Source organism: Pecten maximus, chromosome 1 (assembly GCF_902652985.1).
Source record: "Pecten maximus chromosome 1, xPecMax1.1, whole genome shotgun sequence".
NCBI lineage: Eukaryota > Metazoa > Mollusca > Bivalvia > Pectinida > Pectinidae > Pecten > Pecten maximus.
Window position 1 is genome coordinate 19,669,513 of NC_047015.1, and position 72,089 is coordinate 19,741,601.

At 36.1% G+C, this 72,089-nt stretch overlaps 3 protein-coding genes across 3 annotated transcripts; 2 read left to right on the forward strand and 1 right to left on the reverse strand.

The window, feature by feature from the left end:
* The first annotated feature begins 11,872 nt into the window (after nt 1–11,872).
* On the forward strand, nt 11,873–13,291 carry LOC117332718 (RYamide receptor-like). Its single transcript, XM_033891768.1, has 2 exons — nt 11,873–12,553; nt 12,944–13,291. Exons 1-2 carry the CDS (start codon nt 11,873–11,875, stop codon nt 13,289–13,291), a joined length of 1,029 nt encoding a protein of 342 aa, XP_033747659.1.
* Nucleotides 13,292–21,650: 8,359 nt separating this feature from the next.
* Nucleotides 21,651–32,471, forward strand: LOC117327172 (glutathione hydrolase-like YwrD proenzyme). Its single transcript, XM_033884027.1, has 11 exons — nt 21,651–21,782; nt 23,867–24,020; nt 24,427–24,580; nt 24,878–24,968; nt 27,144–27,259; nt 27,530–27,770; nt 28,191–28,362; nt 30,048–30,207; nt 30,675–30,783; nt 31,093–31,237; nt 31,610–32,471. Exons 1-11 carry the CDS (start codon nt 21,686–21,688, stop codon nt 31,851–31,853), a joined length of 1,683 nt encoding a protein of 560 aa, XP_033739918.1. The 5' UTR covers nt 21,651–21,685; the 3' UTR covers nt 31,854–32,471.
* Nucleotides 32,472–51,547: 19,076 nt separating this feature from the next.
* LOC117327183 (RYamide receptor-like) lies at nt 51,548–55,236 on the reverse strand. Its single transcript, XM_033884039.1, has 2 exons — nt 54,465–55,236; nt 51,548–53,393 (listed from the first exon to the last, which is right to left on the reverse strand). Exons 1-2 carry the CDS (start codon nt 55,233–55,235, stop codon nt 52,965–52,967), a joined length of 1,200 nt encoding a protein of 399 aa, XP_033739930.1. The 5' UTR covers nt 55,236; the 3' UTR covers nt 51,548–52,964.
* Between the last annotated feature and the right edge of the window lie 16,853 nt (nt 55,237–72,089).

The following is a 72,089-nucleotide window of genomic DNA, read 5'->3' on the forward strand; positions in this document are numbered from 1 at the left end:
GACAATATTTCCTACAACACAACTTCCCCACAACAGCCATTTAAAGAGTGACGCGGTTCAGAATATACTTACCGATCTTTTTAGATCCGATATGCTTTTGAAAATTATAAAATTGATTGAATAACGGATATTTTGCACCAACCCAAACAGATTCGAACATTTCATTTAATATTTTACGAGTTTCTGGTCGCCTCCTACCATCAATATTCCAGGCCCTTGACACCTCTGATGACTAAATAGCTGTATGGTTTGATTCCTTTCGGCTCTACTGTTACACATTTGTTGTCAAAGGTGCTAATACCTTGTGTGTCATATGTACAGTCGTTGTAATTTACTACTCGTGGTGGTGACGTAACATTTAATATCAAATACAGATGAGAAAGCAGCATGAATCAAATAGCCATCACTATCCGCTGATGAATTTAGTTCAGTTTACAGTCTATTACAATATTTACTGCATCAATAGTTATATGAATAATATTTTAATATACTCAGATGTAAAGTATCGTCAATCAAAATATTAAGTTTTAGCACTCTTCGCATTCACAGTCCTAATCTTCAGGAATACCTACGTTGCCTTGTGATAAGAGCTTTCGTGTCAAAGAATAGCGAACGGCGTTTTAAGAACATAGTTGTGAACTTGTGAACTGTAGGGGAGCATGTTTCGTCAAACATAGAACCACAGAAAAGACACCACAGATTGAATCGTATGACTGACTCAACGTCTTTGTTCAGTTTGGTGATCAGATGCTCGAACAGACTATTGACATATACTCATTGGAACAAACTGTGCTGCTTTGTCAGCCGACATGATGTTGTTTTTATACGACTCTAGTCATTTAGAGGAGCTTATCAGAGCAGGTAACAAAACTTTAAAAGGATGTACCAGGTAGAACTTGAAATCAAGGACACTGTATGTTCTTCAACATCAGCCACATACCTCGATCTTGCAAACAAGCTATATGATCAGCGTGGTGACTTCAATTTCTCATTTGTTAATTTTCCTTTTCTTGATAGTAACATGACAGTTTCGCCTACCTACGGTGTTTATTTGTTGATTTGATGTTGAACATATTAACAACACAATGTTAATAACAATGTAAAACAAACACCAGGATAACCAAGTTGATGATTGACAATTTATTATATTAGGTAGAAAAAATACCCCTACATATCATGCAGCACTATATAATTAAGAGCTGGCAATGATCTCTATCTACTACATTTTCACTTAATATTTCTAGTTGGACAAAACAAAATGTTTCTGAATAATGATATGAACTGATTCAATATCTGGCAACTTTGTAGATATAAGAAGTTACATGAGTTATAAAGATATGAATTCAAACTGGCAAAATAACATCATTCAATCCTAGACAGAATTCCATAGTAGTAAATCTATATTAATTTATTATGATTTATATCAGAAAATACAAAATAATAAATTATAAACAACTACCAACAATGATATGAAAAATACACTAATAAGAATAACTTACCAATGTTCCAATCTCGCTTGAACAGATTATTATTGTTTGTACCGCTCTCTTAGCTGCCATGGGCTAAAACTGACTCAATATACTCTAACATTCTATACTGTCTGTACAAATCATGTCCTTTTCCCGCTCTAGATGGTTTCCAAACAACACAACCGGTCTAGTTCAATCCAAAGGTCAGTCTAAGTTCAAAGGCCTAACTTCATATATTTTATTTATGTATCTGCTAGGTCAAGACTACACACAGGTAAGCACGGTTCACACTGTCCATTATTAGGCCCAGGGGATATTACCTGGCTGCCAACACAGGTATGTTTATTATACCTTTATTCAGCAATTAGAATTCAAATACATTACAAATTGAGCAAAGAAATACAACATCACAGAATAATTACAACATTTCCTAAAACATATAATAATAATTTAAAATGCAAATTTCACACTACCACATAATATTGTTATCTTATCAGATAGATATCGCTGTATGATACAAGTATAATAAGTATAACTAAATAAAAAATGGGCATCGTCTTCTATCATAAATCCACAGGCGCAATGAGGGGAGTTAGCAAGAACTGCATTCTAACCGGAGTCTAGGATGGAATATTTGACCTGTTCTATTTCCAATATTCAAACAATACGATGTTAATCTGCTGTTATCACCATCTTGATACCAAGATTAATGTACGAAAAATATGGAAGTGATCTATTAATTTTTAAAATGAATATCGGAAATTTGTCGGATATTGAAAATGTCAACACTAGTATAACGGATTTTTATTATGATATATTAGAGTCATGGATTAAAGTCAGAGCTGCAACTGAAATAAACGGATTTTTAGATATTAGATGATCAATAATATGGGGGAACAAATATATTCGTTGTAGAAAATCTTTAATTAATAAACTATTGACAGAGAGTGATATTATTTACGTAGATGATATATTGAATGAATACGGACAAATTGATGAAGAGGATATTTGTAATATATTAAACGACAAAAGACATTGGATAACCGAGACATTAGAATCAAAGAAAGCTATACCCGAACAGTGGCTAAACATATTACGATCGGAAGAATCACGAAAAACAAAACTTAGAAAAGACAAACGTATTATGGTGTATGTAAATAAAACCATTGGCTAGTTTGGTTTTGCTAATAGTCATAACCACTTGGCTCTGAGTGTAAAAAGAAAGAAAAAACCAAAAACAATCCCCACTCGTTGGGGAACCTCTATTTAACTTTCTATTTAAGAACAGTGCACATATCGGGTTAGCTCCCATTACTTTTCGAGAAATAATTAAACTTCATGTTTTGTTAGGGTTAAAAGTTACCTGCCAAGTATTATTGAATCGTTATTCAACATAGTTCTTGCTAAATTTGGGTTATCCGCTATGACGTAATGCGACGTATCGATAGCAAACTTTTTATATTACATCTGAAATTGACAACAATATCGTAAATATAAATAAGAATAAGTAAAGGACCATGTATTGACCCTTGTAGAACACCTGCGATCATATTTTTGAAATATGAAGACTTTGCTTTCTGTTTGTTAGATAATTATCCAAGCTTTTCAAAATTTTCCCGATAAACCCGAAAGTCTCAACTTGTATCAACCCATCACGCCAGACACGGTAATAAGCGTTGTTTATATCACAGACAAATATTCAATTTTCTTTTGCTAAATTTTAAAATGTCCCAATATCCATTGTAATATAGAGTAATTGATTAACTGCAGAGTCACCAGACGTTAAACCAGACTAATGTCTGCCAATGAGAAAGTTATATATACATTCGAAAACGCAACAGTCCATTAACTTATCAACAATACCTTTAAGTGGACCTGTTTTTAGGTTATACAGATCTATCGCCAGAGTGGCATTTGCAGTTTTCCAACTGTCTGGATAAAAACAGACATTTACTGAATTTTAGAAAATACAACAAAGTTGCTCACATAGTTGAAATTTTCCTTGTTTTGATAATTGTGCAGGTGTTGAATCAGGACCAATTGCCTTTGACAAATCGAGAACACTAATTGCATCGCTAACATCTTGTGGTATTAAAGTGAAAATATCTTAATGCGGGAGAGAAAAAGCACCGTCAGCAGGAAGTGAAGCTTGTGTATTAAAACAGACTGTTAAGAAAAATAGGTATTAAGCGCTTCAGCTTTACATTTCCTACTTTACTGTTACATATAAAAGGAGGTATGAAAATAGATTTTATGGGAGAACCGAGATAACATATTAGTTATTTTCCGCCATTCTCTCGAAAACGGTTTTATAAACATGGGCGTATCTGTTGATTTAGTAAGGTAATCTACGAAAGCTTTTCTTGTGGCATCAGAACAGAAATTTCGTAAATGTTTTAACTTATACCTATGGACTTTGCTGTGTGTACGTTAAGCTTTTCTATGCATGCGTTTCCTTGGTCTCATTAAAGTTCTGATTTTATTATGCATCCAAGGGGAGTCTCGAGGACGAACAGTAATTGATTTATTAGGGATAGGAACTGAAGCACATGCAAATATTGATTTAGTTAAGAAAATGGCTGCGTCTTGTGAACAGCAATTTGTTATATTTCCTCGCCGGTCTATTTCACCAAGTTTGATATTAAACAAATGATATATATGATATATATATATTTATTACATAATGCGTTTGATTTTCCTTAACTATACGCATAAGGTATATTATGAACTATTGTACGGTCACGTGCGAACTATTGTACACCTGTGATGTTTCAGATTTTGGTCACGTACGAACTATTGAACAACTGTGACGTTTCGGAATTTAGTCCTACCCTTTTAAGCGTCAAGGCACTCAGATATCAACACTGCCAGGCGACAGTCACGAGACTTCTTAACCCCCAGAAAAGTCGAGAGTCCAATGATTCTTTGTGTGTTTAAGTGATTCTGTAAACAAAACATCGTTCGATTATCAGTACTAATATTCTTAATATTGTTAATATTCTTGACTACTGTACATATACCCATGATATATTTGTAAACTTTGTAAACTTTATTTATTTTACAACAATTGCGAAACGAGGTTTATTAACTTATATTAATTACACTTGTTGGCCCAGAGGGAAAAGTGTGAGGGGTCTTGGTGAGGGAGGAAACTGGAGTACCCGGGGAAAACCCACGTGGTCGGGAAGGTGACCCCCATACCTTTTCACTAGAAAGCAAATATTTCGTATTGTAGCCAAATTTGAGCGACATGGTAAATTGTTGAAAAAAGAAAATAAAAATGTCTGGAAAATCAAAAAGTTGCACAAAATGACGTAAAATCTTGCATTATTGGTAAAATTGACGTCACATGACATTTTCGAATTTTGCATTTATTTGGCAATGATAAAACGCACTGATAAAATTGTGTGGTACTACTTTGTAGTCTAATATATGTCATATTTCTATAATAAATGTTTTATAATGTCAAAAATTGGAAAGTTTTTTTGACCATCGTGAATATAAGACACAAACATTTGTTACATAACACGAGCTGTCATCACATCTATTGAGCTTGCGCTGTATCCTTTTTAAAACCTTATATGTTGACTATTTATTCATACGATCTGTACACCATCTCGAATTTGCCCCTTTGTCAAGTAAATTACAAACGATCACATTAAGAAATAGAGCAGTTACACAAATGTAGTAGATAAACAACGAACAATATCGTTCTGTTTGTGTTGATGATCCCCTCGGTCGATAATTAATTCACCGAAGGCCTATTGTAATTAATAAGAAAATACCTTAGATGGTGAGGAATGATAAATAATAGTCAAAATAAAAGGTGGATAAAAATAACATCGCAAACTGAAGCTATGTGATGACAGTACGTGCTATGTACGAAATGTTTTTGTTTATCTCCGCAGCTGGTTCATTGCGTCCCACAAAACTGCAGTCGGCGAGTAGTAATGGCAATGTCGGGTGGCAATCAGAATGATATCAATACCTTTGAATTGCTTAGATATTTATTCGATTAACGTTAAAATATACTATTTTTAGTCAGGAATATGGGATTTTAATCATCACAGCTGCTTTACCTCTGGCTAATAAAATACTCACTCGATAAAGAACTTCCCTCCAGAAAATTCAAACAAATATAATTGAAGGTCAAATAAAAAGTCACGTGAAGGTCAAGTTTACACTGCACATTACATACATATGTCACATGCACAGGACATGAACAGTACATGCACTACTGCACAACACAAAGACAGACTAATCGCATGACAGTACATGCATACAACACATACAGGTAAATTATATTACAGTTTACAGACCCACAGGGAGTGTGAGCACAGTACTATATAAGGCATATGTATACCTACATGCAGAGTATCTACCAACTTTGCAGTACACACAGTACTATCAGATACATTAACTTTACTTGTAATTAGTATACATTTAACATAATTATAATTAAAACAGCATATAACAAAATGTATGGAATTCATTAATTATGGTAATAGTGACATAGTTCACCTAGCCACATACACCCCTACCTTTTGGACACCCTCGTCTTAATCCCTTTTCCTACTTGCTCGGTTTTCCTCGAATGGATACTCTTAGCAACGCTTCGGCTAATTTGTTGGATGCTGGGATAAATGTGCCATCCTGTGCTAGGGACTTTATGAAATTGGCTCGAGTCAGCCAATCTGGTTCTGCTCTGGTACTTGTATTAGATATGACATATATATAATATTTAATTATATTTATTGATAATTGACTGTCCACCTTCATTTCCGTTTCCTTGGACTCGGCCATTGGAACTTTCTCGGCAGTATTACTGTCTGCGTTCGACTTCGACTTGTCGTTTACGTGGAGGAGGATTCCGTTTCGGCATCTTTCGTAGTAGTGATTTGGCGCTATTGTCCTATGTTACAACTGTGGAGGAATTGCACTAATGAGGAGCACGAAATTCCGGTTAAAGGTCGTGATCCGCCCTTCTCCATTGCTATACCCCTAATACATGGTTGTCCTGGTTGAATTGCTTGAAAACAACACAAACTTTGTTCTCTCGGTGGTTTGCAATTTTATGCTTATCGTCCCATGCTACGACTTTTACCAGTACTCTGTCACCTTCCTGTTTCTGCTTTCCTTGTGCTTTCTGGGGTGTAGAGGCTATTCTGTAGGCTTCCTTCAGCTTTATCCAAAATTCCCTTCCATGTACAGTGTAGGAATGTTGATGAGTGTCTATCCCAAAGTCCAGGTTAATCGAGCTATGGTTCCCTCCCGAACAAAGTTTAGGAGATTGTCCCTTTGTGCATAGCGGGTAAAATTGTAGGAATGTACCATGGGTCCAATAAACCGCTTCCTATCGGCATTTTGGTCATGATTATAAGCTTTTCGAAAAGTGACTGGTTTAACCACTTGCACTGGCCGTTACCCATCGGACGTTATAGAGTGGTTCTTGATTTGATGATCCAAGTTAATATTGACAGAGTTCATAAATGAGCTTCCCTTCAAAGTTAGCACATTGGTCACAAAGCATGCGTTGAGGCATTCCACAGTGTATGATTAAGTGGTTAAATCTGATGACAGCTTGTCTTAGCTGTCATATTTATAGACGGGGTTGCCTCTGCATGCGGTATAATATGGTCTGTTATGACCAATATGCTGGTATTCTCCCTTAAGTATTCCAGGGATGATCAAGTCACAGAAACTAAATAGAGTGGCTGACTAATCTTTATGTTGACAAGTGGGACTACCTGCTAGTTATTGGATTGTTCTCTTAAGGTGCCGACAACACTTGTTGACGTACTTTCTCTATGTCGATGTACATGTTGAGCCAATAGAATCAGTCTCTCACTAATGAGATGGTCCGATACCGAGCAGGAAGTCCCTGCAGTACCTTTAACTTCAGTGTCGTAGGTATAATTAGCCTATAACCTTCTTACAGAGCACTCCCTCTCTAAGCTTCAGTTTCTCAAAGGCTTTGTAGAGTGTGGCTTCTCCCCCCCCCCCCCCCCCCCCCCCCCCCCCTGCTCGTACATGCTCATTACATGTGCCTAAGGCAGGATCCTCTCCCTTTCTCCAACTGTGAGGTCTTCAGTTCTTAAGCTGACATATCAGACCAAGAAACTCTGACCTGGCATATCATCATCCTTAGTAGACTCTGCTAATGCGTTTTCCGAACACAAACTTTCCACATAGGGATTGGCATGGATAGTTCCATAGACTGTTTTCGACATCTGTTGATATAGTTTTCGGTAGTCTTGATAATCCATCTGCATTTACATTGCTAGTCCTATACGTACGGGGATTGTTGTCTGTCCTTCCTGTGCATTTTTTCCCATACAAGTAGTCATGGAACTTCTCGCTTATCACTCAATAATTTAGTTTGTAAGCTGAGTAGTTACTTTCTGACTAGCTTAAACCCCTACTTGCATGGGCTTTTCCTCCTCTCCTACTCTTTGTTAAGGACAGCACCTAGGTCATCCAGTAGTGCATCAGAGTGAGCCTCAAAGGGTTTTTGGAACTTTGGATAGCCAAATATGGGTGGGATCGCTAAGACTTAATGAGAACTGTGAAGGCATTCTCCTGCTCCACCTCCCGTTCCTTTACTGCTCATACTTGCTTAAACCTCCCTTTTGGTGTCTTCCTAGATATAGGCATATAGCCGGCAAATGACTGGCCACTTTACAGAAATTATTCTTGAATTTCCTGAAATGTTCGGTGAATCGAAGAAACTGGCCATCTTTTACTGGGGTGGTAGGGAATACCTTCTTTACTTTCTCTTGGTTGGGTTGCACCATATGTGCTTAGTCTATATACATGTAGCATCTGCATGAAAAATGTACATTTCCTGTGTGAAAGCTTCTGGTTGGACACTGGTAGTCTTTTTCTATCCTCTCTAAATATTCCTTATAGGTATCCTGAAAGATAATGAGGTCATTTAACTAGATGAAGCAATTTCTAAGGTAAAGGTCTCCCGAACACTCTTCAATGAGGCGCCGGGTATATGCTTTCCTAGTCTTTGCTTGCTCATCTTTCTCCAGCTGATGATGTCCTGACTTCATGTCCAGCATAGTAAAATATTTATTTTCTGCAAAGGAGCCTTCGATATCTTAAGTCCTCGGGAGAGTATTTGATGGATCACTGATTCAGCATATGACAATGTTGGATGTCAAAGGAGAATGTGACTTGCGGATAATCCCTGCAGCAAGTAGTTGTTGGATGGCTCCTGACCTCGTCAGGCATCGACGGTGATATCCGCTGTTGCCTGACAAGTATAACGTCTGTTACCTCAATCCGATGCTTGACGAGACGGTAATGCCCAATGTCAAGATAATTTTTGGAGGATATGTCGTCAAAAATACAGATAAGTTCTCGTCCCTTGACCAGCTACTCGACCGTCAGGTTCTCTATACTGATACTTACCAGTGTATCCTTAAGCTCTGGTTGTATGGTATAAGTTCTCAATAACTGCTACTTATGATGTAGACTAGGATGGCGCAAACAAGTAAATATGGCAGCTTCGTATCCATATAAGTCTGTATGTTCATCGTAGTGTAATAAGCCTACATGGTCATGACCTCATGGCCTCTGCTGACCTCACCAGCGCTATTCGGTTGTCATACCGCTCAGTTGCCTATTCCTCATAAGAATATAACGAAATGACAAAAGGTCTGTAAAAGTCCCTTCCAAAATGTTCCTACTGACAATCCATGATAACATTGTATATGTTGATGTATGATATTCTCATTTATCCCATAACTACGCTTGTTTCACAACTGATATTTCACGTGATAAAATTCGTAGCAGTGTGTTATTGTTTTTGTTTACACACCGCAGTGTGTAACCACTTTCCTAAGCCTCCGATTGGTCATTTGTGCCCTCCAACAAATCTGATTGGGTAACCTCTGGCCTTTGACCATGGACTATTTTTACTACTCTCACTTAACTTTTCGTCAGTCTCAAAACAAAGATCAGCATGTACACATTTGTTGGAGTTATCGGTGCCGAACATTAGCATAACTGGATGAAAGGGGTGTCCTTATGGAAATGTCGATTAATCTAGGGTTTGAGTCGTACGAAATATAATTTGATGATGGTAAAATAGACGACGCACGGAAGCGAGATATTGCATCGATCGATGGGCCTAACGAACTAAAACCGACCCCCCCCCCCCCCCCCCTGATTCTAGATATGCAGTAGACCCCGACAGCCGTGAATGAATTATCAAAATAATGAACAAATGTAATACAAAATGGTTTAATCGCTGTCTCTAATCGTTGTCATTTGAATGAAACGGTCGCAGCATCTAACGTACCTGTTACTGTTAGGCAGCTTCCCTTTTTCTAGTTCGATATCATTTGGTACGGATATTGTACAAACAGAAAAAAATCAACGAATAAACACTTTCTTATCATTTCACTTACCTTTATTACGAATATATTTATTCCAAAAACAAAAATGTAAAAATCATCTTGGAACATTTGTTTCATGTCAGTAAACTCTATACTCTGTCTCTGAAACTGATGAGATTTCGTGTAAACACATGGACAAACGTAAACTGCATAGGCCTATTGCTCCACACTCCAGCTCGGTTTCCGAAATATTTGTTGAAATGCACGATGTCTCGAATGAATAAATCTCATAATGAACATTTTACATCATAATAACAAGTAATAGCGTACCTACGAAATCCAGGAAAGGACCGATAGTTGAATCTGACAATGATTAGGTAGTCTAATACTCAGCGGTGACGTTCGACTTCGCGATGACGGTGTCGTCTTCGAATATTTTGAGCGGAGTTATTTAAACAAGTTAACTATTAATTAATTACACCGACACAATGACTTCCAAACTAATATTTCGTTTTGTAAAATAATATCATTTACAAATATAGTACAGAGGATATGAGTCGTGCATCTAAAATAGATGATAAGCTTTCGTTCATAACGACCTATATTTTGTCGTGTAGTGATTTGGTTCACGGAATTTAGTTGCTACGTTGGGAGAATTTGAACTTGACAGACTTACATTTGTAAGTAAAGAAGTTATGAGATAAACAAGTTCCCCTACTCGTGAGGATTGTTTATCATTTTTATCCAACTCTCGTTAGTTAATTTTCTAACTTTCAAAAGACACTCGCTAAAGCTCGTGTCTTTTCAAAATTAGAAAATTAACAAACTCGAGCTGGATAAAAATGATAAACAATCTCCACTCGTTGGGGAACCTCTATGTAAACCTTTAAGTTAATTGATTTTATTATTTATATTATTAGAGCATTGGAAACTATTTTACCGGCGAGTTGATTACTATACCTATGTATAATAAGACTTCAATATATAAAAAAAAATCAACAAATGCCATTCTTTTCCAACCAAAGCTCTCATTGTACATATATAGAGGTTACACAAGGAGTGGTTGTTGGATATAGATTTTTTTCACTCGAGTAAGTTACTTTTAAAACATAACTTTCGAGTGTGAAATAAATTTCATATTAAAGAATTACGAGTCGTGTGATATGTCTCTACTACAATATTATCGGCTTGAATCAATGGGAAACGTGAACAAGTCTTAGTTCGCGTATACAAATAAGGTGTACAGGTGACGGCCGAGACCAGGTGATGTGACGTCATTTGACTATTGATGACGCCAATAACAATTGCAGCTCAGGTCAGAGTTCGAATTCTTGACCAATCAACAGACCGGAAGGTCATACACCACTAGTGGTATATAACATATATTTATCCAACAGTCGGTACATTTATACAATGGCTTGAGGGCGGAATAACATAGGGTATTATGGTAGAGATTAGTATACAATTATTATCTTTTTATGCTACAGATCCTTTTTGTGAGAGGGTGATCCTAATTAAAATTTGAACACAGTATTGTGCAGTCTTCTTTTCAGACGAAGCCTGTGGATTATAAACGTCAAACTTTTATAATTGATCAAAGCCAGTTTTCTAATACAATGCCAGTGTTGAAAAACTGAAAAAAATCTTTTAATGCACAAGAAATATACTCAAATAGAATAAAATCATGTCTTTCATTATCTACAAGTAGTTTATATACCATGTAAATAATGATCTCTTGTGTGATCCGATTTGAGATTTTTTACTAATATAATATTACTTCATTCGAATAATAACGTATATACATTGTTTCAGATATCAATACATCTTGATCACCTAGGATGTCTGATACAAGGATATGGTGATTACAGAGTGCCTACAACAAAACATCAAGCCTTCATACTCTACTAATGCCAAAATCGTGTGCTTTGAATATCAGTGTGGAAGAGGCTGAAGATATATGGGGAAAAAAGAAAAAGGATGGGCGAGGCGATAAAACCGCTTTATATTGTGAACACAAGCTATAATTCTACTGCCTCTTTTGATGGGCTTGTAAACATGACATACAGCATTCCGGAGGCATTTCAGTTCACCTTGCTGGCCATGTATGCCGTCACCTCCATCGTCGTCCTTCTGGGAAATGGAATGGTTTGTTACACAGCTTTTAAAATCCATAGCTTTCGAACTGTGACTAATTTTTTCATCGTTAGTCTTGCCTTAACAGATATCATCATGACAGTATCGTGTGTACCATTCTCTATTCTCAGTAATCTATTTTTTCATTATTGGCCTTTTTGGGACGTTTTATGTCCCATTGTCGTTTTCGCGCAATTGGTCAGTGTCTTGCTAAGATCGTTTATGCTGGTCGCTATGACTTGTGATAGATATCACGTGGCCAGACATCCTATGAAGCCACGTCTTCTGACAAAGTGTCGGGCCAAATTACTGGTGGTGCTCATCGGTGCCTTATCCTGTTTGATATCACTTCCTACCTTTATATACTCAAAAATAATATACATGCCGTACGAGCCTGGATCCCGAGGTCTCTGTTTAGAGCTATGGCCGGACGAATACATTAGGAGCATTTATGGAGTTTGTATCATGTTGATTCAGTATTTTGTTCCATTGATCATCATGGCGGTCACCTATATACACATTGGAATTATTGTCTGGATAAAGCAAACTCCGGGGGAGACATATCCTCTAAGAGAGCAACGCATCGCTGTGTCCAAAAAGAAGGTAATTTGCACTGTTTCTATAAAAACTATTTGTGAAACTGAAGCAGTACACCCACATTTTATACTATTGTATTTGCCTTGACATTTATACACCATACAATGAACTGTCTGGAGACATGCAGCTCCACCTACAGTTCAGAATACAGAAATAGTCTCAATCTATTGAATATCGCTCATCTTTTTTTTTAATGTTTCACGCAATCATTTTGCTATACTTCACAATCAACGTTTTGTATTACATCAGCAAATGCAAAAGTTTCACAATATTGATCTACTTGTTCCCCTTTTAACAGCGCTTAAAATACGCATAAGTGTAGATAACAATTAAATAGCAATAGATAGGCCAAATTATATAGATATCGATAATATGTATGGTGATATTTATTTTCAGACAATCAGAATGATCATTGTTGTCGTGATCGCTTACCTGTTGGCATGGCTACCACTCCACGTGATCACCATTGTTGGGGACCTGGACCAATCTATATTTGATGTAAATTACATTCATATGACCTGGCTGACGGCTCATTGGTTGGCATTTAGCAACTCGGGTGTTAATCCTGTTATATACTTTTGGATGAATTCGAAGTTTCGTCAAAGTTCTTTATTATGTTTTTATACAGTATGCTGTCGTAAAAAACATTCGTTTCGAAGATCATCCCTCTGTAAATTCAACGGTAATAGCAGAGACTGTGTCGCGCGACGGGATACAGATATGAGTTTAATGCCATACACCTGATACATTAACAATCCCACTCCTGGAACGTTGCTTTTAGGTGTTAATTATTACAATGATGTGATGGATTTGAAAAATTGATACTTCAAACAAAACTTTTCTATATATCATTTGAGTTGTTTTATTATATCTCCAAAACAGCCAAAACAACATTTACATCATTCATGCAATAAGCTCGAAAATCATTTATTACAGAAACCAATTTGTCACATATTTGCGTATATGTGTTTTTCATAGGCTTTCCCAGTCAAAAATCGGTTGTGACGTCGGACTATAGACATTGACGTCACGCCATGAATTGAACACAGCGCAACTAATGACTTCCTCCATTTGATTTTGCACTCCACATTTCGACTTTTGAACTGTCAGAATGTATTTTATCTCATTTATGAGATCAAAATATCTTAAATTTGTTTCTATAAGCTTGCCTCAAAGTTTCATTCTTTGCTCATCAAGGCTCTCTAAAATGAAAAACTTAACTTAAAATTTGTTTGATGAATCTCATATGAAATGAAAGCTGATCCAATATGTGGTACATGCATGGTAAAGCTCTCAGTCAATGAAGCTTATGTGGAGGGACACCCTTTTGATAACTAGCAAAGTGGACGATTCTTGATACAAAATTGTGTGTGGAAATTGTCATATTTAAGTAGTGGATACGAAATCTATTTTATTGCTTATATATATATATTTGTACATAACATTCCACATTATAAAATTTGAAATATTTAAATCTATATTAAATAAAATGACTTCTCACACTCATGGACTTTTTGCACTGTTTCATGGTATGTCAAATCAGGACCTAACCCAAACTTAACACAGATTGACAATGTACATGAGAAACAAAGACCTATCGAAGTATTTAGATAAAATCGTACATGAAATTAATATGATCATTGAGATGTCTACTTCAAAACCTTCAATTCAGCATCAATAAACGTAGCTCAAGACCACTACAGTTTAATAAGACCCTCAAATATAATAAGATGTTTTGTGATTTTGAACAATGAACCCAATGAACCTTTATTAATGACTGGTTCTTCGTGTCGCTGTTCTCTTGGTACATCAACTGAATTCTACTTAAGTAGGGGGAGTGGGTAAAGCAAACAAAAAGCCTATCACTACCAGATATTAAAAACTACTTAAACGTAATAGACGTCTAGGCCTAAACGTTTAACAACATCGACACTCTCTCCTCGGTATGCAACGATATTTACAGAAATGATGCTCTTACATTTTCTTTTTTCTTTTAAAATTTGTATGCAGACTTCGGTGCCAATATAGGTATTTCATTTATCGAAGCAGCTTTTTGATACGATAATTCCGTATATATATATAAAGAATTGCAAATTAAAAACGGTGCAAGCGTGGGCCAGTTTTAAACCGTGACAAAATAATCTTAATCATACTGTAAAATGACAAGTGCAAACTAAATCTGAATCGTTACTGGCTTGTTCATTACATTCTGCATGCGAAGAATAATTAAATGATGTTAGAAAATGTTATGTTTAAATTAAAGATTTTGTGTAATAAATTGTATGATGTGTTTGTCCCTGTGTGGCTACTCTTAAGACAAAGGTTCATAATACACCTAAATATGGAACACGTACAAATGAATGATCTTTATTCCCTCCATATTTAGAGATTCATTATCATCAAAATATATAACATGGCTAATGTATATACATGTATGTAATAATGTTATAGACAACCCCGGGGTGTCCTGTAGTGAGTCGTGTTTGTTTAGATACTAGATATGTTCATATCTCAACATTTGCCTTCATTTTGATCTTGACTGGATCAATATTTTTTGCAATGTTTAACATAATCTGATGCTAATCTTTTGATTGTTACAGCATTCAGTCAACCCAATATGAATACCAATATTTCCTCATAGTTTTGATTAAAAACTTCAGGACCTGGAAGAATAACAACATGAGTTTCGTTCATCTAGTAATTTACTACAGCTCATCATCGAATGTTTAATGATATTGGCAGCAGTAATTCCACACAGACGAAAAACACTTGATTTTATTGCCATTCATCCAAGTTTAAGAACAGAAGAAAGTTGTTTTCTAGTATATGAATGGTTTGATATCAATGCAATCACTCTATGTACAGCAAATGTTGTTATGACCTCATACATGTTGAAAAAATAAATTTCATTCCTTATATTGACATTATGATTATTTTCTATTTTATCTGTTAAAGTCCCTAATGATTAAACATAGCATTTTTTCGTGTTTTTATTCGGGAGTAACATCGGCGAGAGAACAGCCATTTTCGCGTGAAGCGTCAGACAGTTCTTGGCACGGTCTTAGCAAACGTCATAACAACAACACAACAACACTTATTGTCTAAGTTGTTTGGGTTGATTTACATGATTCTAACATTAAGGAGACCGTAACAACATTAAATGTATGTAATTATAACACGGATTGTGTTTATTTAAAAGAATACGAGGATAAACGAAAATCCGACGGCGGAGAGTACTGTGATGATGCGAATGTTGTTATGAAAAATAAATACAATTTTCACCAATGCTTTCAAGCATACTGAATGTAAATATTATATGATAACAATAATTATACAATTATTACAATAATATAATCAAATAAAACAATACTAAAATCAACAAATATAATGACATGACAAAATATAATACTACAATAATACCATGGAATAACGGAATGATGAAATCAAATAATACAATTATGAAATGAAATCATTTACCGATGCAAACATGAAAGACTTATAGCTTGAATGGAAACGAAATTACTTCTATTATGATAAAATAGAACAATATATTGATGATAGCAAATCACATGATTAAGATATTTGTATTTTTCATATTATATGCGACACCTATAGCGCACGTACGGCGTTCCATACTTACTTCAGCAAGTAAACGTGACTGATCAGACTCAACACCACAGCGGGACATTATAAATTGCGAGGACAATCACTATTGAACTTCCATGTAACAGACATTTATAACACTGCGTCTGACACATCGGGGCAGAATATTGCTTTCAGGCATACACGTTGATGACATATCATTTATATATACTATAACCGCCATCGAGTTTGACGCCAACATTCGTATTAGGCCATGTTGATATTGTACCTAAAAGATACATATCAGATTAGAACAGTCCACGTACTTTAAAACAACTTACGTTTGATATTTATAGTACAAATGGAGGGCAACTGGAAAAACAAATTCAGTATAAGCTGATTGACTTGCAGTTGATAATGATGCTGATTAAGAATGTCAAATAATCATAACTTAAAGCTGACAGTACAAAGTCTCCAAATAAATGCTGGAAAATGCATAACGAATTAATCCCAAATACTCTATCCATCTTCTCACGTGTTTTTCGTGGGTGCAGCCATTTTCATAACAAGTAAACAATCCGAGGAGTTCCGAATTTTACTCGCATCTACACTAGCACTCCTCGGATGTATTCCTATTGTCTACACTAAACTAGGGCTGTTGTTGTGCACTAGTGCGGATTTATCACGCTTTAATTGCGTTATGACACGTGCACGAATAATACGAAGACACGGAAAATATTTCGATGCAAACTATGGATATAATTCTGTAACAGTTGTAAAGTTGTTCTTGCTGCATATCCCACTGGAAAGACTCCGGTAGGAATTTACGCATATTTACTCTGTTTATAATTTCATTATGTGCATGTTTTGTTGAGGCCCAACTATTTTGTATTGTCAATACTTTCTTTTTTTTTCTTTTATTGTAAAAAAAAAAAATATATGTATATATAAAGTTACCTCTTCAAATTCCATATTCAAGTTCCGCAATTGCGTACAATGTGAACAAAAACTCATTGGCGAGTGTATTGAGAACGTATACTATGTATAATGGAGAGATGTGTCGCTATGCGCATGTATCGATAGACTGATACTTGTCTTGATTGATGGGGCTTAACGTCCTTGTTCCGGTTATAACCGAGCCTAGGACACACTGATACTTGTCTCAATGAACGCACGCGCTTTTATAGCGGCTCGTATCCACGCATAACAAAAAAGAAAAATGTCTGCCCGTCCTTAGATACGACACTACCATAATTGGGGGATGTCTCGGAAACGATTTTTGGAAATCTGTACATGTATTTTTATTTTTTTTTTAATCTCAATTGGATGCTTTTTAACTTGCACTGTCAGCTTTAATGTTTACTGATACGAGATTTAACGACGTATATATACATGTCATTTCATTATTGTCCGGGATAAGACAGTAAAGGATGGGTGCTAATTTGGGCCATTCTGTGGCGCCCCATTGATATGATAGCATATGATATGGTATTCAAAACATGAACTATTTTGTGGGCTCGGTCAAAGAAGCAGAAATAGATAAATTTTTGCAAAAACAAGATTTCATCTGAACATGAAAATATCAACAAATGTACATGCCATCTGTTTCCAAGAGTTTCTAAAAGAAACTGTCAATAGCACCTTGACATGGAATCGTATCAATTGAGCGACCGGGATCACAGGCGTTTGTGATAAAAATGATATTTCATATCTTCAATTTATTTTTGTGTATCATCATTCATTACTGATTATTTTTCGGTATAATAAACAATTTATGGCCCTGAATGCAGGGTTTATTTACGTAAGCTTATCGAACAAGCACAAAAGTCCACATTCTCAATTTTTAGAAAAATACGAAATCGGCAATTCCTGTTGATTTGCAACTAAACCTTTTCGATTCGTTAGTTGAAACGATTCTGTTATATGAAGCAGAAATCTGGGGATACGGAGATCTCAAGTCTCTAGAAATAATACATTTGAAGTTTTGTAAAAGGATATTAAATGTTAGATCTTATACTTGAAACTATATGATTTATGGAGTCGGGACGATACCCATTAGAACTGATAATCAAGATGATATGTTAAATGTTTGGAATCAACTTTTGACAAATGAAAATAAATTAGGCAATATATTATACATGTAAAGGGTAATGTCGATTTTGAATCGCAGCGGTCAAATGAGATTCAAATGGTTAGATCATGTGAAACAGATTTTCATGATACTGGATATACATATATATTTGACATTGAACAACACATGAAAGCAAGCTTTTATTAGTATGAAGTCAATCAACGTTTACGTGACGCATTTATACAAAAATGGTTTTCAGATCTAGAAACTTATTCAAAAGGTCAGTTTTATTCACAACTAAAAAAAAGAATTTACATTTGAAAGTTAAGTTGTCAGATTAAAATAGAATCACTATCACAAAATTGCGTACTTCAAATATCGAATTCCTCATTGAAACTGGACGATGGCATGGTATTCCAAGAGAAAATAGGATGTGTAATTTATGTTTTAGTAGTATCGGGGACGAATTTCACTATCTGTTTAAATGTCAAAATAAAGAAATCACTTGTATTATTATTGTAAAAGCATGTAGCTGACTACTTTCTTAAAAATCCAACTGCAATCCCCGCTGAAAAATTGCAATATCCAAATTATGAACAATCTAGCACTGTTTCTAAGAAAGGTGATGCTTTTGATTTGAATGTATATCTATATTTACATGTGTAGTTTATGCACTGTATGTATCCATCTTGTCATGCTTATTTCTATTGTTTGTCACAAATGTCCTCATGTTTCACGTCTTCATGTGTCTGAGTGTATCAACAAAAATCTTGACAAATCTTGAAATCTTGTTTACCCTCAGCTCTCATATTTCCCACGGGTAAGCCCTCGGGAAATATGATACCTTCGGGTAAACAAAACTTCATATTACTCTGCATCCAGGGCCATACATGCATAATTATTGTCGCTCTTCCCGTAGCACTGTCCTTAATGACCTAGATGTTGATAGGGCAATTAACAGACATACTAACTGACATTTTTCCATTCGAAAAACAATCATAGAAAGACAATGTAGAATTTGTCGGAGACGTAAACCATGTTTGGGAGTTAAAACAGGCGATTGGCCTTTTGATTTCTTATTTAAAACAACCAGCAATCGTTGGTAAGTGTTGCATTAGAAATCACCTGTATTAGAAATAACATATATTAGACCTAAAATCATTACATAAAACAAAGAAAGGAATGATAACAGTATGTTAATGATACTTACTAAGGTCAAACATACACTAATGCTTAGTTCTCTGTGGATAGCATATCCCATATCTCCACTTATCACTCTGAATCGATATTTCTGTCCTTTTCAGTGATAAGATAGCTCTACACGATAATTAAGACGTCACGCAGGGACAGTTTTTAAAAGTTGCCATCGACTCATTTTAATGATGCATTAATGATTGTCATACAGGTAGCATGATGTTAGATTTGCATTAAGGTTAAACAATATGTGTTAATTGTTGTTACTTAATTCATGAAGCCTCATGATATGATTAGGCATAGTTTATACAATGAACTCATTCGATATCATAAATACTAAAACATATTTGAGTTATAGAATTAAAGTCCGTTTTGTTATAATATAGGTTAGTGTATGTAGGGACTATTCCCTTTAAAACAAGTGCAATCAATGATTGCGAAGTTCACCGGAAGCAGCAATCACACTTTGTAAACACTATACACTCATTTTTTATATGTATGTATTAGTATGTCATTTTAAAATTGTATGTCACATAATATCACTCCTAGATCTCTAATGGATGTATAAACCAAATAAGAAGGGTGTGGACTTACAAGCTTTCCAAAAACTTTCCCCAAATCTTTAAGTCGGTTTTGGTGCAAAAAAGTTCAGCCCACAAAATGGTAAAATATGAAAAAATAACCCTTTTCTGCATGACTTTGCCATAACATCACTCCTGGACCTCTAATGAAAGTTTAAACAAAATCAGAAGATTGCGAGGTGTATACATTTAGACTTAAAAGCATTCCAAACACATACCCCAGACATTTTGATGTGGGACGCCGACGGCGGGGGTACAGCTTTGTTTACGGTTACTCGTAACCAGTGAGCTGAGAATAAACCATTTTAAAAGCTAAATGTATAACTAACATTTGAGTTAAAATACAGTTCCTACCAGGGACATAGCTTTTGATGTCAAATAATAAATGAACAAATTAATTATGTATATTTCGATTTTCAAATAATGCTCACAATATTTTAGTTGTTGTCATAATAATGGTTAACTAGTTAACACATGCGGTGGTTATTACTTTTGGATATATTGTCATTACTTTTTTGGTTTTAGGTAAAGAAATGCTTATAACCACCACAATTTATTTTCTATTGTCTCGATCATCCTCAGCCACTTCAAAATAAACAAGATAAATAAATAAAAGAACAAAATATTTATTTTGAACCTCTTTATAATTTTCATGGTGACATTTTTGTAAGGACATGAATCTTTTTTCGTGAAAAATAAAAAATAAAATGGACAAAAAGTTAACCCATTTCATCAAGTGCTCTAGAAAACAGTGTCGTAAACAAATGGAAAACCCATTTAATTTGTGTACAAACACTAATATAAACTAATAATATCGCCTCCTCTTTGACTCAATATATACAATTTAGTATGATAAGGAGACCAGCCATGTTATGTCTATAAACTAATGTATCATTTATTCAAGCCAAATAGAAATACAAACCTTCTTATTTTTATATCAATGTCATACCTAATTTTCGCAGCATATAAAGTAAACTATTCTTCACTATTGTAATGAGCCTGTAATAGGCCCGATATGTCACTATATCACCGCTGAAGGACTTTTCTACACCTCTCTTTCTTTGTTAGGAGTTAATTTTAAACAAATCACGATAGCATACCTGTATATAGATATCATACACAATACTGTTGCTATATATACCTATATCATAAATATTACTGGAGTGGACCTGACCTAGTCTGATCATGGATAGCCAGGTAGCTCAAATAATCAGAACGCAGTCCGTGTCCTGGTCTAACTATTGACGATATTAGGTCTCGGGTAAGAATTCCGGTGGTCTGATGATCGTATGAGGTCCCGGGTCCAATTCCCGGGCCGATCATCGTATGAGGTCCCGGGTTCGAGTCCCGGTCACATCATTGTATTATGTCGAGGATCCGAGTCCCAGTCTGATCATTTTATTAAGTCCCTGGTTCATATCATGTCATTGTATCCTTTAATATTTAGCGTTAAAGTAACAAAATTATTACAATGAAGCACACGAGATTTGTCAATGGTCCTGACCGGCCGCCATACTGATACAAAGTACGTGTGGAGTGACGTGAGGATTTTTGAAACTTTTAACACGAGCGACATACAATACCATTATAACCAGGGAAGCACGTATTATACACTACATAGACATATGTGTGTACGCATATGTTGATATTTTACATACTAGCCAGTTCGTTATCATGGGTAAACGCTAAAACCAGTCACGTGAAGGGAAGATGTCGGTATCCCACTACAACTCCAGGAGGTCAGCCGTCGTGTGTCAAAATGGCTGTGTGGCCAGTAGTCAGCCTCTGGCCAGTCAGGCGGGGATAGGTAAGTTTGGGGACTGGATTGTGACGTGGCGACGTAATCAAATCGAAAGTAGTGCAGCACACATGTGAACAACACATGCATATATATATCCTGTGCAGGTATGTCAGGTGTACGGTAACCACATATTGAAGTGTCACCCCTACCTTTAAATAAGTGATTATCCTGTTGTTATCTTATTGTACCGTCCAGTAGAGGTTAGATTTACAATAAACCATCTGTAGAGACCGGCGTGCAATTCTCTCCCACATTCTACACATCTATTCGGCTCTCTGTACCGTGTCGCCATACAAGGTTTACACCGTACAGTATAACTTCATAACGCCTTGATAAGTAAGAGTACGTATGTGTGAGGTTATAGGGGTTTACATCAACAGTGCACATGATAAACTGCTGCTTCCAGATGAGGATGTGTATGCATGTGTGTGTGTTTTTTTTAATTGATGAGCATTGGCCTCTTGTAGTTTTTTTAATGTTTAGATCTAACCGCATAATGTAAGATATCATGCTTTACCATAAATAACTGCACATGCAAGACGTACATTGTACTTGAAAACGCATGTGTTTTCTTAGGGGATCAAAAAGCTAATTGGGGAACTGACTCACAAACAAATTAATCAAATCCAATATGGCAACTCGAATTAGATGTCGAGGCGATATTGAAACGACAAAGACATGCATGTTTTTTGTTCGTTGTGATTCGCGAATTGTATATGTGATAACGCAGATTGAATTACCTCCCATTGATCGGATGATGATTATTTACGGCTGCATGGTGTTCCAATCATTGATGGGGCTACAGGCGTACAACAGACATGAAGTGTTATTAATATCATTATCTTTATTGCTTCTAAAGAAGAAAAGTATATAGGAATATAGAACATATATACTTATATAATAGATTCATCCTGGCCTAAATGGAGCGCTGATGTTAAAACAAACATCTACGACACATTTCGTTTTTCCCCATCAAAACAGATGCTTGCGGCTCCTTATATATATTATAGATATTATTTCTAACAGCAAGAGTAGTTAATTGTGCATAACCAGTTTTGTATAGCAATTTTGTTGATAGTTCACAGACATCCCGCTTAGACCGAACGCCATTAGGTCATAATTCTTAGTCCCCCCCCCCCCCCCCCCCCCCCCCCCCTAAAAAAAAACAGGAAAAAAACCAAAACAAATCAAAACCAAAAACGCCAACTTTTTCGTACTATATTCTCATGTGTTATCCATATTTCAGACTTCCTTTGTTCTATATTCTGTGTGTTATCAAGATTTCAGACATGTTCGCGTCATATTTTCTGTCTGTCAGACTTCTCGATATTGATAATAAAAACAACTTCTTTTGCAATTTTAATAGTTCGCCCAACTTTGCGAATTCGATAAATGTTGTTTTATGAATTTTAACTATTCCTGTCTCAGCCAGATGTCCCGATAAGCGCGATTGTTAAAAGTGCACTACTATCTTCTGTGATCATCTTGGCCCGCCATTTTGTTCTGACCGTAAGACTTATCGATATCCGTTGGTTGATGGGTGACAAACATGTAACTTTCCGGTGTAAGTCAGTATAGTATGAAACACATGTCTGATAGTTTCTTAAGTTGAAGTTAGCCTACATCAAAACTCACGAGGAGGTGTACGAGCTTTGTGTGAAGGTACACGCGGTGAACGGAGACACAGGTGTATCCGAAATGTGCCCCCCCCCCCCCCCCCCCCAACCCCGCCAACCCCCAACCCCCAACCCCTGGATCCGCTAGTGTTAAGGGTTTACATTATGTACATTGTTGGAGTTTTTATTCATTAAGTATATAACAGACTATTCCAGTTCTATGGTGGCTTCCATTAGAGGAAGGTAAGGGGCGGATAAGGGGTCACAGTCAATGTGATCAAGCAAACAAACCTCTGGTGTTATAATTAACAAACTGTTAACACAACGATATTCAAATATGATTAATTTTCCATCGAGGTATGTAAATGGTAAGTGTTCTAGCCTGTTTACTTAGGTTAAGTGTAGAAGATGGTGACGGTGTGTCGAAACTGCATTTGATAAATATTGTCAAACAAACACCGTTTCACCCGACAGATATTCTCAAAGCAGGCGGAAATGCTGCTGACGCAGCAGTTGCCATGGCAGCAGCCTTGAATGTCACCGAGCCATGCTCTACGGGTATTGGTGGCGATGCATTCTGTCTCTTCTACGACGCCAAAACCAAAAAGGTTAATGCTGTCAATGGCAGGTATGTATCTTAATATGCCAGCTTCTTCAATTAAATATATTATTACATGGCCGTCCTCATGCCTTAGAGGTATCGTCTCAATTATTACAAATGATAAAATGAAATACTCGTCATGAGTGTGAACGCCTTTAAATTCTCACAGTTGTGAAATTCATTGCAGAAAATTGCCCGCGTACATAGCTACAATTGTTGTCGTTTTTATTCGGACCAATTTATTGAAAAATATCGCGTGCAGGATCGACAGTTTTTATTTTCGAAACAGTATTATCCTCGACAATGTAAATTATATGGTTCCAAAATGTTTTGATATGATTGTGAAAAACTGTCATGATAGGAACATCATGTTCAAACAGAAGTCTATTATTGTAATATCTAACATTGATTTCTGGTACACTTACAACTACAGTGGCCGAGCTCCCGCCGAGTTGACCCTTGATCTTCTACACAAACAGGGCTACAACTCTACTCACCCCTTCCCCGTGCAGCATGGTCACGCCGTGACGGTTCCTGGTGCTGCAGCCACATGGGTTGACACGGTCGATCGATTCGGAAGTGGAAAGGTAAGAAAACAATTTCTCCTGACTCTCTTCTCCAAATCTCGAGAGTTGTGGAGCTTTTATCGATTCATTTATGTCTTTCTTTTTTTTCAAGATTTTATATAGAAACATGTAAGACATTAAAGGTTAAACAAGAGTTGGTTTTTGGTATTGTAACCTTACATTTATAGGAAATGATAAAAGAACACCCGGATCAAAACTTTATGTATGAAAAACCAGACAGTTTTGAGACATTTTTCTACAAACTGTTAATTAAAGTAGCATCATTGCTGTATATCTACTCTCAATCCTTTGTCTTAGTTAAGTCTAGCACAGATACTACAGCCCGCCGTGAACCTAGCAGAGGGTGGCTACCCTGTCCAGCAGATAACGGCATTCCTGTGGAACAAAGGTAAATCGACACACTCCGTTTCGATGATAGTGAAGAGAAGTCCAGACATTTCTTCAAATTCCCCTTCTACACAATAAGTTGTGGCTTCGATAAAATGGCATTTTAACCAATGATTAAATTGAATAGGGCGTAACCCTTCAAAGGAAGATTCGTGTTAATGAGGAAAGCTATGAGAAATATATTGACCGAATAAAACTAAAACTAATGAAGTCCTATTACCCTAGTTTTGTAAACGTTTACCTGCCAACCCAAGTTTTACAAACGTTTACCTGCTATTCCTAGTTTTACAAACGGTTACCTATCAACCCAAGTTTTACAAACATTTACCTGCTATTCCTAGTTTTACAAACGGTTACCTATCAACCCAAGTTTTACAAACATTTACCTGCTATTCCTAGTTTTACAAACGGTTACCTATCAACCCAAGTTTTACAAACATTTACCTGCCAACCCAAGTTTTACAAATGTTTACCTGCCAACCCAAGTTTTACAAACGTTTACCTGTCAACCCTGGTGCTACAAACGTTTACCTGCCAACCCAAGTTTTACAAAGGCTTACCTGTCAACCCTGGTGCTACAAACGTTTACCTGTCAACCCTTGTGCTACAAACGTTTACCTGTCAACCCTGGTGCTACAAACGTTTACCTGTCAACCCTGGTTCTACAAACGTTTACCTGCCAACCCAAGTTTTACAAAGGCTTACCTGTCAACCCTGGTTCTACAAACGTTTACCTGTCAACCCTGGTTCTACAAACATTTTCCTGCCAACCCAAGTTTTACAAACGTTTACCCATCAACCCTGGTTCTACAAACGTTTACCTGCTATCCCTAGTTTTACAAACGTTTACCTACTATCCCTAGTTTTACAAACGTTTACCTGCTATTCCAAGTTTTACAAATGTTTACATGCTAACCCAAGTTTTACAAGCGTTTTGTCCTCGGATAATGGAGTTACTCGACGGACTGTGTCGGTATATTGACCCAAAGATAAAGTGGCTTATTCATTGACGTCACCAATAGATTACTCCATGGGCACGGCACTGTTTCCAGGGGCTACCAAAGATACAGTGCATCGTCCTCGGATAATGTCCCAAGCCCAGGCTTCTTCAGAGAGTGCATTGTTCTCAGGTAGTCCCCTATTCCCTGGGATACCCAAGCAACACCCATTTTCTTTGACAATGCTCCAGTAGCCTGGCTACTCTAGAGACAGTCATTTCCTTTGACAATACCCCATTACCCGGGCTACTCTAGGTAAAGTGCTTTGTGTCCAGATAATCCCCCATTCCCAAGACTACCCTAGAGACAGTGATTGTCTAAAGGTAATCCTCCATTCCCCAGGCTACCCTAGAGACGATGCTTTTCCCACAGCTAATCCCCCATTCCCAAGACTAACCTAGATACAGTGTTTTGTCACCAGATAATCCTACATTCCTAAGGCTACCCTAGTGCCCTAGATACAGTGTTTTATCCCCAGATAATCCCCTATTCCCTGGGCTTACCTCGAGACAGTGCTTTGTTCCCAGGTAATCCTCCATTCCCCGGGTAACCATAGAGAAAGTACTTTGTCCTCTAATAATGGGACTATTTCGTTCACCGTACCAGTAAATTACAAATCATAACGTAGATATACGATAGCTCGACATCGTACGTGTTTTGTATCATTGTGACAAAGATCCGGTGATTCCTTCAAGAAGCTATCACCGAGAGAATGTCAAGCTACCTTGTCATAGTAACAATTATATAATGAAAGTTTAGGGAGGTGTAATTGAGAACATGTCGAACAAGGTCATGTCACTCTGGTGTAGATATGTGCTAGTACAATAAATCCTCTGCTATTTGATACCCGGATGTTTTTTTTTTAAATACCTATAGGATGTTTCCTTTCGTTCTGCTATTCCTCGTATAAATTCCAATGTCAAATGTAATGTAGATCATTGTATTTGTCATTTCAAAACAATGAGTCTACCTTTATCTATGATACTACCACATCACGATATTTGTCGACTAAACATCTGAGCATTGAAAATATTCATATTACCACAGCGAAAACCTGTCTATCCGAAAAATATATCATTGTAAACTATCAGCATATTATTTAAACTCAACATTAGAACTTTGGAAAGTTGCCGTTGGTACCACGTACTTGTTTTTTACATTTCGATATTCTATTGTAGGCGTCGATTCCTTACTGACTCCTAAAAACCAGCATGGCTGTGATTTACTTGTTGATGGTAAGGCTCCTGTGAACGGCCAGGTTATTCGACTCCCTCACCTTGCTCAGACATTCAGGGTAAGATTACACTAATACAACATATTGTGAACATCACCAGTACTTCTGCAACATTTCCTTGGATTTCTAAATCAATAAAAGCCAACACTAATAATGTGATTAACCTCATTATCTTAACGATAAAAAAAGGAAATGTATATCATAATGGTCTATAGTTCAGAAGCATTTTAGAGGTTTGAATGACGTCATCAGTAACTCTAATTCTGTAATTCTCATTGAAACATTTTCAATTATAAAAACTCTTTTCGTTCCTTCGATACGCTTTCTCAGGAACTAGGTACTCTAGGTAAGAAAGGCTTCTATGAAGGGAGGATAGCAAAAGCCATCGTCGACGTTGTTGGGAAGTTTGGAGGCGTTATGACTATGGACGATTTACAGAGTCACGTGACGACATATGAGGATCCAATTAACACCGATTATCGTGGTTATCGTCTATGGGAAATCCCCCCGAACGGACACGGAATGGCTGCCCTGATAGCGCTCAACGTCCTGGAGGATTACAATCTCAAGAGTAATATCTCCTTTCACTTCACTAATGTGGCCATGTCACCAACTCCTTTTTCACAAGTGTCAGGGGCACTGTCACATGTTTTGAAATCAATTATTGAAATAAATTTATCAAATTTATTAAACTGATTTGGCTTTTGCATCCCAGTCTCGACCTATTTTAAGTTCCCTCCGTCGCCTCCTGATCTGCCAGCTGTCGGAGCCCTTCGGCATCACAGACGAGTTTTAGAATGACGAGACAGTCGTTTAATGCAATTTGTAATTAATCTTATTTGGTTATACCGTATCTTACTCTAAGTTTGCATTGAAAGGTAATAATATCTTGTTTGTCTCTTGTAGAATCTTCCAATTAAATTTTGCTCTTCCTTCCAACCTTTTATTTACCAATACTCTAATAATGACTATACCAACCTTTCTTTTTCAGACCTTGGTCCTAACTCTGCAGAATATCTTCATCTTGTTATTGAAGCGTTGAAACTCGGATTTGCAGATACCACTTGGTACTGTGCTGATCCGTCTAAAGTAGACGTACCACTCTCTACCTTACTGTCGAAAGACTACGCAGCAAACAGAAGACAGCTCATACATACCAACAGGTACTATCGACATGAACACGAGTTTGAAAATGTTCACGTATGAGTCATTCGCATAGTAGTCTATTTTTGTTGTCAACGTAACGTTAACCCTTGAGGATCACACAGAAACAGAATTTGTTAGATACATGTAATAAGGCTGTCCCAGGAATGGTGCTTTTTATCTATGTATTTGATTTTCATTGCATTTTTGCAAAGTGAAATATAACAAAAGTATCAAACTAATAAAACTTATTACTGATTCATAGAATTTTTTGATCATATTAATTTTTCGATGTTTTCAATTTAGTTTTTTAGTTGATGAAATGCAATAAAAAGAAAACAACTGAATTGTATCGTATGACAGAATATTTCGATATATTTTTCACTCGTTCCTTGCACTCGTGAAAATATCGATATTCTGTCATACTCGTGAAATGTATGTTATATTAAACGGGGAACCATTCAATATCCTCTATATATATTATTATTAAAGTGTCGCGTGTAAAAGGCACAAATATGAAAAGATTCAAAACCTGTATGCTCATACTTAAAAATCAGTAGAATATTGACATTATTGGGATGATAAACTTTTAACTGGCAAAACGTATAAGACGTGTAAGATTTTGGCCTAGGATTTGAGATAAACGAAAGTGGTACTGTAGTAGTTATGTCTAACAGTAAGGACTCGTAATCTTCTTGGAGGATATAATTGTTTTGCTCTCATTGTTATATATATATATATATTTGACAGGTAAAATGCAATTAAAACTAATATACAATATATTATACAATAATTGAAATATCACCTTTCGAAGGTTACAATTACTTCAATAACCGATAAAAAGTCAATAACTGTTATGTTACTTGAAACTTTACCCTATAATACCATAATTTTGTTTGTTTTCATTTTTTGCTATAACAATTCCGAGATTAACACAAGAATTAATCAAAATTAACAATATTCAAATTCATTATAAAATTAACAACTAATTAAACAATGACAAACAAAAAAGTAGTAAAGAGTTATCGTCATTAAATTAAAGCTTTCAATTTACCGTTACAGAAATGACTACTGTAATAGTATATGTAACAGTTATCACAGTCTTCAGCTTCACTCAAAAGGCTACTGTATTTACCAGTTCCATCTGCATACTCAACGTCATGACATAATGTTTGCCAAATTATCCTTAAATATTTTCACCGTGTATATTTTCCGGTTTTGGTGTTTTTTCTTTGCATGTTTATTACAATATCTTATAGATTGGTACCCGAAATACGGTCAAACGTTTTTTTTCAAGCCCGACAGTGGTTTCGTCTGCCATTTCGATTACAATGGTTAAAGCCCGATGATCAACAATGCATCGATGTGATTGGTAAAAATAACTGAAGTCTCCATGTTACTATTTCTTGTCCAGGTTATCAATTTTCGTTGTTAGCCTCTCGTGCGAAAATTCGCCAGTTTTAAGTTAACATTACATTTCGTTGAAACCTATCGGAGAGGTATCGGCCAATCAAAAAATAGAATACGTTTCAGTCAACAATGTAAATTAATCTAAGGTCTACACATTCATGTACTCTAGAATGTTTCATATTTCACCTGTGCCTTGTCGAAGTAAAATTGCTTTGTTAATAGTCACGTAATTGAATGAGCATGTCCGCAATCCATATTTTGTTTGATCAATACGTTTGGGGATTGCTTTCTTCAGTACTATGAAGAATGTGAAGAAAGGAGACGTAAACATCGGCCCCGACACTGTCTACTTTACTACAGCAGACTCAGAAGGCAACGCTTGCTCCTTTATCAACAGCAATTTCATGGGGTTCGGGTCGGCCATTGTCCCTGAGGGGTGTGGTTTTACATTACAGGTAAATTGTATGTGAGAGCATTAAATGAGCAACAGTACACTCCTGCTCTTTGTCCTCTAGGAAATGGTGATTTGGTAGATATTGTTACACTCTTCCGTGGAATAGATTGCACACTCCTCAATGTCTACACATAACAAATCAATCACCGCATCAGTTGCATTGTCAATGCTATTTGTCGGTCTTGATATGCATATTGTGTTAACCGGTTCATGTCTCGTTATGTTTTGATATGCAACACTTTCAGGTTTATATTTAAACGCTGGTGGTTCATTGCGAAATTATCAGAATACTTCATATCAGTATCGACAATACCATTAATATCGTCAGCAATTGCGGTGTTTTGAAAATTTATGAATACTATCGCATCCCACGACTTGTTTAGGATACGTATACAATAAATTGTACTTATTTTGTCCACATTAAATCCAGTTTAGTTATTTGCATTTCACTGTGATCTGGTGTTGTAGAACAGAGGGAGTGGATTTTCCTTGGACCCTGCACATCCGAATGTAATCGCCCCCAATAAACGGCCATATCACACCATCATTCCCGCCATGGTGACTGACTCAAAAACAGGTAGGATACATATTGAAGCACGTATGTTTTTTTTTGTCCTTGGCAAGAAAAGATTTTGTCATATTGTTTTTGTTTGAAGAATTAGATATATCACTTTAGGAACTTTCCCCATATAGAAACAAGCTAATATAAGTAGTTATCTGGTTTTATTTTATAAGAGCGCTTTATTACATGCTATGTTATTAGCTCTTCCGTATCAAACGATCATTAATAAGAAAGAACGAGTATTTGTATTTGATGTATCAAAGACTTGATAATGATGTACTCCTCTTTGTTTAAATGAGAGTCTGTAATGATATCCCATTATAGGTGAATTGGTAATGAGCTACGGCGTTATGGGGGGTTACATGCAGCCGCAAGGTCACGTGCAGGTGCTGCTTAATATGTTGGAGTTTGGAATGAACCCACAGCAGGCTTTAGACCAGCCAAGAATTTGTATCGGAGGAGGATACGGGTAATGTTAAGACATTTATGTACATATTCAGGTAATTGGATCTTACCAATATTCATTTAACACGTTCATGCTAATTATCATACATATATCTCATAGTTTTAATAACGTACCTGTGAGTGCTAGTATGAATCGATTTCGTTTTGATTGAGGAAAGTACATTTATATCATACTTGACATTGCGAAAAAGGTATTTGTTTTCATTACAAAACTTCTGATTTTGAGGAACTGCAATGTGACATTTGTTCATTCATAACGATGTATGAAGCGTTGAAGTAAATATGTCAAAATCCCCTAGTAACGTTAATGAAATTTCCCTAACGAAGTAGAAAAGTCAAGCCACTGTGTGAGGTATCTTATGTTTTACTTCTGCAGGTACGACGAGAGTTATGTGTCGGTGGAGGATGGCATTTCTGCTGAGACTGTGCAGGGTTTGGCTGACAAAGGTCATAAAGTGCGCGGTCCGCTAGTCGCAACCGAGCGCTCTCTTTTCGGAAAAGGACAGGCCATCACTGTTGGAACTTTCTGGGATAAATCTTTTATTGCTCAACAAAAAGATGGACGTGTATACTGGTGTGGATCGGACCCAAGGGCCGATGGAATGGCAATAGGCTTTTGATATCAAATCCCTAGCGTATGCAATTACAAGTAGCATTTTCATATTGAACCATCAGCTGGCAAGTTAGCGAATTGTAACGGTTCAAAAATAATTGAATACAATGAAATAACAAAACAAGTGCAATTATACATAACTATATGCTCAGCATACCATATCGGAAAGGAATTCATGATATATGATGGTGTTACCAGTGCAATATAGGACACGGTGTTAACAGTACAATATAGGACGTAGTGTAACCAGTACAATATAGGATATGGTGTTTGCGGTACAATATAGGACATGATGTTACCAGTACAATATAGGACATGGTGTTACCAGTACAATATAGGACGTGGTTACAATATAGGACGTGGATGTTACCAGTACAATATAGGACGTGGTTACAATATAGGACATGGTGTTACCAGTACAATATAGGACGTGGTTACAATATAGGACGTGGATGTTACCAGTACAATATAGAACCTGTCTTTTGCTCGCCTGTTGAGTTATTGAAGCAGAAAATGCATTTTTATCATATGTAAATGAAATACCCACAAGAACTGTGTGCCAGATGAACAATCAATCACTTATAAATGACTTGTATTGAAGTAATAAATGACTTTGATGTATGTCTCTATGTGAACATTTTCATTCATTAGCGGTACCATTGTACATCTGCATTAGGATCTGTCCTCCTATCATGTTTGCTAGATGTATCCATTGTTATGGCAGCTCCAGGATATCCTGGCATACATTTGTATATGTATGAGTGAGCTTAATATTCCTTAGTGATGGTGGTGGGCTACTCAAATCGCCCTACGTCCATAATCCGTCCTCCCGGCAGTAAACCGTACTTTTATCACCCTCCAAGAATATTTTCCGAACTTCGCAAGTAGGTTCCATTGATCCCTAGTATTCAATTTTGACTTTGAAACCAAAATGACCAACAGGCAGCCATATTAGATTTTGAGGATTATTAAGTCGTTTTGCAAGTTCTTGAGAAGTTCTAGAATGATATTAATCAAACTTTTTATGTCGGTACCCCTTTGTTCCTAGCTGTGCCGATTATCTTTTGATTAGCGTGATTAGGAAATGAAAATGACCGACAGGCATTCATATTGTATTTTAAAGGTTAAAATGTGTTATCGGTATTCATTGTTCACTGAAATTTGTTTTTTAAATCGCTCTTAGATTTCAGATGTTGGTGCTACGTGTTATCAAACTATTAAAAGGAGAAGGAGACAGAAAGGTAGTAGAGAAGTAGAGAAAAAAAGTTTTACGTAGAACAAATGAATATCACTCACTAGTGGGCGCAAGGTTCTTCTGAGGTGTCTGATATTGACCAATTACATAATTTGACTTTTAAGAGTGTTTGTGATGTTTGAGTTAAGTTTATTGAATAGAAAAGAAAACATAACTGATTTCTTCGCCTCGCTCTTTAATTACTACAGGTTTGTTGGTTTTCCTTTTCTTGTTTTCGATTGAATACACTTAGTTTACGTTATAGGTTTTTCTATTCCTTTTTATCTTTAATCTACACTGGTAATTTAAGGTATTGGAATAAAACTACTAAATACTCTAAGATCTTTATACGACCAATTGAAGATTTAGAAATGAGCTTATAAACACCTGTTGGGACGCTTTATTCTCAGGAGATATCTCTTTGTTCCTTCTAACATGTGCAGATGACACTTTCCTCTATTTTCAAAATCTGCTTCCGATTTGCAGAATATGTTAGGCACCCTAAAACAATACATTAACGGATGGCAGCTTACCGTTAATACTGATAAAACAAAAATTACTGTATTCCTAAAAGTGGAAGATTACTCGCTTACGAGAGTTAAGATTATGTCCAGCATCACTGAGGAATTCTAAAAGGCGAATATAATACGTGGAGTTCTCTGAGCGCCAAAATATTTTTCAACAATTATGTGTTGTTTTAGTAACCTGAACCAGTTTAATTCAATTTTCATCATGGTACATGTACGCATAAGCAAATCCAACAATTCGATTGCTATATATTAAACGAATGGGCCGAGAAATGTATATATGAATTTTATGTTTTTGGCATCAAGTTCATGGTTATACTAATTAAAATTAAATATCATGATGATAGTATGCGATAACAAAACACTAGCCTTGTGCCAAACAACAAAACAAACACTACACTAACAGATTAATTTCTGGGAAAAAAAGAAAGAAAAAAGATTTACAATAATACAGAGTATGGCAGCGCTACATGGAAACAAATAATGAAAAAAATAAGGAATATGCAAAAATCAGAAACCAGTTGTATTTTGGTTGGTCTTACTATACTGTTAATTTTTTATATCCATTAGTACATGCAATTTATATATCACAGTGCTTGTTCTTATCTGATCTTCCTTGAATACGTAAAAAATCATTTTTTCATATGTAGATTTTGAAACTGTTTTTTCTTCATATTACGGTACCTACCATCACAAAAACCTAGAAATAGATTCTGTTGCAATTATGTCCCGAGAGATCTTTCGAGTAAATTTCACTTGATTACAAAGTTGAAATAACGGTTCATGTATCAAACATGCGACTTGAAATAGCTTTCTTATATATATTATTTTCGCTTTCATCGATAACTCACTTGCTTACATTTGATTTGCGAAACATCTGATGAATCTAGTCTGTGACGTCATAATGTTCGCTAATTGTGGGTTGTTAACTCAGTCCCGTCTTTTGAGAATAAACAAATACAATAACAGTTATCTTAACAGAGATAGTGTTGTGAAATCGTGTGGTGAACTTATAACAGGGGTGAATTATTGTTTCTGTATGACGATAACATCAGACACAACAGCTTGTGACAAGAATACTCTGCGGTCTCACCAATACTGAGACACATGGGTAATGTTAAGATACTAGGCCTTCCTGATGATAACTTCCCGGGATCCCCGGAACCGTACGTAAAATACAGTGCTGTTTCAAAACATCAGCTGTAAAAAGAGGGATACGTCAGCTTACTATTTAGATCACGCCTGTAAAGAATGTTTTCAAGTTTGTACTCCTAAAACTATCTCTGCATTACTAATAATATAACAGTTTTCCTGGACGTTCTAGTCAACGGTTAATGATACAAGGAATTATGTGCTTATATTGAAGGAAAAGTTAACAAATACTGAATGACCTGAAAACATCGCATAAATAATTCACTCACTATTCATCATCCGGGTATATTGGGCGGTGACGTAGGCTATGTGTGTAATATTTGTATTGTAGGTTCGAGATATTATTTACACACTTAACGTAAGGACAGTTTCAACTACTTGATCATACAGAAAGTGGAAATTTTTCTCACACTAGTTTTAAGCTATTAATACTATCCAACTGCCCTAGATGGTATATTTAAATAGAACATAAAACTTCTTTTCAGGACCTGAGACTTTTTCTACTTTTTACAAGAAATAGGATAACGTATCAACACGTTTGAGAGAATTTTGCTATTACCATGTACGTTGTCTTACGTATTATAAAGGTATTGTTGCACACTGTCATCTGTATAATGTTTTTAACTGGCCGCGTAAAGCTATAGGAGACTGTGGTGTCATGCTTTAGTCCCTGGTCTCATTGACAATAAATGGCTTCTTATCAACTTTTGTAAATGGATTAATGTTTACAGAAATTGTATATATCTATATTGGGTTAAATGTAATTGTAATTATCTGATAGTGTCACAATGGAATGTGCCCTGAACGGCAAATTTTCGTTTTTTGAACAAACTTTTCCTGGTGTAATTTTTCATCTAAGTTTGGCATAAAATTGCAAATGCCTTCCACTCTGAAAGTTTTACGCAACTAATTGTGATTTTTTTTTTTTTTTTTTGCAACCTCTTTCCTCCTGGAGTTCCTCCTGACAATTTCCAAAAGTATTACAAATACAGCATTTGTTTTTTTGTAGATTAACGGGATTAGGCGTTATCGTAACAGCCTTCACGGACACTCCTTTCATTGGTCCAACTTCCGTTAGGTGCCGTATCTATATTGACTCATTGTGTTGTTGTCAGGGTATCTATATTCATCATCGATTCAATAAGCCTATCCTAGAGTTGCAGTCATGTGTTCTGTTGGTGTTCTCTCTATTTCTATAAATGCGTATAGACAGTTATCCTTTATTATGTGATTTACATAGTTTAGTCACCAATCGTCCACGCCACGAGAACTTTATCTTGATGTGATCGCATATTGTCCTCAATATATTATGCTGGATGTACTCGAACATTCTAACGACTAGGAAGGTACTAGGACGAGCCATCAGTAAGTTCCAATTTAAGACCTTAGCTGATATTTATTTCAACAGAAATAATTGTATGCCACGGATCCTTCTGGTTGAACTTTCTGTCGAGTATTGAAGCTATATGTAGATATGAACAGAAAAGACTTGGTATTGTCTTCATTATAACACAATAAGGTAATCTAAGGACGCTATCAATGAATGACGGGGCCGCTAACGGATGTTTCCGATCTTGGCCTGATAACAACGAGTGAACTGCCAGTCTTAAAGCTAAACGGCACGCAAGGGACAGCAATTACCAATATGATGGAGCGAAGCTTGCTCTGATTTGGTTTGTATTTTTTGTTTTGTATTGGTTAACGCCATATCATCAGCTGTTGTTTTGTATTGGTTAACGCCCTATCATCAGCTGTTGTTTTGTACTGGTTAACGCCCTATCATCAGCTGTTGTTTTGTACTGGTTAACGCCATATCATCAGCTGTTGTTTTGTATTGGTTAACGCCCTATCATCAGCTGTTGTTTTGTATTGGTTAACGCCCTATCATCAGATGTTGTTTTGTATTGGTTAACGCCCTATCATCAGCTGTTGTTTTGTATTGGTTAACGCCCTATCATCAGATGTTGTTTTGTATTGGTTAACGCCCTATCATCAGCTGTTGTTTTGTACTGGTTAACGCCCTATCATCAGATGTTGTTTTGTATTGGTTAACGCCCTATCATCAGCTGTTGTTTTGTATTGGTTAACGCCCTATCATCAGATGTTGTTTTGTATTGGTTAACGCCCTATCATCAGCTGTTGTTTTGTACTGGTTAACGCCCTATCATCAGCTGTTGTTTTGTATTGGTTAACGCCCTATCATCAGATGTTGTTTTGTATTGGTTAACGCCCTATCATCAGCTGTTGTTTTGTACTGGTTAACGCCATATCATCAGATGTTGTTTTGTATTGGTTAACGCCATATCATCAGATGTTGTTTTGAATTGGCTAACGCCCTATCATCAGCTGTTGTTTTGTATTGGTTAACGCCCTATCATCAGCTGTTGTTTTGCATTGGTTAACGCCCTATCATCAGCTGTTGTTTTGTATTGGTTAACGCCATATCATCAGCTGTTGTTTTGTATTGGCTAACGCCCTATCATAAGCTGTTGTTTTGTACTGGTTAACGCCCTATCATCAGCTGTTGTTTTGTATTGGTTAATGCCCTATCATCAGCTGTTGTTTTGTATTAGTTAACGCCATATCATCAGCTGTTATTTTGCATTGGCTAATGCCCTATCATCAGCTGTTGTTTTGTATTGGTTAACGCCCTATCATCAGCTGTTGTTTTGTATTGGCTAACGCCCTATCATCAGCTGTTGTTTTGTATTGGTTAACGCCCTATCATCAGCTGTTGTTTTGCATTGGTTAACGCCCTATCATCAGCTGTTGTTTTGTATTGGTTAACGCCCTGTCATCAGCTGATGTTTTGAATTGGTTAACGCCCTATCATCAGCTGTTGTTTTGTATTGGTTAACGCCATATCATCAGCTGTTGTTTTGTATTAGCTAACGCCCTATCATCAGCTGTTGTTTTGTATTGGTTAACGCCATATCATCAGCTGTTGTTTTGTATTAGCTAACGCCCTATCATCAGCTGTTGTTTTGCATTGGCTAACGCCCTATCATCAGCTGTTGTTTTGTATTGGCTAACGCCCTATCATCAGCTGTTGTTTTGCATTGGTTAACGCCCTGTCATCAGCTGATGTTTTGAATTGGTTAACGCCCTATCATCAGCTGTTGTTTTGAATTGGTTTACGTCGTATAATAAGATGTAGTTTGTTTGGATAACCGTCATATCATCAGCTTTTGTTTTGTACTGGTTAACGCCCTATCATCAGCTGTTGTTTTGTATTGGTTAACGCCATATCATCAGCTGTTGTTTTGTACTGGTTAACGCCCTATCATCAGCTGTTGTTTTGTATTGGTTAATGCCCTATCATCAGCTGTTGTTTTGTATTGGTTAACGCCCTATCATCAGCTGTTGTTTTGTATTGGTTAACGCCCTATCATCAGCTGTTGTTTTGTACTGGTTAACACCCTATCATCAGCTGTTGTTTTGTACTGGTTAACACCCTATCATCAGCTGATGTTTTGAATTGGTTAACGCCCTATCATCAGCTGTTGTTTTGAATTGGTTAACGCCCTATCATCAGCTGTTGTTTTGAATTGGTTTACGTCGTATAATTAGATGTAGTTTGTTTGGACAAGCGTCATATCACCAGCTTTTGTTTTATTGTTTTTTCCTATTGTCAACTGTTTTATTTTGTATTGTTTAACGTAGTATTCTCCGCTCACCTTTGCATTGTTAATGTTCTATCGTCCGTTCAGTTTTGTTTTGTTTCAGGTCCTATAATCATAAACGTTTGTACTATGTAATGTTCTATAATCAGCTATACTTTGTACTGTGTAATATTCTATAATAAGCTATAGTTTATTCTGTGTAATGTAATCAGCTATAGTGTATTGTTTAACGTCCATTCATTAGCTATAGTTTGTAATGTTTAACATCTTATAATCATCTATGACTTGTATTGCTTGACGTCCTATCAACAGCTATGATCATCCTTGTTTGCGAGATGCATCTTTGTAGTATGTGAGTGATTGTTTTTGGTCTTGACAGAATCGATAACCTTCTTAACAGAGACGTACGCTCAGCGTATGACCCAAAGTCACACGAGACATCAGATGTTCCATACAATAGAGCTAGGAGGTACAGACCTAACTTCCTGTCTGTGCATAATCCTTAGCACCGCAAGCTCGACGATGGCAAAACATATGCTATACATGAATCCATCATATGAACTAAAAAAGCCTGGCTATTCCAACGGACCAAATTTAAAACGTAACATTATCATCACGAAGAGTACTCGAATGATTACGTCCCGACTCACTTCCGACCTAATCTAAACAAAATGGGGGTCAAGGGAGGTTAACTACTTTTCGGACTTTTGGAAGTTCCCGGATCTCCGTTACCCGTGTGACAATTAGCATCACTACCTGGTCCTATCCTTTATTCTAGCTTAGCCGAACACCTGTCCTAATGTGTCTACCTATAACGCAATCTCCGTTATTAACTAAATCGTTATTGTTTTATTACACATTGGTATTTTCACTTTCAGCTTTAAACGTAATACGATGGCCGATATCGGACGGACAAAACAGTGTTACTAGTAGTACGTTTTTGTCAACGAAAAATGTACTACATATAATGTGTCAAAATATCTACTGCTAGTAGTAGATAAATTTGTACACAAAAAGTGTACGCATAAATCCTGTGTCAAAAACCTGTAACTAGTAACACGTTTTTGACACAAAATATGTATCTTGATTAATCGTCTTGTGGTAGTATGTTGACTGCATCCGATAGAAATACGAGTAAACAATTAACTTTTGTCACATGAGGCAAACCAGACATATTTCGGTTTCGAGTGATACCATTCTTCCATTACGCTGCCTGGATATTCTGGCTTTACTTAACGTCATACTTTAAAGCCAAATGCTTCAAAGGAAGTGTTTACATTTCAAGATCTGAACAGTTTTCAGACTTAATATATATCTAACAAATTATCGCGAATCAAAAAGTGGAGGGAAATGTGTATTTATAAAAAATAAATGGGATAGTCCCAAAATAATAACTGGGTCCGACAGACAAAGTTTCCAGGCGAAAAAGTCGTATAATGCAACGGGCGTGTTATCCGTCTATACAAAATGGTGGAACGCGGAATGTTTGAGCCTGCCAAAACACAGACAGATTTTGCCAAAAAGAAACGTCAAAGGGACTGGAATCCGCAAAACCCGAGTATTTCCTAGGAATAGGAAATGATTCGCTGGAACTTAGCGGGAGAAGTCTGAGGTTATTTGGGAGTATGTGGCTTTAAAATCGAGCAGATCATTTGGTTCAGGCTTTTATTACCTTATCAGGCAAAATTAGCATACGACCGCATGGTATTCAGTCAAGAATGAAAGGAATGTTAATTGATATTTGGAAGTAGTAGATAAAGTCTACAAAATATGTACGCACAAATTTTGTGTCAAAAACGTTTTACTTGTAACAGGTTTTTGACACAGGATTTATACGTACACTTTTTGTGCACAAATTTATCTACTACTAGCAGTAGATATTTTTGACACACAAAATGTACGTACATTTTTCGTTGACAAAAACGTACTACTAGTAACACTGTTTTGCCCGTCCGATATCGGCCATCGTATTAAACACAAAGTCAAAAAGTTTGCAGCTGACGGATGCATTTTTTTCTTTCTCTAGCAAGGCCACTGACAGAAGAGATACATCGAGTGCAGGCGATAACACTTATTAGTTTAGGCATGCATCCCTGTTGGCATAGTTCCTTAACAATGGCAAGTATAAATTGCGTTATTTACCGGCTATATCGTCAGTAAGTCATACCACGCGAGAGAATACGCAAGGGCCGCAACACATCAAACAAAATGGAAACCTGTATGCGTCATCGATATTGACATTGATCAAGTAAATTGTTTTCTCTATCTTTTGTTTTTGGTTTTAGTCTCTGAGAGTAGTTCGTGCTCTCAGATCCATGGACAGATATCACTTGTATGGCAAAGCAATGTGTTCGAGGAAAATAGACTGATTATTATCACAAACTACAACATATTTGGTAGATACGTTCACATCGGGAAATTAGCGACAATGCTTCGCTATATTACCATAATAAATCTTATTTAATCACATTAGCCAACGACGACTAGATTAGGTCAATGCAAGTTAGCCATCTCCTGTAACGTGTGAACTACTTAACAAGTACCATATATAGAATAAATACTGCATATATAGTCAGTGCAACTGTAGTGCTTTAGTATAAATAAAGAACAGAGATAATAAGAGTCTTAGCGGATCCCTCGGTTTTTACCTCCCTGGACGTAGTTTGCTTTTCGTCAACAAATTCAAATTTCGTTTTCTATACTGACAGAAAAAGAAACGTGATTAAACATGTCCATGTTTACTACGGGAAATAAAACTATATTATAGGAAATAATGATTAAGTTAAAAGATAGGGAGCCACTCTGTCGCCTGTGAAAATGTCAGCCATATGCGATTGTTTTCCTTGTTGAATTTTACCTGAGGAAAGGGCACCCCTCTCAGAAAGGATATTGTTTTTCGCATTGCATTGATCATGGTATTGACCTTCCTTATTGGTATACGGTTCCATTTCTTAAATCCAACACCAGCGTCATCTGAGTGACGTGATTGGATGGTTCCCAGTGGGCACACAGCGTCTGGAGAATGTTGCAGTTACGTCAGTATGCAACGTTGCGTTACGGTTATAGTTATGTTGCACAGTTTTCATACAACGTTCCCATACCGTTACTGTGTTACGTTATAGCAATAACCGGAAGTGAAAATTACGTTTTTCTTCTCCCTATCTATTTCTTTCCCAGAAAAATATTGATAGATAACAATTATGGTCCAATAGATTTTTAATTTTCCTTAAAATTTGACGTTTTAAGTTAGTATGTCTTTGGGATTTGTGTAAACTTGCAGTCCGTTTAAATTAATAACTAATACTCAAGGTTTCCATTTAAACCTTATTACAACGTTTTTACAATGCGGAAAGGTAACATCGCACAGACGTTTAACCGTTCTCACAACGTTGTAGAAAAATTCCGGTGTTCCAGAAGAGCAAGCACCTACTGCTCACTTACAATATTGTGCCGAAAACTAGTTTTATTTATAATTTCCAAAACATAATTTAGTTAAATATGTTAGCCCAGTTATGAGACAGACAGTGTCAGCTACTAAGCTTTAAAGTACACATATTTAATCATGTATAAAGGCCGGTCACCTGCCATACAATTTACCAGACATGTTATGTAAGATTGATGGCCTACAGGTTCCATGTATAGGTATTAGGTGACTGTCTGATGTAGGGAATTGTCAATCGGTGTATGTATGTCCTGTATTCATAGCTGAAAGGGAGTCTTGGGTTTGGCTCTCGAGCCGGCCGCTGGCCGCAAGGCGGATCTCTACATTTTAGGATGTCATATTTTGTACATAGTTTATATACATGTATTGGACTTTAATAAACTACATAAACAGTAGAAGAACTTATATTACATTACCCGTCTGTAAGACAGAATGTGTGATAAAGTATTTCAGAAGAGTAACCATATCCTTCGCACATGCAACTCCTGTTATTACAACTGAAGGTGAGATAAGGTGTTTCAGAAGAGTGACCATTTCCTTCTCACATATAACACCTGTTACTGCGACTGAATGTGTGATAAGGTGTTCCAGAAGAGTGACCATTCCTTGCTTGCATACAACACCAGTCATTACGACTGAAGGTGTGCTTAGGTGTTCGTGACGAGTAACCAATCCTTCTCAAAAATAACACTCACTATTTCGTCTTTTCTCTTATGTCTTAACTATTATCTCCATTGACACGTTTGGCCTTTGGCTGGTCGTTTGTTCCTCTGATGAAGTGGTTCTGTTTCACCCGTTGTCACTATAATGTTACTGGATAGGTGGTGCTACTGGATGTCTTCGCCAGTATGCTCATTGAGGTCGCACGCAAGAGGGCCGTCATTGAAGGGCCCTAGCAGTTTAGGAGACGATATTAATCCTAAACCGTCAACATTTGTTCGTCAGAAAAATCATAGTAAAGCCGTTCTTATCTCGTCCAGGGATGTAGTTAGCTATGTATCACTTCTTTTATCTGGAAATATGCAACACATTATTCCTATAGCTGACAACCTAGATACAACACATTGTTATTTTCTTTTTAAAAAGCTGGTCCCTGATATCTAATGAGAAAGCTGTACTTTGCCCAAATCTTAGCTATGGAGAGATCAGATGTAACCTCAATTTGTGACATCTTTTATAAACATCAAAAGCAGAATGTTAAAAATAAAACAAATATACTAGACTTCAGTTTTATAAATACTGTTAGTATAATATCAGATATGCTTTATTTCAGCTTACACATTATACAACAAACACCTCTATCAATGACAAAGAATGATTATATTAACAAAATTACATTTGCATTTTCATGACCAATTATAGAAAACAGTGCCTCACAAATCCCGTCTTTATATCGATTTCCCGGAGTGGTATACACGAGTTTATTAGTGAGGCCATTTTGCCATAACTCCTGTGATAACGTTGATACAAGGATAAGGATGTAGACCAGGTCTCGTTTTATCACTAACTGTCAGACAGGAAAATCAGATCTATGAGCAAAATATGTGTAATCCTATCAGTCAGATTATGATAATACATTTGTATCACACTTTTGTTCTAGTTCACATCTCTCTATCAAATAAGGGCCATCAATAATTGTAATCGGAAGCTGCAAGTTTCAACCCTACATCATATCAGATGCTAGTTTAGTTTTAGGATTAAACGCCAACGCCGTTCATCATATCCGAAGTTTTTTTCAGTTGTAGGATTAGCTTTGGATTGTACCGCATTTTGAAATCATTTACAGAGTATGCCTGCAACTGACTATGAGTATGTTCGTTGCCAATTAACGCTAACCAAAGGAACATATCCTTGCCAACTAACGCTAACCAAAGGAACATATCCTTGCCAACTAACGCTAACCAAAGGAAAATATCATTGCCAACTAACGCTAACCAAAGGAAAATATCGTTGCCAACTAACGCTAACCAAAGGAACATATCGTTGCCAACTAACGCTTACCAAAGGAAAATATCCTTGCCAACTAACGCTAACCAAAGAAACATATCCTTGCCAACTAACTCTCACCAAAGGAAAATATCCTTGCCAACTAACGCTAACCAAAGGAAAATATCATTGCCAACTAACGCTAACCAAAGGAAAATATCGTTGCCAACTAACGCTAACCAAAGGAACATATCCTTGCCAACTAACGCTTACCAAAGGAAAATATCCTTGCCAACTAACGCTAACCAAAGAAACATATCCTTGCCAACTAACTCTAACCAAAGGAAAATATCCTTGCCAACTAACGCTAACCAAAGGAAAATATCCTTGCCACTAACGCTAACCAAAGGAAAATATCCTTGCCAACTAACGCTTACCAAAGAAACATATCCTTGACAACTAACGCTAACCAAAGGAAAATATCTTTGCCAACTAACGCTAACCAAAGGAACATATCCTTTTCAACTAACGCTTACCAAAGGAACATATCCTTGCCAACTAACGCTAACCAAAGGAACATATCCTTGCCAACTAACGCTTACCAAAGGAACATATCCTTGCCAACTAACTCTAACCAAAGGAAAATATCCTTGCCAACTAACGCTAACCAAAGGAAAATATCCTTGCCAACTAACGCTAACCAAAGGAAAATATCCTTGCCAACTAACGCTTACCAAAGAAACATATCCTTGACAACTAACGCTAACCAAAGGAAAATATCTTTGCCAACTAACGCTAACCAAAGGAACATATCCTTTCCAACTAACGCTTACCAAAGAAACATATCCTTGCCAACTAACGCTTACCAAAGGAACATATCCTTGCCAACTAACGCTTACCAAAGGAACATATCCTTGCCAATTAACGCTAACCAAAGAAACATATCCTTGCCAACTAACGCTAACCAAAGGAACATATCTTTGCCAATTAACGCTAACCAAAGGAACATATCCTTGCCAACTAACGCTAACAAAGGGAACATATCCTTGCCAACTAAAGTGATGCTACCGTATACGCTTTACATCAAACAAATACCATACGAAGAAAAAAGTCGAGATGTGCTTCGACGTTTGTAACTATGACAAATGTAGTTGCTTAAATAATATAGTTGCAATGTATTTATATACTATATTGATATCCATACCGCAGATGTGTCGTGTTTCCCAACAAGTACTAGCATAGTGAGCGGGTTTGAATCAGTACAAGGAAACCGGTTTGTCCATGTTGTAACGTATTGGCAAGTCCATGTTTCAAAACATACCAATGTGATTCGGCTTAGTTATGCATAAGAGCCGATATACGAGTCAAGAGCATTATATAATAATGTTTTATCACACGTTAAAGAGGTAATGTCTAACTTTATTTTGTAAAGATATAGAAAATATTACAAATAATTTACTTTCTGATTTGATTTTTGTACCATCATTAGCAGTAGACGAGAGTGTTAATGTTTGCATGGTTTGGTATTTTTGAAGTTGATTTAAGGACAAAATGTTGCATGGAACCCACATTTGAAAAGGTTTCGAGTAGAAGCTCTGTAAATCATAGTAATAGTTTTTTTTTCATATTTACATGTATATTGACTACCTGATTCATCCGAGTGAAAACATTGGAAACCGACGAACTTTTATATCTCAGACAGTGATAAATTATCTTATCTTTAAGTTCCGCACAGCAAAGTTATTTTCCCTCAACGAATGGAGAAACACTCTGAAAAAGCATTCATTGTCCTATTCGCTTATCATCTATGTGAACAAATGTTACCTCAGAGATGGACATCATACACTCAGTCCATAAATCTAATGTGATCACATTTCTCCAAACTCCTTATTGATCTAAAAGAAATCAATTTGTAGAGGCAAACGCACCAAAAATATATACAGGACGGACACCAAGTCTACAGACGGCAGATTACAGACAATATCTGACAGATTGGATGAGTAAAGTAACTTACAATTGATCATAAGTTTGGTATTTAGACTGATAGATACTACTCATCACTTGACAATAGATAAAGTACATTCGATTCCATGCCCTGCGTCTATCTACGAACGCGAGCTAATTAGGTTCTGGCTGGTATTCCATGAACGTAGCAGTGTAACCAGTGCAACCGGAACTAAGTCAATCTTGCACGAATCTACGTAATCAGTAGATACCAATATAGCATGTAATGACCTGTTCTGCGACTGGGGATAAATGACTGATATTAAGCATTGTGCAGGTGTCAAGCTTTCTGAGCCTGTGTATGTATTATCATATTGTTGCATGTTTGTGTCCGTATCGGGTTTAACTTCAGTGTCGTTCAAATTGGCCTCGTGTGACTCTGCGACTCTGCGACTCTGCGAAGATGTTAAACGATCAAACAAACAACACAAACAAACGAACAAAAACTATGATAATAAATTACAGCCACTTTATCCCAATATGGATAGTGATATTATTTACACAAGGGAAGTACTTATCAAGCTATAGAAAAGTTACACGCCAGGTATACGGATGAAAGTTACACGCCAGGTATAACGTTCAACGTTACACGTCAGGTACATGTATATCAATCAACGTTACACGCCAGGTATACCGATCAACGTTACACGCCAGGTACACCGATCAACGTTACACGCCAGGTATAACGATCAACGTTACACGCCAGGTACACCGATCAACGTTACACGCAGGTATAACGATCAACTTTACACGCCAGGTATAACGTTCAACGTTACACGTCAGGTACACCGATCAACGTTACACGCCAGGTATACCGATCAACGTTACACGCCAGGTACACCGATCAACGTTACACGCCAGGTATACCGATCAACTTTACACGCCAGGTATACCGATCAACGTTACACGCCAGGTACACCGATCAACGTTACACGCCAGGTATAAGGATCAACGTTACACGCCAGGTACACCGATCAACGTTACACGCCAGGTACACCGATCAACGTTACACGCCAGGCATAACGATCAACGTTACACGCCAGGTATAACGATCAACTTTACACGCCAGGTATACCTGTCTAATGTGTCATTGATTGGTAAAATATTCTGTACCTAAATTAAACTCTTTATAATACATGTACCTCTGTTCTGTATGTTGCACGTACGAATACTGCTACCCCGATGGAATGATGCGTTAAAGGCGACAGAATTTGGAAACTTATTTTTCCTTTTTTAATAACGTGTTTCTTGATTGCATTATTAGAACGCCTGTCACATGTCAACCTTTCCTTACATTGCCTGGTATCAGCATTCACTTCGCATTATTACAGGTCAACTGTAAACTCATTCACTGCACGTAGATCTTGTCTTTTTTAAAATATATCGGCACACCACACTGTCACTGGGGAGGCAGTCCAGCTATTCATACAACATTCAGTATCCTTCCCCCATTGTGCTTCTGGCAAAATTTGATAAAAAAAAGTCTTCAAAACACGCAAAACGGACATTCGTCTGTACAGTATCGTGCTTTTTTTTCCTAAAAACCAACTTTGATTAAAATATATTATTTTTTTCATAGCAAAGAAAATCCTAAATGCTATACCTCTAGTTCCATTACTGTAACTCCATTGTCCACAGGGACAACAACCTCCTTTTATAGAAAAAATGGTCTCCTTTGTCAGATTTACCTCCATTTTCCCCATTGGCCCCAAACCCTAAATTATGATTATTTATATTACATAGAATCCCCCCTTATCCAATAATACCCCAGGCCCTATTCGATCTAAATCTATTGAGTCGTTCAGGAGGAACAGCGATCTAAAGGATTTACCCCTGCAAGATTGTTATTTAAGCATAGAACGGCTTTCAGTTGGCATTCATATTGACTATGAATGCCAACTGAAAGCCGCTCAATGCTTATATTTACCATCTGCGATTTTTTATTTGTCGTGCGATTTTTTTTTTGAAATTTTCAAATTCAAATTTCAGTTGGCAGTTCATAAGCTGGTGAACTCGCAACTGAATTGGTAGGGTTATATAGTGGCAGTGCCATACACTGGTAAATATAATCCTGATGAATGCTCATAAACGATTCATGATAATTTAAGGACAATAATAGATTGATATAAATAAAAAATAATTCTCATTTATATCCATCCTACTAAATAATATCTTTAATGAACTCTTGATGAATAATTTATAAATTCATTAACAGTCATACTTGCTCAGGATTCCCGTATTATGAAATATTCATAATCTCTCATGTATAGCTTATATTAATTAAAAATTATTTAAAAAAAGGAAGCAAGCACAATTGACAATGAGTTCAGGAAAGTTTTAACGAACGATATATCTTATTCAGAAAACATGAATATCTGCAATGATATAGAGCTAGTATCATCCTTTCTCGCGAAAGGACCTATTTTACAATCAATCTCAGACAATTTCACTTCAAATTCAATCATTGTTTTGCATAATTAAAAATTCCTCATATTTCAAATTGATTACCTTAAACGATTCAGCTGCACATTCTCCTCCCAAAAGATTCATATCACTAATATCTCGGATGATTTTTAAGTTCGCATGTCTATTGCAAACCTTTTTATTTGCTCCAAGGAAGGGGGAATTGTACAAGCTTATCAAAATCCTTTAATATAAGATCATCTCAAATTTCTTGCAAAACGTTTCGCGCCCAAGAACCAAAAATTCTAACTCGAGCAGGAGTGTTCCAATACATGACAGCCGTGAGGCTTTCCAAACAGAGACAGAAAAAAAGTTGTTATTTCACAAATGAAGGCATTTATGTATTACACTAAGTTTATGATCAATATCTATTCCCTAAAAGGAAATGAAATATTCATCACTAGAAGTATATCAACCATTAAATAGGTACATACTATCATGAAACCAATCAACATGCATGTGTAGATTTTCATATTATACATAATATTTAAAAAAAAAAATTGCATTTCCTAATCCTTTACATTGCCATTATAACTAAATTGAACATACATAACTCATATCTACAATGATAAATACTCCTAAACATAAATCACTCCTATATAATATCAACAGGAGTATGCGTCCACACGATTGTGTACAATATCCATTTCTCCAGTTCTACCTCAAGGACTTATAAATTTGAAATGAGTGATGGTTCAATTTGTTTTAATGGAAGAACTAGAAGTATTTCGTCAAGCATGCACAATGTTATAGTTCATGATTAACTTTCATGAAATTCAGTTGTGAAATGCCTTAAGATTTTTTAAAAACTAGTTAATGATAAACTCATGAATGTTCTTGAATTAATATATGATTACTTTCAGTTTATGAATATTCTTAAAACATTCATGAACTAATCATAAATTATCACGAATGCAAAAGTCTCCTGAATGATGACTATTTCATGAATAAAAATCCTGATTTTATGATTCATGAATGTTCATGAATATTATGTTCATGAATATTCTTGAAAACCTTAAGTTCATGCATTTCATGGCAATAATCATTAACAAATCATGAACATTTATGAATTCTATTTAAAAATACATCGTGAATTATTTAAGAACTTTCATGAAATATTCGTAATCGTTTCGCAAGGGGACCTCCACCCTCCCATGGCGCACCCTCCATTTATACAACATTGCAACTACTTCTCTCAATATTGATATTCCAGACCAAATTTGACCAAATCCAACCAGTTGTTCAGACCAAGTAGTGCTTCAAATGTTTTAACTCTATTTTCCGAATTGTGTCCCGACTCTGAAGCTCTACCAAAAACAGGTGCTTAACTACCCCAGGATGTAACTAACCAAAATAAGGTAAAATAATTTAATGGCTAGCAACAAATTAAAGAAATTCTCCTATTCAGCCCTGTCCTCATGTATACCAAATTAATTTCTTTTCTCCGTAGATGTTTCTAACCAGATTTGGTAAAAATCCAATCATTGTTCATGACCAGTAGTGATTTGAAGGTTTTACTTCGTTTCTCCGTATTGGTCCCTCTCTTGACCAGGTTGACCATTTACTGTTGTTCCCCAAGGATGATTTTGTCAAAATTCTATTTGGCTTGATTTAGTATTGTTTAACCTGCTTTCAACATGTATGTTCATCCTCCTATCTCTCCTATGTGCGAGATGCATAGCTATGTGTAGTTCATGCGTATTGGGAAGCTCAAATACATTCGCGCTTGTCTCCTCAAACTGATGTCGTGTTTATAGTGCAATCTCACTGCCGAAGAGATCAATGACAGCCCAACCGGTCATGTTATACTGACAACGGGCCAACAAATCGTCCCTCTTCCAAATTTCTGAGCGTTAAGCAGGAGTAGATACTCTGATATGTTTTTGGTAGGGAAAAGCCAAAGCCATCCTCAAAGTTGTGCACGCTCCACTACAGCGATAAGTACCAAAGTTTGTCAAAATTTACTCCGACGTTCTACCGACCAGGTGAAGCAAAATATTGTAAAAGTGAAGTATAGTGCAATTGGTTGATAACTCATGAAAGTCGTTCAGAGAACCGTTAGCCTCTGATATTTTGTAAGTAAGGTAAAAAATTTACATAGAAAGCAGACAGAGATTTGTCTTTATTTACATTGTGTCAATCGAAGTTACATTATACTAGAGTTATAAAATTATCATAAATCGTAGTTATACGACCGATATGTAAATTAGCATTATTCGTTAAACATTGCCATACATTGATTGATGTTGATACGTGCCTAATAAAAACAATGTCCACCTTTATTAATGACACTCAATAACGTAGGGCTCGATCGCTTGAGCTCAAGATCGTCACACCTTCGTGTAAGGAGAGATCGGAATGGACCTATGTCATGAGTCAACCTCCTTGTTTGTTACGGCCAATGCGAAAGTATCAGTATCTTGTCATAGCACATCAAAACACGACTATATATAAGTATAATCAAGTTTTGATTCGCCTATATATATATATATATAACAAACTTATATTTAAATAGCACAGAAGATTTATTCCTAAAACTGTTCATATTTAAATGGCAATAACATTGTTCTTGCAGGTCTCTCTCTCCTTTTTCTCGCTGAGGGTACTGCAACCCGCTCCATCATCCGACGTTTGTACAAAGTCAGTTAAATCGGCCCCGACCGCGAGAGTTTGGTAAGAGGAAAGTACTCCGTAAGTCACCTTTAATGCGTATCGGGTCTCCGCAATCTTCGTCTGAATCATCCAATTATAACATAAGAGACTATAACGGGAGTAACATACTCTTAAACAGTGCCAGTCCGTCAGTATTGAATTGCAATGGCATTTCTAAACATTTATTTTTTCCAAAAGACTCGCACAAAATGGCCTGTGGATTAGAACGTGCAGATTTTGTGCAAGTTCCACGACGATACCTGGTAGGCCCGGGATTGAAGAGACACTTCCATCTAGAAGAATAGTACGGACTAGGGAAGTCTTGACTTAACGTGGAGCATCTGGTATTGACGAGAAGTATATGGTGTATAATTATGAGAAGTAATCTCGTCAGTCAAGCATAGTCTGTAAAGTAAAAGGTTTTAACCATCTAGCGATGGGCGTTTCCAGTTTCGTGTATATAACCTTTTTGGAAGCATGATAGAATATACTAATAAACATCAAAATAATACACTAACAAACATGCATCAAATAACTAGCGCCTATAAAATACATTAACCAACATCAGAAAAGTAAAGTAAGAATTTCAAAGATATATACTGGCAAACGTCAATAAAATGCACTATATTAAAAACATGGCGTTTAGTGAATTATATTGATGTTTGTTTATGTATTATATTAAGGTTTGTAATTTATTTCATTGATGTTTGTTACTGTACTTTATGGATGTTTGTAAGTATATTATTTTAATGTTCGTTAGTGTATTATATTGATGTTTGTTAGTGTAATATACTGATATTTGTTAGTGTATTATATTGATATTTGTTTCTGTCCTTAAAGGGACTAAATGGTTAGATTCATTAATTTCTACATGCATTTGATTTCCGGAAAGCGTTGTGATACTTGAAATTAGATTGTTTACAAAATTATGACATTTTTTTTGTGAAATATTGGCAATGTTTATCAACTTCGAATTATCGCTGAACAATATTTACTGTTTACATCGGTGTTCGCCATCTTTGTTATGTTTACAATTTCCCGCATCGCGCATGCGCATAAGTACGCATAGGTATTTGTTTACACACATCGAAAAATAATAACATGAAATAGCTACTAGGTTGATCACATTTTTTTTTTTTTTTCTTTGAATTTAAACAAATTGTTATGGACACTTTTGAAATGTATAATTAACATAAAGTGCATAACTTTTAACATCATTTTAAATCGTATACCCTTTTTTATATATTATTTAAGTTGAAATCTAGCCATTAAGTCCCTTTAATAGATGTTCTTAAGTGTATAATATTAATGTTCGTAAGTGTATTATTTTAATGTTTGTTAGTGTTCTATATTGATGTTTATTAGTGTTCTATTTTGATGTTTATTAGTGTATTATATTGATATTTGTTAGTGTATGGTATTGATATTTGTTAGTATACGATATTGATGTTTGTTGGTGTATTATTGTAATGTTTGTTAGCGTATGATAATTATATTTGTTAGTGTTCTATTTTGATGTTTGTTAGTATATCATATTAATATTTGTTAGTGTATGATATTACTATAATGTGTTTGGTAAAATATTCAAAATGTACATACATGTACAAGATCAATAAATCTTATATGTTGTCTAATACGCCACCTTATACATAGATCCATGTTAATTGCTTTCAATGACATATGCAGGAAAGTTTGATCCATCTTTATTAGCATGTTCATAAACGTTAGCCGTTTTTGTCCATCAACTTGTCTTCCCTTTGTATGTAAACGTAACAATATGCATTAACTTATTCATATTTAAAATGACAAAGGAAAGATGGATCTTAAAGCCAAGGCTTCCGTTATATACATGTAGTCGGTATATTTTCTGACATGCTTGGATCATCTATCATCTGAACATTAATTGGTTCTACTGAATTATTGATATTATTTAAACCTGTATGAAGCATTATACGCAGAGCACAGTTCTCCTTTTGGAGCTATTCTAAAGGATCGCATCCATTTTACATATATACATATTTGGTAACATACTTAGTCATGTATATTAACTATTATACCGTATTCATTGTATTCTCGGACATGTAAAACAACAGTACTAAACTCGGTCACATTTGATACAGTCGTCCCTTAATCCACTGTCACAGAAGAATCTTCTGTCCTTTACTTCACATGGGGAGGGCGTAGAGCAGTTGTACGAAGATACAGTTACGCCGGTTTCATGCCGGATAGATTTCATGTATGACATGTCCAAGCTAACCGTACGCTTTTTATGTTTTACTGGACAGCAGAATGCCACGTGAAGACAGAATAGCGCATTTTGTCGAAATTTAGAATTCATCCAGTAATAAATTACTGGATTAACTCCTGAATTGCTGAACGCTAGCCAGTGGGAAATAAGCCACATCATGTGCACATACTGTGAGTTAAAAACAGATTGGTCCAGGTCTCCGACGATTGTAATCACGTGTAGTGGTAGCCATGACAACAGGTATGCAATCACGACAACGATGATCATTTTGATTGTCTGAAAGTAAATAAAAATAAACGTATAATTTCGAGTTAGGGAAGTACCTATATGTGATATTACTTTGAAATATAGGGGATATGGAATGGTTTCGCGTTTGATATAACATATCTTTCACAAGTATGGTAGAATATCGATATTTTCACGAGTGCGAATCAAGATGGAAAAATATCGACACATTATTTCATACTAGTGAAACATCTATTATATTCAACGGGAAACAATTCAATTTTCTTTTTATTGCATTTTATATGCTTCAAAACAAAACTTTACAAATCGAAACATTAAAATAGTCAAAAAGAGCAAGATCTGTAACATATTTCATGACGTCATATCTTTGTAACTCTACTCCACGTCAACTTGATGGCGCCATTTCGAAAGGACTGATCAACGCAATTCAAGCATGTTTTGCTGTTATCGGAGAATCTGTGGATGAATAGCTAATATCAAGTGACTATTTTGTCAAACACAAGTCTGAATATTTCAGAAATACAGCAAAATAACCAATAAATCTATCTTTGCTTGGATTTGAAAAATCGGCAAGTTTTAATGAGGTGAATAAAAAGGTTATCTCTGATAGGTCGAAAACAAAACACTGCAAAAACTTATATTTTCACTGCTTATTCGCTGCAGTGAAAATATAAGTTTGATCAGTTTGATCAATTTCGATATTTCACTGGCACAAATGCAATAAACGATTGTACTACACGAAGGCAATCGGGACTTCCAATGAGATACAAATTCACAAAACGCTGCGGCTTCCTTGTTTTATATATATTTTCATACTTCAAAAATGTATGCAGATCGATTCAAATGTCTTTTTTAAACATAGCCGTCAATATCCCTCTCTCATGCATATATTGTATTACATGAAATGAAAGTTCATGTTTCTGTGAAAGTAATCAACATAATACGTGAGAAATGTACCAAGCAAGTTTAATCAAAATCCGATCTTTCCTTTCAAAAGATATCACGCTGAAAGCAATCAGCCAGTGAGGTCACGGCTGCACGGAATATGATGATGCCTAATGCTATTTTATAGCCATTTCCTTTTGTGACAAGATATCCTACCTTCCTTTTAGACGTAGCAAGTCGTTCGTCCCTTTGATTGTAAGCTTCTCCCGGAGTACGTTTGATCCAGATAATGACCCCGATGTGGATGTACGTAAACACCATGATGATTAGCGGGATGAAGTATTGGAGCAACATGATACAGATTCCGTATATGCCTCGAACATAGTCATCTGGCCACTTTTCCAAACATAGACCTTGCGATCCGGGCTCAAACGGCAGGTACTCAATTGTTGAATATATTGATGTTGGGAGTGATATCAAACATGATAAGGCACACATCAACACAAAAAGGAGTTTGGCTTTAGACTTTGTGAGGCGGGGCTTTAGAGGCTTGGTGGCCGCGTGGTACATGTCACATGTCATAGCGACAAGCATAAACGACCTTACTAACACGCTGGACATTTGTACGAACCCAACAATGGGGCACAGGAATCCCCAAAAAGGCCAGTAATGAAAAAACAGATTGCTGAGGATGGAGAATGGAACACAAACTATAGTCATTACAATATCTGTAATAGCAAGACTGACGATGAAAAAATTGGTAACTGTGCGAAAACTACGTATTCTATAAGTCGTGTAACAAATGATACCATTTCCAAATAATACGATCAGACATGTGATTGCGTACAGTCCTAAAAGGACGAATTGAAACCCCTCTGGGATGCCGTAGTTATTTAAGGGATCAACCATAGAAGAGTTCGAAGTGAGGTTTCCAAAGAAAGGTGCTTCCATTGTTTGATCCTTTGTTCGTACACATATATCCGTCATGATATAGCTAGAGGTGTAAGGTCATAGGGAGATTACACATCAACAACGAACAAACTTTTCTTTATAGGATCCACTTGTGGGTCCTTTGAAAGGGCCACTGTAACAAAATACTGATGCTCGCTGGGGTTGCTCTGAAACAAACAAAAAGCTGTTTTTTATATAAATAAATATAATTGAAATATTCTGTAATTGTGTTAAGCATTGAACTGTTACCAAATGGTAGTATACAGTCGATATGAATACAATTTGGGTGACAGATAAATAGAATGTCGCCCGTATACTACCATTTGGTAACAGTTCAATGCTTATATTTACATTCATTATTTTATTTTATTTACTGTAGCTTAAGACGCGTTCAAATTTGCATCAAGTTCAAATACCGGAACAGCCGAAATTTCCTGAAGGAATAATATAGTCCCTCATGTAGTTATCAATAGCAATCACATGAAATGTTTTTTGCACAATTTGGCTTTATATTATATTTTATAAACGTTTGTAGATATCTTCAAATTGTTCACAATTGCATAATTTCTGATTGTTTAAAACTAAAGCCGTTTTTCGGCGCATGATATACGGTTAACATTTAGAAGTGATGCGGCGTTGAATGGGTACTGCACAGGACAGACTCGATTCCTCGGAAACACTTATGTTTCTATCGACTAGATTTACGTTATTTTCAGAGGAATACCATCTCTTAAATTCTAAATGAATGTCGTCTTGACAGTAGGTGAAAACGATTCCAAGGATATTTCATTAGAAACAGACTCCAGTCTAACTGGTCACATCAGTGTCACTAACTTAGCAGACGATGTTCAACTTCACAGGGGCTCGATTTTGGAGTAAGGTAGGCCTTTGACATCAGTGAATAACCACATAACTATAATTCAGTATGCATACACAACCAGAAACCATGTCGATACTGCCGATTTTTCGCAAGATTTTTTTTTTAATGCTGGACTTTAAATGTTGTCGTGTCTAGCATTTCTGACAATTCGACAACGAGCCCCTGTGTGACGACAATGACAATTTGATTACTTCCTATATATCAGGAATAGAGCTTATACTAATTTTATGTCGAGTCGGTCGACTTCATTTTTTCTATTATTAAATTTTTACTCTCATAACTTGCTTTGCTTTTTTTGTGGTGGTTTATGTAGATAAATGCTAGCATTCGAAATCTCTCCTGGCCGAATGTAACTGGGGACCACTGTTTTGACCAGCAACACCTGGGGCTGTATCCATACTCTGACCGAATCACTGTAAATTTTAGTATACAGTCTCATGAATACAATTTGGTTTACTAACGACATATAGGCAAATGCAACACGGAATGTAAATATTATGTTGATAGACATGCATGATTACCACTATATCTTCATTTTTTACTATGTATAACATAATGATTATTAAACAGTGTAATCTGCAAAGAAATACTACAATGTATACTACAATGGATGTATGATATTTAAGGCACTCCCTATGTACCTAATAAAAAAATCCACTATATATCTATACGTCATCGCCATGCCATCAATATCCCCTGTTAGTACCCTTGACTGATTGGACTGGGTGTTATTGACAAAAGTTATTTTGTATCATATAAATATGGACATATATATAAAAGCCCGCATAATGTACATAAAAACCTACATATCTATTTTTTTAAGAAGTCATAAAGCATTTGATTTCTGATTAATGAACGTCGTTCTCCTATTTTATGTATCATGTGACACTGTCTCACTTTAAGTCGAAATCATCATCTCAGTGGTAATATCATTTTTTCGTTATGCATTTTATAGTCAGACATGTTTGGTATTTGTTGATATGCCTAGTAGACCTGTTGTCAGTTTCACTTTATATTGTCATACTTTACCCAGATTGACCGGGAATGGTATGGCGTAAGACTCTATTCCGGAGTACCTAGTCTTATTCTCATTGTTTTTTTTGTTCCTGAGTCTTTATAGCTTATATATTTTTGTTTTGTTTTGCGATTCGTTTAATCGATTCTGAAATTGAATTATAGCCCCGTTATCTGTATTCTTTGCTGTTGCTGGTTTGCGTTAGCTAGCATTTGTCAATAGGAGGAAGGCCTTTAGTTATCTCCCCTGATTGAGATGTACTACGGTCTTTAAAATGGCATTTGTTTCGTTTCTCCTAATGCTTCCTTTTACGGGATTAAGCAGTTATATTTTGCTCGATATTATTTTCTGGAACTGGACAAGAAAAACTGGTGATTTCAACGAAATAAACGTTACTACGACTAACGCACTTTCTCCACCCTAGTTTGATAAAACGTAGTATTTCGTACTTAATGTTGCAAATCATTTAGACTAAACGCCTCCGATTTAAAAGAACTGCTGTCATCACAATGATGTTTAGCGTGTTATATTACACTTAATACACAATAAGGTTATATAATGGTTGTCATCGATAACGTAATAAAATATCGAGAAATTATCAAATGATACACATAAATACATTTTGTCTCCAGATGTCCATTCCTACTTTCATTGGCTTTATCCGTCTAGTACAAGAAGGAACATACCTTTCTATGCATTTTTTCATATAGTGCGTATCTCTCATTAAATATGACATACAAATCTGGTTGGAATGAGTAATGTACCTGTTGTCTATAAAATATCAAGTGTCTAAGCATGGAATGACATTATTTGTAATTCTTTTATATCATACAATAAATTAATTATGGATAAAAGCTGCTTTCGGCTGTAAACAGTCATACGCGGCGAATAGTCCGTAATGCCTATTTCTCGTGGTAGTTCAAAGCAAATACGACATATTAGCACGTAAAACTAGGTGTATATATCATGAGGTTATTAAGCGTTTTCGATGAGGGTTAAAGTGGCAAAATTGGTTGTACAAATTAACCAAATTATCACTATTACGATTGATTATCGATAAAAAGGTGTTCCAACATTATTGAGGAGTGTATTGATCTGTTGCATCTGTAAATGATGCTATGTGAATATGTCAAGCACAATAACCTGTGTGTTATTACTGACCTATCAAGAACATTACCTTTAAGGTTAGATGGTACAGCAGTTTCACACTTGCCTTTTACCTACGTAGCCCGGGTTCGAATCCCCGATCGGACGTGAACTGTTATGATGTCACATGTGGTATTATTATAGGAATGCATGCATATAGAACAATAATGTGTGGTTTAGTTTTACAAAACGTTTACAATTCGAGAAAAAGAAATACGTACACGCATTATTGAAATAAAGAATAATATCTGAGGTTGACAAATTGCTTCATTCTTTCAACGATCTGATTTGATATATGGACAACATTGTATAATGTTTCAGAATAAGTGTGTATTTTGTTTTCTACAAGGACTGATGAATGCAAAGGCTCGTGCTTTTGAAGCAAGTTGTGAGGCCTGAGATTAGTTACTTCTATCAACCAATACGAGCAACAGCATACTCTCAATCTGTATGCTTACTTCAGCAGTCAGTAATTAGTTTCATTCAATTATTCATTCATTCACTTTGAGGAATTGCATTTTGTTTCTTGTTTAGCTATGAATACATGTACATACTTTATTTAATTCTGTCATGTAGTTAGGTCGTATGAATATTACATTCTGACCCCTATGGAATGGCTCGTAAGAGAGTAGTTAATTTGGAATCTTATATTTTTTCTTTATTCTAAGCAACCTTTTATTTCTTATATCAACCTTGGCACTAGCTCACTTTTTGGAATGTTATCTCAGCATTTCATTCTTTGGCGAAATGCTTGTGTTGTGTCCCCTGACCGAGAAATTAGCTCTGCTTAAATGGCATGTAAACAGCAAATCTAATCAAAATAGTGATATTTTATGAGCCTATAAATTCCTACTTTTGTGCAATTTAACTGAAATAACTTGATGAACTTTTCGTATGCATCATTACATTATGACAATCCGTGGGACTTGCTGATGACGTGTTATTTGTTTAAGCTGTTTGCATAATAAGCTAATTTGTATCGTATATATATTTAACAAAATAGCCATGTCGTTCGGTTCACAAGTGCCTAAAGCACAAATTGGGAGCATTGGTTTGACCAAATTTTAATTTATATTAATTATGAATATTGTTTTTATTTTGACCTTGAAATGCAAAATGGCGGTCTTGAATAACGTCACACACATATGGCATATAAGGAGGTATTTCAAACATCGAAAATGTTTTTATTAGGCACAATAAAGAACCCTAGAAATTGCAAGAAGATTGCTTTTAGAGATAGAGAGAAACAAAAAGATTCAACCATTGAATTTGGATCAGCCTATTTCTAAAAAGGTCACAAACTTCCCAGTTTGTCGATTGGTCTGAGGGCCTTTTTACTTTGATCTGATGTGTTAAACACATGATATAGGATCATTTCCCTTTATGCCATATGCGTATAATGTTATTCACAGCCATCATTTGCATTTCAAAGTCCAAGCAAAATAAGTGTTAAAACATACATAAAGTCGAATTCTGTCAAACAAATACTCCTGCCCTGTATTATAGACACTTGTGAGCTATTTTCAGGTTTGGTTATTTTTGTGACTTAGAATTATTCTATGCTGAATCTTACCGCATAGTAACTCTACACAAGAAACTGATAGCATGTACAGCAAATCATTGGTGATTTCAAAAACTATATGTCCAAACAAACATTTTGTTACATGACTCTTTTGAGCAACTTTTTATATATTTATTCGTGTTTTGAAATTCAACATTATTTTGCTATAAACATGACCCTTAACGATCGACAATGGGAAACGGACAAATGATCAGCCAGTTGTCATTATATTAATGACCGGATATGGTGCCCTGGTGAGGTAGCACTACAAACACAGCGTCAGCAACATGAAGGCAGACGAGGACGAACAATGGAAGCCTTGCTTTCATTACTACAGTTTTTGATTAGACGTTAAATAATGCAAACCAAATCAGTCAAAGCTGACTAAAGCAGCAAGATAACAAGTGGACCTGTAAGCTTGCCCACATTTTGTTCATATAAACTTCAAATGTATGTTTTGCAAGCGGAGTAATCTGGTTCAACTGTGAAAGAGGTGGTATATCTACAAGCGTCAACATCGTCTACTGTTATCCAATATCGTCATCTTAGCAAGTAACATTTAGTGACCAGATATAAAAGACCAGGAGAATGACTTCATCGAATAATGCATCTCCTGTCAAATGGACAAATGCCACCTATTTATCTTTTTATTTAAAAACAAATCCTTGACAACGATTGAGCGTCTTCATACCTTTAAGGATATTAATCAAACTTCGCACAACTACAAACGACCGAAATATCACGGATACGTGCGAATTTTAGGGTTGATCGGTCAAAGTTATGGTCCCAATATTATTATTAGAGACGTTATTGCCCATTGGTGATGTTACGCCCGTTAATTACTTTTGTAGTGATTGATTTCTTGTATTAATATTGCAATAAAGTAGGTTATAACCTAATTATATACTTTTCATTTCCTAGAAGCAACACTAATTGAGACACAATATTCATAGATACGTAGCTAGGGACCATATGAGACACGTATTTCTGTAACAACACTCAGTATGTATGTTAGCATAGTAGCCAGCGTTGTAATACATTCCGCGGTATTTTTATGCAGTATCGGAACGAAATCAAGCGATTGATTCGCTTCTTCTAAGAACTACAAATGAACAATGCATGTCTATTTCTAATTTGATGTATCTTCACTTTCTTAGTTTGTAATATGCGAACTCAATTTCATGTTCTGTAATAATACTAAGAAACGTGTGATAGAAATAGCAAACCATACAGTTGCATGAAATTGGATACGCTTATTTGAACACTAGGTTTGGGAACAAACAAAATATAATAGCTACTGAATTACGTATTGAATCCCGGAAGGCACGTTAGTAAGCCACGCGTCATATCTAACGAGATAATGTACGGATTTTATATATTTGGTGACGATTATGACATAACAAACTTTCATATTGATGTGATATAAAGATTGGAATAATGTCGTCTACGCCATGATATTTGAAAGTCTTACACTAATGAGCGTCAAACACACGTAAAAGCTTATTGATTATTTACGTGCAATAGATCTATACCATAACATATATTGTTTTGCAACTAGTCTATAAAAGTATATTTTTAAGATTTATTCTTTTACATTTTAGTTGGAGTTTAATGTGTTTTATTTCAGTGACCGGCCTTCTTATCTAGTTTTGTTTTGCCCTAAATGACTAAAATAGGCGATTTGCCGATTAGTTAATTGTAATAGCCACATACCTATAGTCATCGCTAGATACTACCCATCACGTTCACAAATATGAATTACACGCATGTTATTGTATTTACATAAATGACATTATCTGTCTAATGAAATCACACTAAATAGTAAAATCATTTACATCAATTAGTTGTTTGGTTAAAAGAAAGACGTCATATCACAGTCTACTACATATACGGCTTGTTTATAAAGCATTAACCTACGATTCCACAACTGTACCATATCTTAACCCATATGTCAGCGTTTCCTTCCCTGTTAAAGCGCGGTTACTGATGAACCGATTCATAGTGCTACCTCACTGAAATGTACCTACAAATGCTGTCAGCAGATCACCACTCCTGGTCAAAGCATAGTAACAACGGGCGAACCAGTCGTTCAACTCCTAAAATGTTAAACAGGAGTACACAATAACAGAGTAAGAGAAGCTGACATGTCTCGACCAGAGGACAGAAGCTATAGCCTTCTAAACCTACCGTAAAGGTCGTAAAATTAAAAAAAATACCAGTAATTGTTTTTAAAGGAAAGATCCCAATTCATTTAGTCGTCTCGTTTTCATGCATTAAGGACAGCAGGTGCAATTTGTACATGCTTAACATGCCCAGGCTCTTGTATTTATGAAACAGATTGAAATATTCGGTTTTTGTATATTTATATTCATCTACTATATCGTAATATTTACTGATATAAAGGGGATTTTCCTGGTATATTGTCCACACTCACTTAATGCATGCATCTCGTAAACAGGAGAGGCCGTCCTTAAATGAACATAGCTGTTGATAGGACGTGAAACAATACTAAACCAAATCCAGCCCTTGTATATTGTATCATTTGCGTAGGCAATCCTTTCATTAAATGTCATTCACCAAGCTTACACAACCTTTTTCTGTTCAGGAGAAACACTCGTGGTCATATTCAGCATCGATTGGGATAAATTAAGCTTGGTCGATGTTCCGATATTTTGACAAAGGTGATGAGCTAACAACAAACGGTCAACAGCTGACATGTGTCGGAAGTGACTGCCGTCGATAGGAAGATGTGGCTAGACTTTACATGTATACGCAATTACAGTTGAATTGTAGCAGATAAACATAAAGTCGATTTAATTACACCTTAAACCTTGTACATGTCGGCCCAACAATGACCACCGGATTGGTAAATCGATTTTGGCGCTACGCTGAGTTCAGTTCTTCGTCATAGATGACCGAATCCACGAGACTCGTCCTTTCAGAACGTGCTCTTTACGACGCAAAACAATTATTTTATCTTCTGATAGCGCATATTGCTTATTCTAAACAACCGTCGAATTATCAAAGTCAATCTTATTTTGGTGTGTAGATATCCAATAGCTGATTGGATGGTTCTTGAATCCGATTGATGCCATTTTTATCTGATTAATCCATATCTTCTTACGTTCCTGTCTTTTTATGTTCATTCACACAACAATCGTTTTCAAGTCTGTCTAATATATAGTGTGTTGCATTTTATATGGACATGTGAACAAATATTGAGTACGTACTTCAACTACTGTAGCAACTAAGGTACTGACGTTATATCGTTTACATTTGGAAAGAATGCAGGATCAGAAATAGGCCGGTGTCACGTCGAAAATGGACAGCATTGACAATGGATCCAGGTCCGTGTTTAACGTTACAAATGGAACCAGGAAGCCGTAGGTGCTTCTATTGAAAGCAGGTTCATCTATCACGTGTAGCCAAATTGAAAACTGACAGTTGAAAAAGGGCTTCCTTTGAGATTCTTTCTATGATATAGAACTCAGCAGCATAAAAGCCCCACTCTACAGCTATACATTTGCTGTTGCTTCACATGAAGATAAATACACATTTCACGTAGATTTACCCCTAGTTAGTTAGTTTTATCTTACCCATCAAAATGGTTGAGATTCCTTTAACCTATATTCTATAACCAAATATACGGTTCTGTTATGTTTTCCGTTATTGACTCTTGGGTCTTTTCTGACCCAAAGAATCTGGCTCTTGATAAATAACACGAAAAAGGTTGAGATTTCCATCCTTTCATTGTCAAAATTATGAACATAAAACGTTAGATTACTGAAATTTGCTTTGTTATGGTTGCGATTTCCACCTTTTGGATTAGGTTTCAATATGTAACACAAGTCCGAAAGAAACTGAAGTTCCGTTGTCACCACTCTAGTAGTTCTACTGTCACCACCCTAGTTGTTGTCGACACTCTAGTGGTTCCATTGTCATGTCTCTAGTGGTTCCGTTATTCCCACTTTAGTGGTTCCGTTACTCCAACTTAAGTGGTTCCGTTATCACCACCCTAGTGGTTCTGTTGTCACCACCCTAGTGTTTTTGTTTTCGACACTCTAGTGGTTCCATTGTCATGCCTCTAGTGGTTTCATTGTCACCATCTAAGTGGTTCCTTTGTCATCACTCTAGCTAGTATTTCCGTTGTCAGCACTCTAGTGGTTACGTTGACACCACCTTAGATTTTCCGTTGTCATGACCTTAGTGGTTCCGTTGCCACCACTTTATTGTTCTGTTGTCACTATCCTAGATGTTCTGTTGTCATCATCCTAGTTGTTATGTTGTCAATTCCCTAGTTGTTCTATTGTCATCGCCCTATTTGTTCTATTGTCACCACCCAAGTGGTTCCGTTGCCATGTCCTTAGTGATTCCGTTGTCACCACCCTAGTGGTTTCGTTGTCACGGTCTTAGTGGTTCAGTTGTCACCACCCTAGTTGCTTTGTTGTCAATTCCCTAGTGGTTCCGTTGTCGTGACCCTGGTGGTTCCATTGTTATCGCTCTAGTTGTTCTATTGTCACCACCCTGTTGGTTCCGTTGACATCACTCTGGTGGCTCCGATGTCATCACCCTAGTTGTCCTATTGTCATCACGTGGTGGTTTCCTTGTCACCACCCTAGTTGTTTTGTTGTCAATTCCCTAGTGGTTCCGTTGTCATCACCCTGGTGGTTCCATTGTTATCACTCTAGTGGTCCCGTTGTCACCACCTTAACTCTTATTTTGAGAGTGTGACTTAACCAAGATTGGACAAAGATTTTAATGACGAGTATTGGCTATGAAGTAGTAGATGTTTACCTCCCGGAACACCTAGGTAATATTGATGTTGTGGAAAGGACAAAGTCGATCAGGTTGCAAAGGCAGCACTTGCCCTGGGACCTAAATGTTCCAGGATTCCTTTCTGTGGTGTTAGATCTCTGTCATTCAGTTCATTTTAAATCAAAACGAATAAGAAGTTATCTAAAATGCACTCTCAGTAGAGCAGACCGACGACAGGGCAATGTTTTCTCGCTTCTGCCTACATGTCATACCAACATGACGCAAGTATTATTTCAAGAAATGGGAAACACCTTTAATTTTCACGTGTGATGAACCGTTTACAGTTTCACATATCTTGATAAAGTATGCAGATTTTAAATGAATAATTGATTTTTTTTCTTATTTCAATGGATACTTTGTTTGATAAAGGTTCTCAATCACTGATATTTGATTACCTATATTCGTTGATCTTTACCATAAAATATTATTGTTGATAATAAATGCGTTTACACCCAACACTTTATATATTTAAATGTATTGATTAGATTTGTAACTTTTTTTGTCTAGTTTGGTGAATTTATCATTTTAGTCTTGTTTGATTTCAGATACAAATTTATGGTCAAATAGTAAAACAAAAGAAAACCTACACTTGTTTAAGGGTTTCCCTTCAATTCCATACCTTTTGTTCGTATTTAGCCTTCATTGTTTCGAATCCAAGCTAGAATTACAGTTGCTTTATAATATCGGTATATATATATATATATATACATTACGTTGTATAATGTAACGTGGAAAAGTTTGAATAATATTAGCGGCATTCTTTTCACCGTTGGATTTGTTACTGGGAACAATTTTCAGAATTGAAAAGGAAAGCAAGGTCGACTTAACAATGAATCAATTTTCAACGTCAAATAGAGAACCGGGATCAGTTTAGCCTACTAACAAATGAAAGTGGTTTTAATATACACACATGTAAATTAATTGACATGGAAATCGTTATATCCTGGGGTCCATTTAATAATAGAGAACAAGTGGGATTCATGACTACTTTTAAATATTTAAAGTGGCAGACAGGTTCAATTTAGATTACAAGACAGGAAAACAGATTTCTTACTATATTGTCCATTGTCATAGTTTGATATTGATATGAGGTGAATTGTAATTATTTGAAACGACAAGGAGTCAACTCTTTAGTTGTTTTTCCTTTCTCAGCCATTACATCCGCAGTTATTGAGTGGATATCTCAACATTTGCCTGTTGCGACTCACAGGTTCAGAAATCTTATTAAAGCAATTTCTTTAATTACACTCCAGTAATCTGCGTTCGATTAAAACTGGAAAGTAGAATACCGGAATGGAAACAAATATGGTATTAATAGGATTGAGGTTAACCTAGGGACATATTTGTCTCTTCATCGGATGGAAATAGGGTCAATTCTAGAGACATATTTGTAGTCGTCTCTCCGTTCTCAGTAAATGCATACGCAGGTAAAGCAATAGCTGTAGTCGATGTTTTTTTTTAATAATATTGGCTTCTTGACCGCCTGTTTAACCATCTATAGATTCCATAATTAGGTTACCTTTTTAGCGATTTTCTATTTTCAACATAATGATCATGCCGATATTCAGGCCAGGTTAGTATAGGATCACTGAACAAATTGATATTTTCTTTGAGAGTTTTCTTAATTATAAATCATAATGATCTTAAAGAATAGCTAAAATGTCTAATTTTTCACTCAGAAAAAGAACTTCAAAGAATTATAACCTTGATTAAAACTGTTAAACTGCATAAATCACGCCAGTCTTGAAAACATTTACGCACGATGTTATGATGAGGACATCACATGTCGATTCAGGTGAAATTAAAGGGAAAACAGAATGTATTGCAACAGCTGCGTTTTTCCTTTACCATATGTTTTCATTTTTGATTCCTATATTAGAACACAACATCTAACGGATAAATATGAATTACAAATTTACCTACCATCATAAAAATATACATCCACATTTCTTGGTAAATCCAACGCCTTTTACTTTGGTATCCGATGATGTAGGAACACTGAAGCATTAGAGTCACACTATGGCACTTATAAATTTGATTTCCATAACCCGTCGTTCTCTGCTTATTACTCCGCAACAATAACCGATCATCGGCTAATAGGCCGGCCTCCAATGTTTGCTATTTGTTTAATGAGCAGCTGAAGGCGTAGCGACCTGTTTGTGTGTGGCAGCAAGTGTTCGTCTGTACACTCCCATACTACCCAGTCAAATATCGGCCGTTCACTTCTCAACACCAGCTGATTGGTGGTGTAAATATAGCTCATGTTTTCAAAAAATAGCATCCTATGTAAAAACTTGATATAGACAGATAATAGTTTCTCATGCACCCTAAAATAGCATAGCTATTGCCCTCATGACAAGTATATATATCTTCCACACACGCTTCAGCCATTAGATGGTAGACAAAATGGTTTGAGATTTCGGAAATATTTACTTTCACATGCGCTCGTTTCTGACATTGAAGCAGTTTCAAATCTTTCATTTCATTTAAGGCATCCCAAGAGAAATAGATCTTAAAATAAAAATGAAAATTATTAAACATGATACTGGATGAGTAGTGTAGAGACATTACACTTTATGTCCTCCCACTGCTCTACTGAGTCACGTTTCGACAGAAAGCGAGATATATTGTTGGTTTATACTTCTCTAAATGATCAAGAGGTTAGATTCAAAATAGTGTGTAGGTATTTTCTTCCTAACACGTTCTGACACTGTAACAATTAATTAACTTTTATAAACATTTAAGTTCGTTACCGGCCGGACAATTACCTGCAATGCTTGCATGTTGTAATGATGCCACCACATTTTCAAACAAATGATTAATTGATTAAGTAATTGACCAGTGTAATATTGTAAAGTTTTGATCATTGTCCGTTTTCAACAATAGATGAGTCTTAGTGATATATTGTCTTCATTCACGCCTAGAACAAATTTAAAATTGTTATAGTAGGGAGAATAATGACATTTCACTCACATTCGGTGTCGTATTTTCCTAGTTACTGGAGAAAATTTCAGTTGATCAAAGACTAAACCATAAGAATGTAAATGTACGATACATCTTTTAGATTAAATCATAAATAATAATTGAGAAGAATGAAAGACCCGAATTATGATTTTAAGATACGCTATTGTAACCAACCTATTATGCTATAATTATGTTGATATCTTTGAAAAAAAAGGCTAGTTGTATATTAAAATACTGTTCATCTTCCTGAAAGCTGCCATCTATGAAATTGATTGGCCTTTGACTTCTTTGTCTGTAAACATTCTATACTTGTTTTCTAATAGAAAAAACTGTAATGTTGTTACAAAGAGCAACACAATTTAATGTTTTTGTAGCATCTTTCATGGGAAGGACCATACATACATGTAATTAGAATAACATAATATATTCAGTACATTATTCTTGTCGAAAAGGTAATAAAAATTAAAAATCCTACAAGAAGAAAAAATCATTAATAAGAAATCAGAATAAAAGATGTATAAAAAACACTGCATTTTATGTCTGTTACATCGTGCATCAATCATATTGATATCATCCTGTAATATCTACATTTAGTATGTTTCGACTCCATAAAAAAGACAGATTATTATATTCCAACTGTAAATGTCCAAAAAATATGCAAACTGTACCATATTAAAAAATGAGCCAGAAAAAAAAAACAAAAACAAAAAAAAAACCGGAATAATATGTATGTAAAATTGAGTCTGGGACGACATCAAGGTATTGCTGATACAAATTGAGTTTAATTGCTGATGCGTTCAGGCCTAGGCTAAGATGACAGTCCAGGACTGGTACAAAATGGTACTGACCATGGCCAATACAAGTTAGATGACCAGGCCAATGAGGAACTGTTTTACAAGGCTGAGATGGCGAAGATGGTGGACTAGGCCCAAGACAAGTTGATGGACCTGGCCCAGGTTGATGTAACGGACCAGATTGATAATGTTGATCAAATTTTATTTAGACATGGAGCTAGTCAGGGACAAGTTGTTCCATTTCAGAAATGTGGTGATCGTGGTTGAGTACAGAAAACATTGTTTGATTTTCATGAATCGGGACTAGCCGAGTTCCATTTGATACTTTGATATCTTTCTTTTTTAGACCAGTCATCAGTTACTAAGTAGATACAGATATACAAAGTAAAACAGACTCAGATATTGGATCATGAACAGATGTTGGATCATGACAGGAGGTTGGATCATACCCAAAAATTGAATTATGACCAGTATTTGATCATGATCAGATTTCATAATGTTGATAATTGCTTTAAAACGTTCCTATACTTTTTACAGCTAGAGATAATTATTGAGATTGCAGAATAAAATTGTACTTTCCATACAACATAAGATTATTTTGTCTGACCCCTTTTCAGTCATGACATGCAACCTTTGAACTTGGTTAGATATATACCAACACAAGCTTTCAAACTTCTTTACTTCGTATTACGTGATGTACTTTTCAAGTACATGCTACAAATCTGTTCCTTCCTGGCCTAACCCTGTTAGCGAAACATAACCATCATTATCGAGAGCATCGACAGCGTCAAAATTGATGCATTGATCTGGACTTTTATTGGCGGCATCGCCAATATATGTCATCAAATGAGCCATATCTTTCCAGTTCATTGAGGTTGAATTGCGAGATGCAAAAATGCTTTTCTGGTGCTTCAAAGCTAAATATTCCATGTATATGTACACTTTGACACCTTGCGTTAGCAGGTAACAAACATATTTACGTAAAACCAAATTGTACTTTGTGTCGCGTGGAACAATTATCAAATCAGATGGAAAACCATGACAAACAACGCAATTAGTGAGGCTTTCACTTGTCGAGAGTACTGGAGGAATAAGAATAACTTTTGTTCACTGGAATATCATGCCCAGATGATTAATTAGACCTAGCCGACGAAGGAAATTCATGCGTGTAGAAAATCGCACATTTGACGCACATCTGTGAAATTATCTATTTCAATGCTAGATCGTTATGAAGATTTCATATGACCTCGTTAAGATATCCTTATATAGCAACATTTGTTATGTATATGGTGTTACTGGTCTGTGAGATATCTTATAGTATTATGGTCTAAGGGGAAATAACTCCATTCCGGATATTGTTGTTTATTTCTAATTTTGTTTTATTAGTTTGTACTTGATTCCGGATATGTTGGTCCGAGATATGTTTTATAGTTAGTTGAATAAAATGGCGACAACGTATCAAGACGCTGGTCCTCTTTATTAAAATATATATATTCCTCTCACAGCCTGTCAGCAACGACATATTACATGGTGGAGAATCCAAAGGTGAACAGATATACTCATTAATTACTGCTAGGTAAGTCAGGACGTAATTTAACGAGTAAACGGCGTGTTTTAACTTTTGACGATGTTATGTGTTTGTTAACCACGTGTTTCATGACAGTGATTTCTCTATTTAGTAAATTGTGAACTGAACTATATGAAAGTATGAAACCCTATATTTTCACCACCCGCATAATGAAATATGAACAGGTGTGTATTATTTAGTGATTCTAGATTCGCCGGGGCGCGTCTGGTAGATATTGCATTAAATGTTTCGCGAGGTTCTGGACTGTGTGATCAAGTTCGTTTTTTGCAAAACTTCAACCATACGGGGTACAAACTCTACATCATCTGCGCGGGTATAAATGACATTCCCGACAACATAGGAGATTATTTGGAACAAGAGCAGATTAACAAATACAATTACCTTACAAAGAAGATTTTGGACATTGAACACGAAATCAAAACACACAATCCAACAGCTCAGGTGATATTTGGTACAATTCCTCCCAAGGATTTAAAAATATCTATTCGGAAATATCCACACAAATCCCCTCTAGAACCATCTTCAGTAACCACAAGACACCAACAGAAATTCGAAGAGTTTGTTCTGAAGCTTAACAATTTCATTAACGATTTTAGCCCTCCATACAGACTTGCGTATTCATAGGCCACGAGGGAGAACATCACAATTTTGTTATTATAACTTGTATGACGGACTCCATCCTCGACGCAATTTATTGATAGTATGGCAGGGAAAAGTTGTGAATGTATGCCAGAGACTAGTATATTAGATATATTATTTCAAATGTTGAAAGCCCACCGGCCAACATAATATGAAAAGTTGCACTTTGTTGAAAGCCCACCGGCCAACATTAGTTATGTAACTTATATATACATTCTTTATTCAAAATATTATGTTTAGATGTTGAAAGCCCAACGGCCGACATTGTTACAGTGTTATAGTGAGTATATTTTAACACTTTGGTACTACATTGTACATATATATATAAACATATGTACTATATACTCTGAAAATGTCAGCGAATTATACTCCACGAAATGAACAACATTACACCATTCATCCCAGATAATAGCCCCGAGGATACTTTCACAGACTGGAATGAAGATGAAATTCTCAATGATTCATTTATTTTCGAAAATGCAATACAGGAACCAGGTGATAATTTCCGTTCAAGTACACCAAACCAAATTTCAGCATTTCCAATTGAAGATTTAGATCTGCCATTTCCGGACATTTCTGTTCCATCAATCTTTACATCATCCAGCTGTTTCAAAACAACATTACTGGACTTAGATATGGCGAAATCCATAATTTGTCAAAAATATTCTGGTTATCCACATGAAAATGGGGACAAATTCTTATCGGAATTCGAATCATATGCTACATTGATTGATGTCACTGACAATAACAACAAAAAAATAGCAGCATTCCACTTGCATTTATTAGGACCAGCATTAGCATGGTTTAATGCATTACCTCAATCCACAAAGAACACATGGGATAATTTGATTGCAGAGTTTAAGTCCAGCTTCATTACCATAGATTGGCAAAGTCCCCAGATGTTTATTGAGAATGAAACATTTAATAAGCTGTGTCTCTTAGCAGGGCAACCAATGGAAGATTTCCATTGTTTGTTGTTGGAAAAGGGGCAATTGATCAGAAAACAGGAACATGAAATCCTTGCAAGGTTCATTAGTGGGTTGCCACAGGAATTAGCTTTTTTTGTTCGTGCAGGGAATCCTAAGGACTTATCATCTGCTTTAATAGCTGCAAAAATGGGGGAAAGTTGTGGCTACCGCAAACACAGTGAGGATTCGACGGGGATATTATGTGCAATGTCCTCTACCAAAAGTATTGAACCTCCACAGAAACAGGAAATCAATGACCTCAAAGCTCAGATGGAGAAACTTACCAACCTTGTTGAGGCCATATCTACCAAACAGTCTCCACAACATTCTACATCTCAACCAGGTTCAAGGCCTTATAACCAGCCTCGTCAACCCTCGAATCCCAGGCGACAACAGTACGCACAGGATGGTCATTCTCGGCCTTCACTTGAATGTTTTGCATGCCATGGTCTGGGACACCCAAAGAGGCTATGTAATTGGACTGGGATTGGAGAGTCGGCCCCAGGTTTGAAGTGCCAGC

What these genes read in the sequence shown, in the direction of transcription:
- LOC117332718 (XM_033891768.1), top strand. Translation starts at nt 11,873, where the DNA reads ATGACATACAGCATTCCGGAGGCATTTCAGTTCACCTTGCTGGCCATG. An exon ending in TCGCTGTGTCCAAAAAGAAG is followed by an intron (nt 12,554 to 12,943) that starts GTAATTTGCACT and finishes ATTTATTTTCAG; the next exon opens with ACAATCAGAATGATCATTGT.
- LOC117327172 (XM_033884027.1), top strand. Translation starts at nt 21,686, where the DNA reads ATGTCGGTATCCCACTACAACTCCAGGAGGTCAGCCGTCGTGTGTCAA. An exon ending in GGCCAGTCAGGCGGGGATAG is followed by an intron (nt 21,783 to 23,866) that starts GTAAGTTTGGGG and finishes TTCACCCGACAG; the next exon opens with ATATTCTCAAAGCAGGCGGA. An exon ending in GGTGACTGACTCAAAAACAG is followed by an intron (nt 30,784 to 31,092) that starts GTAGGATACATA and finishes ATCCCATTATAG; the next exon opens with GTGAATTGGTAATGAGCTAC.
- LOC117327183 (XM_033884039.1), bottom strand. Translation starts at nt 55,235, where the DNA reads ATGACGGATATATGTGTACGAACAAAGGATCAAACAATGGAAGCACCT. An exon ending in TTGCTACGTCTAAAAGGAAG is followed by an intron (nt 53,394 to 54,464) that starts GTAGGATATCTT and finishes ATTTACTTTCAG; the next exon opens with ACAATCAAAATGATCATCGT.